Here is a 72,089-nt window from a genome sequence, read left to right on the forward strand (position 1 = left end):
TGTGGAACCCAGAGTATGATCCACCATGTGATCGGGAAAAGGGTTCAAATGTGTCTCAGTTTTCGTCCCCTGGTACTCGGGTGCAACATTCCAGACGCTTAACTAACACTCTCCCCACTTGGAGAGTCAGTGCCTTTAAACTCCTGTTTGTCCCAGTTTGCAAATTCTGAGGAAAATGAAAAGGAATAGGGAGAACCAATGAGAGACTAGCTGGATGTGTCTGGACGGGAAAATTGAACTCTCATTTCCCACCAGGAAGAGGAATTAACCAAAGGCTCAGCATGCCATGCCGGAACCAAACTGGGGCCTGAGGCAATCATGCGGTGTTGCGGCCAGCTCACAAGAAAGCGAGTTGAAGAAAGGAACTTAGGGGCACTGTCCTTCACAAACCTGCAGAGATATAAAAGACAGCTATCGTCCAAAAATATATTGAAGTGAGGCTGCCAAGGGGACTTGAAAGTGGGGCAGAATTGCAGGAGACCGATTTCAGGAGGTAGACTGCTATTGCATTTAAAACATAAGAAAAGAGGCAGAATGTCCACAATGATGCACTTGGCCAAAAACTGCGTATGCGTTTTTTCCTGAATATATTCAAGAAAAAACGCATATGCACTTTTTGGCCAACCAAGCAAGCTTGCAAAAGAAATCTGCACTACAATGAAGTCTCACTTCCCCCCGGTCAAAAGGGCCAACTGAAAAAAGTGAAAAATCCAGAGACAGGACAGGCCATGGAGAACTGGGAGCCTTTTTATGCTGATGGGCGGGATGTAAATTGCCAACAGCCACTCTGGAGAAGTGTATGGTGTTTCCTGAAACATCTAAGAAACAAAGCAACAGAGCCTAGGGCACTTCCACTTATGTTCCTATAGCTTAGGGAAATTAAACTCAAAAAGACACAGCCACCCCAAAGTTTGGGACGGCTCTGTTTACAAGAACCTCGTTTACGGTACAAGTTCAATACCACAGAAATCGAAAAATGGATAAAGAAGTTGTGGTACTTACGTACAATGCAATATCACTCAGCAATGAAATCTATGTCATCAGACCCGTAACAGCATAATGAGTGGATTCAGGTACGATGATTCTAAGTGAAATAAGTCACACAGAAAAAGAAACATCATAAGATATCACTACTACACGGAATGTAAACTTGGCTACACAGGAACTGAATTACAAAACAGAACAGGGTCTCAAATGTAGAAAACCAACTTATGCTTGCTTAAGGGGAAAGGTGAGTTGGGGTGCTGCATAAAACCAGAGATTGAAATTAGCACAGATACCGTTCCATAAGCCAAATATGTAATAAACAAGATCTACTCCTTGCTCAAAGAAGTGGACTCAACACCCCATATTAAACGCCTAAGAATATACCTGACTAGTAAGAATCTTAAAACCTATGGATTTATATGTCTCCGAAAGAGAATCAAGCGTGTGTACAGCGGCATATATGCACCAGTGATAGGATTGGTGAGGTTCGGTGAGCAAATGCAGACCCTTTGAAGTCATATTGCATGGTACCCATTCCATGGGTCTCAAATCTCCAGGTTTAAGGGATACTTGCTTCAGCTAAAACATGTATGTGGAACCCAGAGTATGATCCACCGTGTGTTCGGGAAACGTGTTCAAGTGTGTCTCAGTATTCGTCCCCTGGTACACGGGCACAACATTCCAGACGCTTTACTAACCCTCTCCCCACTTGGAGAGTCAGTGCCTTTAACCTCCTGTTTGGCCCAGTTTGCAATTTCTGCGGAAATTGAACAGGAATAGGGAGAACCAATGAGAGACTAGCTGGAGGTGTCTAGACGGGCAAATTTAACTCTCATTTCCCACCAGGAAGAGGAATTAACCAAAGGCTCAGCGTGCCGTGCCGGAACCACACTAGGGCCTGAAGCAATCTTGCAGTGTTGCGGGAATCTCACAAGAAAGCGAGTTGAAGAAAGGAGCTCAGGGGCACTGTGATTCACAAACCTGCAGTTATAAATGACAGCTATCGTCCAAAAATATATTGAAGTAAGGCTGCCAAGGGGACTCGAAAGCGGGGCAGAATTGCAGGAAACCAATTTCAGGAGGTAGACTGGAATTGCATGTAAAGCATAGGAAAAGAGGCCGAACGTCCACAATGATGCACTTGGCCAAAAAGGGCGTATGCCTTTTTTCCAAATATATTCAGGAAAAAACGCATATGCCCTTTTTGGCCAACCAAGCAATCTTGCAAAGGAAATCTGCACTACAATGAAGTCTCACTGCCCCCCGGTCAAAAGGGCCAACTGATAAAAGTGTAAAATCCAGAAAGGCAGGACAGGCCATGGAGAACTGGGAGCCTTGTTATGCTGATGGGCGGGATGTGAATTGCCAATAGCCACTCTGGAGAAGTGTATGGTGTTTCCTGAAACATCTAAAAAACAAAACAAAAGACCCTAGTGCATGTCCACTTATGGTCCTATAGCTTAGAGAAATTAAAATCAAAAAGACACAGCCACCCCAAAGTTTGGGACGGCTCTGTTTACAAGAACCTCGTTTACGGTACAAGTTCAATATCACAGAAATCGAAAAATGGATAAAGAAGTTGTGGTACTTACGTACAATGCAATATCATTCAGCAATGAAATCTATGTCATCAGGCCCGTAGCAGCATAATGAGTGGATTCAGGTACGATGATTCTAAGTGAAATAAGTCAAACAGAAAAAGAAACATCATGAGATATCACTAATACACGGAATGTAAACTTGGCTACACAGGAACTGAATTACAAAACAGAACAGGGTCTCAAATGTAGAAAACCAACTTATGCTTGCTTAAGGGGAAAGGTGAGTTGGGGTGCTGCATAAAACCAGAGATTGAAATTAGCACAGATACCGTTCCATAAGCCAAATATGTAATAGACAAGAGCTACTCCTTGCTCAACGAAGTGGACTCAACACCCCATATTAAACGCCTAAGAATATACCTGACTAGTAAGAATCTTAAAACCTATGGATTTATATGTCTCCAAAACAGAATCAAGCGTGTGGACAGCGGCATAAACGCAGCAGTGATAGGATTGTTGAGGTGCGGTGAGCAAATGCAGACCGTTTGAAGTCATATTGCATGGTACCTATTCCATGGGTCTCAACTCTCCAGGTTTAAGGGATTCTTCCTTCACTTAAAACATGCATGTGGAACCCAGAGTATGATCCACCGTGTGATCGGGAAATGTGTTCAAATGTGTCTCAGTTTTCGTCCCCTGGTACTTCGGTGCAACATTCCAGATGCTTTACTAACACTCTCCCCACTTGGAGAGTCAGTGCCTTTAAACTCCTGTTTGGCCCAGTTTGCAATTTCTGCGGAAAATGAACAGGAATAGGGAGAACCACTGAGAGAGTAGCTGGAGGTGTCTGGACGGGCAAATTTAACTCTCATTTCCCACCAGGAAGAGGAATTAACCAAAGGCTCAGTGTGCCATGCCGGAACAACACTAGGGCCTGAAGCAATCCTGCGGTGTTTCGGCCAGCTCACAAGAAAGCGAGTTGAAGAAAGGAGCTCAGGGACACTGTAATTCACAAACTTGCAAAGTTATAAATGACAGCTATCGTCCAAAAATATATTGAAGTAAGGCTGCCAACAGGACTTGAAAGCAGGCCAGAATTGCAGGAAACCGATTTTAGGAGGTAGACTGGAATTGCATGTAAAGCATAGGAAAAGAGGCAGAACGACCACAATGATGCACTTGGCCAAAAAGGGCGTATGCGTTTTTTCCTGAATATATTCAGGAAAAAACGCATAAGCCCTGTTTGGCCAACCAAGCAAGCTTGCAAAGGAAATCTGCACTACAATAAAGTCTCACTGCCCCCCGGTCAAAACGGGCATCCGATAAAAGTGTAAAATCCAGAAAGGCAGGACAGGCCATGGAGAACTGGGAGCCTTGTTATGCTGATGGGCGGGATGTAAATTGCCAACAGCCACTCTGGAGAAGTGTATGGTGTTTCCTGAAACATCTAAAAAACAAAGCAACAGAGCCTAGGGCACTTCCACTTATGGGCCTATAGCTTAGGGAAATTAAAATCAAAAAGACACAGCCACCCCAAAGTTTGGGATGGCTCTGTTTACTAGAACCTCGTTTACGGTACAAGTTCAATATCACAGAAATTGAAAAATGGATAAAGAAGTTTTGGTACTTACGTACAATGTAATATCACTCAGCAATGAAATCTATGTCATCAGGCCCATAGCAGCATAATGAGTGGATTCAGGTACGATGATTCTAAGTGAAATAAGACACACAGAAAAAGAAACATCATAAGATATCACTACTACACGGAATGTAAACTTGGCTACACAGGAACTGAATTACAAAACAGAACAGCGTCTCAAATGCAGAAAACCAACTTATGCTTGCTTAAAGGGAAAGGTGAGTTGGGTGCTGCATAAAACCAGAGATTGAAATGAGCACAGATACCGTTCCATAAGCCAAATATGTAATAGACAAGAGCTATTCCTTGCTCAACGAAGGGGAATCAACACCCCATATTAAACGCCTAAGAATATACCTGAGTAGTAAGAATCTTAAAACCTATGGATTTATATGTCTCCGAAAGAGAATCAAGCGGGAGTACAGCAGCATAAATGCAGCAGTGATAGGATTGGTGAGGTTCGGAGAGCAAATGTAGACCCTTTGAAGTCATATTGCATGGTACCCATTCCATGGGTCTCAACTCTCCAGGTTTAAGGGATTCTTCCTTCAGCTAAAACATGCATGTGGAAACCAGAGTATGATCCACCATGTGATCGGGAAACGTGTTCAAATGTGTCTCAGTTTTCATCCCCTGTGACTCGGGTGCAACATTCCAGACGCTTTACTAACACTCTCCCCACTTAGAGAGTCAGTGCCTTTAACCTCCTGTTTGGCCCAGTTTGCAATTTCTGCGGAAAATGAACAGGAATAGGGAGAACCAATGAGAGACTAGCTGGAGGTGTCTGGACGGGCATATTTAACTCTCATTTCCCACCAGGAAGAGGAATTAACCAAAGGCTCAGTGTGCCATGCCGGAACAACACTAGGGCCTGAAGCAATCCTGCGGTGTTGCGGCCTACTCAGAAGAAAGCGAGTTGAAGAAAGGAGCTCAGGGGCACTGTGATTCACAAACCTGCAGAGTTATAAATGATAGCTATCGTCCAAAAATATATTGAAGTAAGGCTGCCAAGAGGACTTGAAAGCGGGGCAGAATTGCAGGAAACCGATTTCAGGAGGTAGACTGGAATTGCATGTAAAGCATAGGAAAAGAGGCAGAACGTCCACAATGATGCAGTTGGCCAAAAAGGGCGTATGTGTTTTTTCCTGAATATATTCAGGAAAAAACGCATACGCCCTTTTTGGCCAACCTAGCAAGCTTGCAAAGGAAATCTGCACTACAATGAAGTCTCACTGCCCCCGGTTAAGAGGGCCATCTGAAAAAAGAGTAAAATCCAGAAAGGCAGGACAGGCCATGGAGAACAGGGAGCCTTGTTATGCTGATGGGCATGATGTAAATTGCCAACAGCCACTCTGGAGAAGTGTATGGTGTTTCCTGAAACATCTAAAAAACAAAGCAACAGAGCCTAGGGCACTTCCACTTATGGTCCTATAGCTTAGGGAAATTAAAATCAAAAAGACACAGCCACCCCAGAGTTTGGCATGGCTCTGTTTACAAGGACCTCGTTTACGGTAGAAGTTCAATATCCCAGAAAGCAAAAAATCGATAAAGAAGTTGTGGTACTTACATACAATGCAATATCACTCAGCAATGAAATCTATGTCATCAGGCCCATAGCAGTATAATGAGTGGATTCAGGTACGATGATTCTAAGTGAAATAAGTCACACAGAAAAAGAAACATCATAAGATATCACTAATACACGGAATGTAAACTTGGCTACACAGGAACTGAATTACAAAACAGAACAGGGTCTCAAATGTAGAAAACCACCTTATGCTTGCTTAAGTGGAAAGGTGAGTTGGGGTGCTGCATAAACCAGAAATTGAAATTAGCACATATACCGTTCCATAAGCCAAATACGTAATAGGCAAGACCTACTCCTTGCTCAGCGAAATGGACTCAAAACCCCATATTCAATGCCTAGGAATATACCTGACTAGTAAGAATCTTAAAACCTATGGATTTATATGTCTCCATAAGAGAATCAAGCATGTGTAAACTGGCATAAACGCAGCAGTGAAAATCCACTAAATCCCATTATAAAAATACATTTCTTAAACAAAACACAATGACAGTGAAATAGAGAGCAATTCTTAGATAATTCATTCAGGGCTTGTGATGCAAGCTGGATTTTCAACTTCTACACCTGGAGCGGGGTGACACATAAGTCTGGACACTTCGGGCTGATAGGATTGGTGAGGTTCGGTGAGCAAATGCAGACCCTGTGAAGTCATATTGCATGGTACCCATTCCATGGGTGCCAACTCTCCAGGTATAAGGGACTATTTCTTCCGCTAAAACATGCATGGGGAACCCAGAGTATGGTCCACCGTATGATCGGGGAAAGTTATTAAATGTATCTCCTGTACTGGTACTCGGGTTCAACATTCCAGTTTGTTTACTAACACTCTCCCCACTTGGAGAGTCAATGCCTTTAACCTCCTGTTTGACCCAGTTTGCAATTTCTGTGGAAGATGACGTGTAATAGGGAGAACCAATGAGAGACTAGCTGTAGCTGTCTGGCCCGGCAAATTTAACTCTCATGTCCCACCACGAAGAGGAATTAACCAAAGGCTCAGTGTGCAGTGTGGGAACAAGATTACGGCCTGAAGTGATCTAGTGGTTTTGCGGCCAGCTCACATGAAAGCAAGTTGAAGAAAGGAGCTCAGGGACACTGTAATTCACAAACCTGCCGACATATAAATGACAGCTATCGTCCAAAATTATATTGAAGTAAGGCTACCAAGAGGACTTGAAAGCGGGGCACAATTGCAGTTAACCGATTTCAGGAGGTACACTGGAATTGCATTTAAAGCATAAGAAAAGAGGCAGAACGTCGACAATGATGCACTTGGCCAAAAAGGGCGTATGCGTTTTTTCCTGAATATATTCGGGAAAGAACGCATATGCCCTTTTTGGCCAACCAAGCAAGCTTGCAAAGGAAATCTGCACTACAATGAAGTCTCACTTCCCCCCGGCCAAAAGGGCCATCTGAAAAAAGTGTAAAACCCAGAAAGGCAGGACAGGCCATGGAGAACAGGAGCCTTATATGCTGATGGGCGAGATGTAAATTGCCAACAGCCACTCTGGAGAAGTGTATGGTGTTTCCTGAAACATCGAAAAGACAAAGTAACAGAGCCTAGGGACTTCCACTTATGGTTCTATGGCTTAGGGAAATTAAAATCAAAAAGACACATCCACCCCAATTGTGGGACAGCTGTGTTTACAAGAACCTCGTTTACGGTACCATTTCAATATCCCAGAAAGCGAAAAATGGATAAAGAAGTTGTGGTACTTACGTAAAATGCAATATCACTCAGCAATGAAATCTATGTTATGAGGCCCGTAGCAGCATAATGAGTGGATCCAGGTACGATGATTCTAAGTGAAATAAGTCACACAGAAAAAGAAACATCATAAGATATCTCTAATACACGAAATGTAAACTTGGCTACACAGGAACTGAATTACAGAACAGAACAGTGTCTCAAACTTAGAATACCACCTTATGCTTGCTTAAGGGGAAAGGTGAGTTGGGGAGTTTCATAAAAACAGAGATTGAAATTAGCACAGATACCGTTCCATAAGCCAATTATGTAATAGACCAGACCTACTCCTGGCTCAAGGAAAAGGACTCAACACCCCATATTCAACGCCTAGGAATATACCTGACTAGTAAGAATCTAAAAACCTATGGATTTATATGTCTCTGTAAGAGAATCATGCATGTGTACAGAGGCATAAAAGCAGTAGTGAAAATCAGATAAATCCCATTATAAAAATAAATTCCTTAAAGAAAACACAATGACAGTGAAATAGAGAGCAATTCTTAAATAATTCATTCAGGGCTTGTGATGCAACCTGGATTTACCACATCTACACACAGAGCTTGGTGACACATAAGGCTGGACACTTGGGGCTGATAGGATTGGTGAGATTCGGTGAGCAAATGCAGACCCTATGAAGTCATGTTGCATGGTACCCATTCCATGGGTCTCAACTCTCCAGGTTTAAGTATTCTTCCTTCAGCTAAAACATGCATGTGGAACCCAGAGTATGATCCACTGTGTGATCGGGAAACGTGTTCAAATGTGTCTGAGTTTTCATCTCCTGGTACTCGGTGCAACATTCCAGACGCTTTACTAACACTCTCCCCACTTGGAGAGTCAGTGCTCTTAACCTCCTGTTTGGCCCAGTTTTCAATTTCTGCGGAAAATGAAAAGGAATAGTGAGAACCAATGAGAGACTAGCTGGAGGTGTCTAGACGGGCAAATTTAACTCTCATTTCCCACCAGGAAGAGGAATTAACCAAAGGCTCAGCATGCCATGCCGGAACCACACTAGGGCCTAAAGCAATCCTGCGGTGTTGCGGCCAGCTCACAAGAAAGCGAGTTGAAGAAAGGAGCTCAGGGGCACTGTCATTCAGAAACCTGCAGAGTTATAAATGACAGCTATCGTCCAAAAATATATTGAAGTAAGGCTGCCAAGAGGACTTGAAAGCGGAGCAGAATTGCAGGAAACCGATTTCAGGAGGTAGACTGGAGTTGCATGTAAAGCATAGGAAAAGAGGCAGAACGTCCACAATGATGCACTTGGCCAAAAAGGGCGTATGCGTTTTCTCCTGAATATATTCAGGAGAAAACGCATACGCCCTTTTTGGCCAGCCAAGCAAGCTTGCAAATGAAATCTGCACTACAATGAAGTCTCACTGCCCCCCGGTCAAAAGGGCCATCTGAAAAAAGTGTAAAATCCAGAAAGGTAGGACAGGCCATGGAGAACTGGGAGCCTTGTTATGCTAATGGGCGGGATGTAAATTGCCAACAGCCACTCTGGAGAAGTGTATGGTGTTTCCTGAAACATCTAAAAAACAAAGCAACAGAGCCTAGGGCACTTCCACTTATGGTCCTATAGCTTAGGGAAATTAAAATCAAAAAGACACAGCCACCCCAAAGTTTGGGACAGCTCTGTTTACAAGAACCTCGTTTACAGTACAAGTTCAATATCGCGGAAAGCGAAAAATGGATAAAGAAGTTGTGGTACTTACATACAATGCAATATCACTCAGCAATGAAATCTATGTCATCAGGCCCGTAGCAGCATAATGAGTGGATTTAGATACGATGATTCTAAGTGAAATAAGTCACACAGAAAAAGAAACATCATAAGATATCACTAATACACGGAATGTATACTTGGCTACACAGGAACTGAATTACAAAACAGAACAGGGTCTCAAATGTAGAAAACAAACTTATGCTTCCTTAAGCGGAAAGGTGAGTTGGGGTGCTGCATAAAACCAGAGATTGAAATAAGCACAGACACCGTTCCATAAGCCAAATATGTAATAGACAAGAGCTACTCCTTGCTCAACGAAGTGGACTCAACACCCCATATTAAACGCCTAAGAAGATACCTGACTAGTAAGAATCTTATAACCTATGGATTTATATGTCTCCGAAAGAGAATCAAGAGTGTGTACAGCGGCATAAACGCAAAAGTGATAGGATTGGTGAGGATCGGTGAGCAAATGCAGACCCTTTGAAGTCATATTGCATGGTACCCATTCCATGGGTCTCAACTCTCCAGGTTTAAGGGATTCTTCCTTCAGCTAAAACATGCATGTGGAACCCAGAGTATGATCCACCGTGTGATCGGGAAACGTGTTCAAATGTGTCTCAGTTTTCGTCCCCTGGTACTCGGGTGCAACATTCCAGAAGCTTTAGTAACACTCTCCCCACTTGGAGAGTCAGTGTCTTTAAACTCCTGTTTGGCCCAGTTTGCAATTTCTGCGGAAAATGAACAGGAATAGGGAGAACCAATGAGAGACTAGCTGGAGGTGTCTGGACGGGCAAAATTAACTGTCATTTCCCACCAGGAAGAGGAATTAACCAAAGGCTCAGCGTGCCATGCCGGAACCACTCTAGGGCCTGAAGCAATCCTGCGGTGTTGCGGCCAGCTCACAAGAAAGCGAGTTGAAGAAAGGAGCTCAGGGACACTGTAATTCACAAACCAGCAGAGTTATAAATGACAGCTATCGTCCAAAAATATAGTGAAGTAAGGCTGCCAAGAGGACTTGAAAGCGGGGCAGAATTGCAGGAAACCGATTTCAGGAGGTAGACGGGTATTGCATGTAAAGCATAGGTAAAGAGGCACAACGTCCACAATGATGCACTTGGCTAAAAAGGGCGTAAGTTTTTCTTCCTGAATATATTCAGGAAAAAACTTATATGCACTTTTTGGCCAACAAAGCAAGCTTGCAAAGGAAATCTGCACTACAATGAAGTCTCACTGCTCCCCAGTCAAAAGGGCCATCTGAAAAATGTGTAAAATCCAGAAAGGCAGGACAGGCCATGGAGAACTGGGAGTCTTGTTATGCTGATGGGCTGGATGTAAATTCCAACAGCCACTCTGGAGAAGTGTATGGTGTTTCCTGAAACATCTACAAAACAAAGCAACAGAGCCTAGGGCACTTCCACTTATGGTCCTATAGCTTAAGGAAATTAAAATCAAAAAGACACAGCCACCCCAAAGTTTGGGACGGCTCTGTTTACAAGAACCTCATTTAGAGTACAAGTTCAATATCGCAGAAAGCGAGAAATGGATAAAGAAATTGTGGTACTTACGTACAATGCAATATCACTCAGCAATGAAATCTATGTCATCAGGCCCGTAGCAGCATAATGAGTGGATTCAGGTACGATGATTCTAAGTGAAATAAGTCACACAGAAAAAGAAACATCATAAGATATCACTACTATATGGAATGTAAACTTGGCTACACAGGAACTGAATTACAAACCAGAACAGGGTCTCAAATGTAGAAAACCAACTTATGCTTGCTTAAGGGGAAAGGTGAGTTGGGGTGCTGCATAAAACCAGAGATTGAAATGAGCACAGATACCGTTCCATAAGCCAAATATGTAATAGACAAGAGCTACTCCTTGCTCAACGAAGTGGACTCAGCACCACATATTAAACGCCTAAGAATATACCTGACTAGTAAGAATCTTAAAACCTATGGATTTATATGTCTCCGAAAGAGAATCAAGCGTGTGTACAGTGGCATAAACGTGGCAGTGATAGGATTGGTGAGGTTCGGTGAGCAAATGCAGACCCTATGAAGTCATGTTGCATGGTACCCATTCCATGGGTCTAAACTCTCCAGGTTTAAGTATTCTTCCTTCAGCTAAAACATGCATGTGGAACCCAGAGTATGATCCACTGTGTGATCGGGAAACGTGTTCAAATGTGTCTGAGTTTTCGTCTCCTGGTACTCGGTGCAACATTCCAGACGCTTTACTAACACTCTCCCCACTTGGAGAGTCAGTGCTCTTAACCTCCTGTTTGGCCCAGTTTTCAATTTCTGCGGAAAATGAAAACGAATAGCGAGAACCAATGAGAGACTAGCTGGAGGTGTCTAGACGGGCAAATTTAACTCTCATTTCCCACCAGGAAGAGGAATTAACCAAAGTCTCAGCATGCCATGCCGGAACCACACTAGGGCCTAAAGCAATCCTGCGGTGTTGCGGCCAGCTCACAAGAAAGCGAGTTGAAGAAAGGAGCTCAGGGGCACTGTCATTCAGAAACCTGCAGAGTTATAAATGACAGCTATCGTCCAAAAATATAGTGAAGTAAGGCTGCCAAGAGGACTTGAAAGCAGGGCAGAATTGCAGGAAACCGATTTCAGGAGGTAGACTGGAGTTGCATGTAAAGCATAGGAAAAGAGGCAGAACGTCCACAATGATGCACTTGGCCAAAAAGGGCGTATGCGTTTTCTCCTGAATATATTCAGGAGAAAACGCATACGCCCTTTTTGGCCAGCCAAGCAAGCTTGCAAATGAAATCTGCACTACAATGAAGTCTCACTGCCCCCCAGTCAAAAGGGCCATCTGAAAAAAGTGTAAAATCCAGAAAGGTAGGACAGGCCATGGAGAACTGGGAGCCTTGTTATGCTAATGGGCGGGATGTAAATTGCCAACAGCCACTCTGGAGAAGTGTATGGTGTTTCCTGAAACATCTAAAAAACAAAGCAACAGAGCCTAGGGCACTTCCACTTATGGTCCTATAGCTTAGGGAAATTAAAATCAAAAAGACACAGCCACCCCAAAGTTTGGGACAGCTCTGTTTACAAGAACCTCGTTTACAGTACAAGTTCAATATCGCGGAAAGCGAAAAATGGATAAAGAAGTTGTGGTACTTACATACAATGCAATATCACTCAGCAATGAAATCTATGTCATCAGGCCCGTAGCAGCATAATGAGTGGATTCAGTTACGATGATTCTAAGTGAAATAAGGCACACAGAAAAAGAAACATCATAAGATATCTCTACTACACGGAATGTAAACTTGGCTACACAGGAACTGAATTACAAAACAGAACAGGGTCTCAAATTTAGAAAACCAACTTATGCTTGCTTAAGGGGAAAGGTGAGTTGGGGTGCTGCATAAAACCAGAGATTGAAATAAGCACAGATACCATTCCATAAGCCAAATATATAATAGACAACATCTACTCCTTGCTCAACAAAGTGGACTCAACACCTCATATTAAACGCCTACGAATATACCTGACTAGTAAGAATCTTAAAACCTATGGATTTATATGTCTCCGAAAGAGAATCAAGCATCTGTACAGCGGCATAAACGCAGCAGTGATAGGACAGGTGAGGTTCGGTGAGCAAATGCAGAACCTTTGAAGTCATATTGCATGATACCCATTCCATGGGTCTCAACTCTCCAGGTTTAAGGGATTCTTCCTTCAGCTAAAACATGCATGTGGAACCCAGAGTATGATCCACCGTGTGATCGGGAAACGTGTTCAAATGTGTCTCAGTTTTCGTCCCCTGGTACTCGGGTGCAACATTCCAGACGCTTTACTAACACTCTCCCCACTTGGAGAGTCAGGGCCTTTAACGTCCTGTTTGGCCCAGTTTGCAATTTCTGCGGAAAATGAACAGGAATAGGGAGAACCAATGAGAGACTAGCTGGAGGTGTCTGGACGGGCAAATTTAACTCTCATTTCCCACCAGGAAGAGGAATTAACCAAAGGCTCAGCATGCCGTGCCGGAACCACACAAGGGCCTGAAGCAATCCTGCGGTGTTGCGGTCAGCTCACAAGAAAGCGAGTTGAAGAAAGTCGGTCAGGGGCACTGTAATTCACAAAACTGCAGAGTTATAAATGACAGCTATCATCCAAAAATATATTGAAGTAAGGATGCCAAGAGGACTTGAAAGCGGGGCAGAATTGCAGGAAACCGATTTCAGGAGGTAGACTGGAATTGCATGTAAAGCATAGGAAAAGAGGCAGAACGTCCACAATGATGCACTTGGCCAAAAAGGGCGTATGCGTTTTCTCCTGAATATATTCAGGAAAGAACGCATACGCCATTTTTGGCCAACCAAGCAAGCTTGCAAAGGAAATCTGCACTACAATGAAGTCTAACTGCCCCCCGGTCAAAAGGGCCATCTGAAAAAAGTGTAAAATCCAGAAAGGCAGGACAGGCCATGGAGAACTGGGAGCCTTGTTTTGATGATGGGCGGGATGTAAATTGCCAACAGGCACTCTGGAGAAGTGTATTTTGTTTCCTGAAACTTCTAAAAACAAAGCAACAGAGCCTAAGGCACTTCCACTTATGGTCCTATAGCTTAGGGAAATTAAAATCAAAAAGACACAGCCGCCCCAAAGATTGGGACGGCTCTGTTTACAAGAACCTCGTTTACCGTACAAGTTCAATATCACAGAAAGCGAAAAATGGATAAAGAAGTTGTGGTACTTACGTACAATGCAATATCACTCAGCAATGAAATCTATGTCATCAGGCCCAGAGCAGCATAATGAGTGGATTCAGGTACAATGATTCTAAGTGAAATAAGTCACACAGAAAAAGAAACATCATAAGATATCACGAATACACGGAATGTAAACTTGGCTACACAGGAACTGAATTACAAAACAGAACAGGGTCTCAAATTTAGAAAACCAACTATGCTTGCTTAAGGGGAAAGGTGAGTTGGGGCGCTGCATAAAAGCAGAGATTGAAATGAGCACAGATACCGTTCCATAAGCCAAATATGTAATAGACAACAGCTACCCCTTGCACAACAAAATGGAGTCAACACCCTATATTAAACGCCTAAGAATATACCTGACTAGTAAGAATCCTAAAACCTATGGATTTATATGTCTCCGAAAGAGAATCAAGCGTGTGTGGAGCGGCATAAACGCAGCAGTGATAGGATTGGTGCGGATCGGTGAGCAAATGCAGACCCTTTGAAGTCATATTGCATGGTACCCATTCCATGGGTCTCAACTCTCCAGGTTTAAGGGATTCTTCCTTCAGCTAAAACATGCATGTGGAACCCAGAGTATGATCCACCGTGTGATCGGGAAATATGTTCAAATGTGTCTCAGTTTTCGTCCCCTGGTACTCGGTGCAACATTCCAGATGCTTTACTAACACTCTCCCCACGTGGAGAGTCAGTGCCTTTAACCTCCTGTTTGGCCCAGTTTGCAATTTCTGCCTAAGATGAACAGGAATCGGGAGAACCAATGAGAGACTAGCTGGAGGTGTCTGGACGGGCAAATTTAACTCTCATTTCCCACCAGGAAGAGGAATTTACCAAAGGCTCACTGTGCCGTGCCGCAACCACACTACAGCCTGAAGCAATCATGCGGTGTTGTGGGAAGCTCACAAGAAAGCGAGTTGAAGAAAGGAGCTCAGGGGCACTGTCATTCACAAACCTAAAGAGTTATACATGACAGCTATCGTCCAAAAATATATTGAAGTAAGGCTGCCAAGAGGACTTGAATGCGGGGCAGAATTGCAGGAAACCGATTTCAGGAGGTAGACTGGAATTGCATTTAAAGCATAGGAAAAGAGGCAGAACGTCCACAATGATGCACTTGGCCAAAAAGGTCGTATGCGTTGTTTTCTGAATATATTCAGGAAAAAAACCATAAGGCGTTTTTGCACAACCAAGGAAGCTTGCAAAGGAAATCTGCACTACAATGAAGTCTCACTTCCCCCCGGTCAAAAGGGCCATCTGAAAAAAGTGTAAAATCCAGAAAGGCAGGACAGGCCATGGAGAACTGGGAGCCTTGTTATGCTGATGGGCGGGATGTAAATTGTCAACAGCCACTCTGGAGAAGTGTATGGTGTTTCCTGAAACATCTAAAAAACAAGAAACAGAGCCTAGGGCACTTCCACTTATGGTCCTATAGCTTAGGGAAATTAAAATCAAAAAGACACAGCCACCCCAAAGTTTGGGATGGCTCTGTTTACAAGAACCTCGTTTACGGTACAAGTTCAATATCACAGAAAGCGAAAAATGGTAAAGAAGTTGTGGTAATTACGTACAATGCAATATCACTCAGCAATGAAATCTATGTCATCAGGCCCGTAGCAGCATACTGAGTGGATTCAGGTACGATGATTCTAAGTGAAATAAGTCACAGAGAAAAAAAACATCATAAGATATCACTAATACACTGAATGTAAACTTGGCTACACAGAAACTGAATTACAAAACAGAACAGGGTCTCAAATGTAGAAAACCAACTTATGCTTGCTTAAGGGGAAAGGTGAATTGGGGTGCTGCATAAAACCAGAGATGGAAATTAGCACAGATACCGTTTCATAAGCCAAATATGTAATAGACAAGAGCTACTCCTTGCTCAACGAAGTGGACTCAACACCCCATATTAAACGCCTAAGAATATACCTGACTAGTAAGAATCTTAAAACCTATGGATTTATATGTCTCCGAAAGAGAATCAAGCGTGTGTACAGCAGCATAAACGCAGCAGTGATAGGATTGGTGAAGTTCGGTGAGCAAATGCAGACCCTTTGAAGTCATATTGCATGGTACCCATTCCATGGGTCTCAACTCTCCAGGTTTAAGGGATTCTTCCTTCAGCTAAAACATGCATGTGGAACCCAGAGTATGATCCACCGTGTGATCGGGAAACGTGTTCAAATGTGTCTCAGTTTTCATCCCCTGGTACTCGGGTGCAACATTCCAGACGCTTTACTAACACTCTCCCCACTTGGAGAGTCAGTGCCTTTAACCTCCTGTTTGGCCCACTTTGCAATTTCTGCGGAAAATGAACAGGAATAGGGAGAACCAATGAGAGACTAGCTGGAGGTGTCTGGACGGGCAAATTTAACTGTCATTTCCCACCAGGAAGAGGAATTAACCAAAGGCTCAGCGTGCCATGCCGGAACCACACTAGGGCCTGAAGCAATCCTGCGGTGTTGCGGCCAGCTCACAAGAAAGCGAGTTGAAGAAAGGAGCTCAGGGACACTGTAATTCACAAACCAGCAGAGTTATAAATGACAGCTATCGTCCAAAAATATAGTGAAGTAAGGCTGCCAAGAGGACTTGAAAGCGGGGCAGAATTGCAGGAAACCGATTTCAGGAGGTAGACGGGAATTGCATGTAAAGCATAGGTAAAGAGGCACAACGTCCACAATGATGCACTTGGCCAAAAAGGGCGTAAGTTTTTCTTCCTGAATATATTCAGGAAAAAACTTATATGCGCTTTTTGGCCAACAAAGCAAGCTTGCAAAGGAAATCTGCACTACAATGAAGTCTCACTGCCCCCAGGTCAAAAGGGCCATCTGAAAAATGTGTAAAATCCAGAAAGGCAGGACAGGCCATGGAGAACTGGGAGGCTTGTTATGCTGATGGGCGGGATGTAAATTCCAACAGCCACTCTGGAGAAGTGTATGGTGTTTCCTGAAACATCTACAAAACAAAGCAACAGAGCCTAGGGCACTTCCACTTATGGTCCTATAGCTTAGGGAAATTAAAATCAAAAAGACACAGCCACCCCAAAGTTTGGGACGGCTCTGTTTACAAGAACCTCGGTTACCGTACAAGTTCAATATCACAGAAAGTGAAAAATGGATAAAGAAGTTGTGGTACTTACGTACAATGCAATATCACTCAGCAATGAAATCTATGTCATCAGGCCCGTAGCAGCATAATGAGTGGATTCAGGTACGATGATTCTAAGTGAAATAAGTCACACAGAAAAAGAAACATCATAAGATATCACTACTATATGGAATGTAAACTTGGCTACACAGGAACTGAATTACAAACCAGAACAGGGTCTCAAATGTAGAAAACCAACTTATGCTTGCTTAAGGGGAAAGGTGAGTTGGGGTGCTGCATAAAACCAGAGATTGAAATGAGCACAGATACCGTTCCATAAGCCAAATATGTAATAGACAAGAGCTACTCCTTGCTCAACGAAGTGGACTCAGCACCACATATTAAACGCCTAAGAATATACCTGACTAGTAAGAATCTTAAAACCTATGGATTTATATGTCTCCGAAAGAGAATCAAGCGTGTGTACAGTGGCATAAACGTGGCAGTGATAGGATTGGTGAGGTTCGGTGAGCAAATGCAGACCCTATGAAGTCATGTTGCATGGTACCCATTCCATGGGTCTCAACTCTCCAGGTTTAAGTATTCTTCCTTCAGCTAAAACATGCATGTGGAACCCAGAGTATGATCCACTGTGTGATCGGGAAACGTGTTCAAATGTGTCTGAGTTTTCGTCTCCTGGTATTCGGTGCAACATTCCAGACGCTTTACTAACACTCTCCCCACTTGGAGAGTCAGTGCTCTTAACCTCCTGTTTGGCCCAGTTTTCAATTTCTGCGGAAAATGAAAAGGAATAGCGAGAACCAATGAGAGACTAGCTGGAGGTGTCTAGACGGGCAAATTTAACTCTCATTTCCCACCAGGAAGAGGAATTAACCAAAGGCTCAGCATGCCATGCCGGAACCACACTAGGGCCTAAAGCAATCCTGCGGTGTTGCGGCCAGCTCACAAGAAAGCGAGTTGAAGAAAGGAGCTCAGGGGCACTGTCATTCAGAAACCTGCAGAGTTATAAATGACAGCTATCGTCCAAAAATATATTGAAGTAAGGCTGCCAAGAGGACTTGAAAGCGGGGCAGAATTGCAGGAAACCGATTTCAGGAGGTAGACTGGAGTTGCATGTAAAGCATAGGAAAAGAGGCAGAACGTCCACAATGATGCACTTGGCCAAAAAGGGCGTATGCGTTTTCTCCTGAATATATTCAGGAGAAAACGCATACGCACTTTTTGGCCAGCCAAGCAAGCTTGCAAATGAAATCTGCACTACAATGAAGTCTCACTGCCCCCCAGTCAAAAGGGCCATCTGAAAAAAGTGTAAAATCCAGAAAGGTAGGACAGGCCATGGAGAACTGGGAGCCTTGTTATGCTAATGGGCGGGATGTAAATTGCCAACAGCCACTCTGGAGAAGTGTATGGTGTTTCCTGAAACATCTAAAAAACAAAGCAACAGAGCCTAGGGCACTTCCACTTATGGTCCTATAGCTTAGGGAAATTAAAATCAAAAAGACACAGCCACCCCAAAGTTTGGGACAGCTCTGTTTACAAGAACCTCGTTTACAGTACAAGTTCAATATCGCGGAAAGCGAAAAATGGATAAAGAAGTTGTGGTACTTACATACAATGCAATATCACTCAGCAATGAAATCTATGTCATCAGGCCCGTAGCAGCATAATGAGTGGATTTAGATACGATGATTCTAAGTGAAATAAGTCACACAGAAAAAGAAACATCATAAGATATCACTAATACACGGAATGTATACTTGGCTACACAGGAACTGAATTACAAAACAGAACAGGGTCTCAAATGTAGAAAACCAACTTATGCTTCCTTAAGGGGAAAGGTGAGTTGGGGTGCTGCATTAAACCAGAGATTGAAATAAGCACAGACACCGTTCCATAAGCCAAATATGTAATAGACAAGAGCTACTCCTTGCTCAACGAAGTGGACTCAACACCCCATATTAAACGCCTAAGAATATACCTGACTAGTAAGAATCTTATAACCTATGGATTTATATGTCTCCGAAAGAGAATCAAGAGTGTGTACAGCGGCATAAACGCAAAAGTGATAGGATTGGTGAGGATCGGTGAGCAAATGCAGACCCTTTGAAGTCATATTTCATGGTACCCATTCCATGGGTCTCAACTCTCCAGGTTTAAGGGATTCTTCCTTCAGCTAAAACATGCATGTGGAACCCAGAGTATGATCCACCGTGTGATCGGGAAACGTGTTCAAATGTGTCTCAGTTTTCGTCCCCTGGTACTCGGGTGCAACATTCCAGACGCTTTACTAACACTCTCCCCACTTGGAGAGTCAGTGCCTTTAAACTCCTGTTTGGCCCAGTTTGCAATTTCTGCGGAAAATGAACAGGAATAGGGAGAACCAATGAGAGACTAGCTGGAGGTGTCTGGACGGGCAAATTTAACTGTCATTTCCCACCAGGAAGAGGAATTAACCAAAGGCTCAGCGTGCCATGCTGGAACCACACTAGGGCCTGAAGCAATCCTGCGGTGTTGCGGCCAGCTCACAAGAAAGCGAGTTGAAGAAAGGAGCTCAGGGACACTGTAATTCACAAACCAGCAGAGTTATAAATGACAGCTATCGTCCAAAAATATAGTGAAGTAAGGCTGCCAAGAGGACTTGAAAGTGGGGCAGAATTGCAGGAAACCGATTTCAGGAGGTAGACGGGAATTGCATGTAAAGCATAGGTAAAGAGGCACAACGTCCACAATGATGCACTTGGCCAAAAAGGGCGTAAGTTTTTCTTCCTGAATATATTCAGGAAAAAACTTATATGCGCTTTTTGGCCAACCAAGTAAGCTTGCAAAGGAAATCTGCACTACAATGAAGTCTCACTGCCCCCCGGTCAAAAGGGCCATCTGAAAAAAGTGTAAAATCCAGAAAGGCAGGACAGGCCATGGAGAACTGGGAGCCTTGTTATGCTGATGGGCGGGATGTAAATTGCCAACAGCCACTCTGGAAAAGTGTATGGTGTTTCCTGAAACATCTAACAAACAAAGCAACAGAGCCTAGGGCACTTCCACTTATGGTCCTATAGCTTAGGGAAATTAAAATCAAAAAGACACAGACACCCCAAAGTTTGGGACGGCTCTGTTTACAAGAACATCATTTACGGTACAAGTTCAATATCAAAGAAAGCGAAAAATGGATAAAGAAGTTGTGGTAGTTACTTACAATGCAATATCACTCAGCAATGAAATCTATGTCATCAGGCCCGTAGCAGCATAATGAGTGGATTCAGGTACGATGATTCTAAGTGAAATAAGGCACACAGAAAAAGAAACATCATAAGATATCTCTACTACACGGAATGTAAACTTGGCTACACAGGAACTGAATTACAAAACAGAACAGGGTCTCAAATTTAGAAAACCAACTTATGCTTGCTTAAGGGGAAAGGTGAGTTGGGGTGCTGCATAAAACCAGAGATTGAAATAAGCACAGATACCATTCCATAAGCCAAATATATAATAGACAACATCTACTCCTTGCTCAACAAAGTGGACTCAACACCTCATATTAAACGCCTACGAATATACCTGACTAGTAAGAATCTTAAAACCTATGGATTTATATGTCTCCGAAAGAGAATCAAGCATCTGTACAGCGGCATAAACGCAGCAGTGATAGGACAGGTGAGGTTCGGTGAGCAAATGCAGACCCTTTGAAGTCATATTGCATGGTACCCATTCCATGGGTCTCAACTCTCCAGGTTTAAGGGATTCTTCCTTCAGCTAAAACATTCATGTGGAACCCAGAGTATGATCCACCGTGTGATCGGGAAACGTGTTCAAATGTGTCTCAGTTTTCGTCCCCTGGTACTCGGGTGCAACATTCCAGACGCTTTACTAACACTCTCCCCACTTGGAGAGTCAGGGCCTTTAACGTCCTGTTTGGCCCAGTTTGCAATTTCTGCGGAAAATGAACAGGAATAGGGAGAACCAATGAGAGACTAGCTGGAGGTGTCTGGACGGGCAAATTTAACTCTCATTTCCCACCAGGAAGAGGAATTAACCAAAGGCTCAGCATGCCGTGCCGGAACCACACAAGGGCCTGAAGCAATCCTGCGGTGTTGCGGTCAGCTCACAAGAAAGCGAGTTGAAGAAAGTCGGTCAGGGGCACTGTAATTCACAAAACTGCAGAGTTATAAATGACAGCTATCATCCAAAAATATATTGAAGTAAGGATGCCAAGAGGACTTGAAAGCGGGGCAGAATTGCAGGAAACCGATTTCAGGAGGTAGACTGGAATTGCATGTAAAGCATAGGAAAAGAGGCAGAACGTCCACAATGATGCACTTGGCCAAAAAGGGCGTATGCGTTTTCTCCTGAATATATTCAGGAAAGAACGCATACGCCATTTTTGGCCAACCAAGCAAGCTTGCAAAGGAAATCTGCACTACAATGAAGTCTCACTGCCCCCCGGTCAAAAGGGCCATCTGAAAAAAGTGTAAAATCCAGAAAGGCAGGACAGGCCATGGAGAACTGGGAGCCTTGTTTTGATGATGGGCGGGATGTAAATTGCCAACAGCCACTCTGGAGAAGTGTATTTTGTTTCCTGAAACTTCTAAAAACAAAGCAACAGAGCCTAGGGCACTTCCACTTATGGTCCTATAGCTTAGGGAAATTAAAATCAAAAAGACACAGCCGCCCCAAAGATTGGGACGGCTCTGTTTACAAGAACCTCGTTTACCGTACAAGTTCAATATCACAGAAAGCGAAAAATGGATAAAGAAGTTGTGGTACTTACGTACAATGCAATATCACTCAGCAATGAAATCTATGTCATCAGGCCCAGAGCAGCATAATGAGTGGATTCAGGTACAATGATTCTAAGTGAAATAAGTCACACAGAAAAAGAAACATCATAAGATATCACGAATACACGGAATGTAAACTTGGCTACACAGGAACTGAATTACAAAACAGAACAGGGTCTCAAATTTAGAAAACCAACTATGCTTGCTTAAGGGGAAAGGTGAGTTGGGGCGCTGCATAAAAGCAGAGATTGAAATGAGCACAGATACCGTTCCATAAGCCAAATATGTAATAGACAACAGCTACCCCTTGCACAACAAAATGGAGTCAACACCCTATATTAAACGCCTAAGAATATACCTGACTAGTAAGAATCTTAAAACCTATGGATTTATATGTCTCCGAAAGAGAATCAAGCGTGTGTGGAGCGGCATAAACGCAGCAGTGATAGGATTGGTGCGGATCGGTGAGCAAATGCAGACCCTTTGAAGTCATATTGCATGGTACCCATTCCATGGGTCTCAACTCTCCAGGTTTAAGGGATTCTTCCTTCAGCTAAAACATGCATGTGGAACCCAGAGTATGATCCACCGTGTGATCGGGAAATATGTTCAAATGTGTCTCAGTTTTCGTCCCCTGGTACTCGGTGCAACATTCCAGATGCTTTACTAACACTCTCCCCACGTGGAGAGTCAGTGCCTTTAACCTCCTGTTTGGCCCAGTTTGCAATTTCTGCCTAAGATGAACAGGAATCGGGAGAACCAATGAGAGACTAGCTGGAGGTGTCTGGACGGGCAAATTTAACTCTCATTTCCCACCAGGAAGAGGAATTTACCAAAGGCTCACTGTGCCGTGCCGCAACCACACTACAGCCTGAAGCAATCCTGCGGTGTTGTGGCAAGCTCACAAGAAAGCGAGTTGAAGAAAGGAGCTCAGGGGCACTGTCATTCACAAACCTAAAGAGTTATACATGACAGCTATCGTCCAAAAATATATTGAAGTAAGGCTGCCAAGAGGACTTGAATGCGGGGCAGAATTGCAGGAAACCGATTTCAGGAGGTAGACTGGAATTGCATTTAAAGCATAGGAAAAGAGGCAGAACGTCCACAATGATGCACTTGGCCAAAAAGGTCGTATGCGTTGTTTTCTGAATATATTCAGGAAAAAAACCATAAGGCGTTTTTGCACAACCAAGGAAGCTTGCAAAGGAAATCTGCACTACAATGAAGTCTCACTTCCCCCCGGTCAAAAGGGCCATCTGAAAAAAGTGTAAAATCCAGAAAGGCAGGACAGGCCATGGAGAACTGGGAGCCTTGTTATGCTGATGGGCGGGATGTAAATTGTCAACAGCCACTCTGGAGAAGTGTATGGTGTTTCCTGAAACATCTAAAAAACAAGAAACAGAGCCTAGGGCACTTCCACTTATGGTCCTATAGCTTAGGGAAATTAAAATCAAAAAGACACAGCCACCCCAAAGTTTGGGATGGCTCTGTTTACAAGAACCTCGTTTACGGTACAAGTTCAATATCACAGAAAGCGAAAAATGGTAAAGAAGTTGTGGTAATTACGTACAATGCAATATCACTCAGCAATGAAATCTATGTCATCAGGCCCGTAGCAGCATACTGAGTGGATTCAGGTACGATGATTCTAAGTGAAATAAGTCACAGAGAAAAAAAACATCATAAGATATCACTAATACACTGAATGTAAACTTGGCTACACAGGAACTGAATTACAAAACAGAACAGGGTCTCAAATGTAGAAAACCAACTTATGCTTGCTTAAGGGGAAAGGTGAATTGGGGTGCTGCATAAAACCAGAGATGGAAATTAGCACAGATACCGTTTCATAAGCCAAATATGTAATAGACAAGAGCTACTCCTTGCTCAACGAAGTGGACTCAACACCCCATATTAAACGTCTAAGAATATACCTGACTAGTAAGAATCTTAAAACCTATGGATTTATATGTCTCCGAAAGAGAATCAAGCGTGTGTACAGCGGCATAAATGCAGCAGTGATAGGATTGGTGAGGTTCGGTGAGCAAATGCAGACCCTTTGAAGTCATATTGCATGGTACCCATTCCATGGGTCTCAACTCTCCAGGTTTAAGGGATTCTTCCTTCAGCTAAAACATGCATGTGCAACCCAGAGTATGATCCACCGTGTGATCAGGAAATGTGTTCAAATGTGTCTCAGTTTTCGTCCTCTGGTAATTGGGTGCAACATTCCAGACGCTTTACTAACACTCTCCCCACTTGGAGAGTCAGTGCCTTTAACCTCCTGTTTGGCCCAGTTTGCAATTTCTGCCTAAGATGAACAGGAGTAGGGAGAACCAATGAGAGACTAGCTGGAGGTGTCTGGACGGGCAAATTGAACTCTCATTTCCCACCAGGAAGAGGAATTAACCAAAGGCTCAGAGTGCCTTCCCGGAACCACACTAAGGCCTGAAGCAATCCTGCGGTGTTGCGGCCAGCTCACAAGAAAGCGAGTGGAAGAAAGGAGCTGAGGGGCACTGTCATTCAGAAACCTGCAGAGTTATAAATGACAGCTATCGTCCAAAAATATATTGAAGTATGGCTGCCAAGAGGACTTGAAAGTGGGGCAGAATTGCAGGAAACGGATTTCAGGAGGTAGACTGGAATTGTATGTAAAACATAGGAAAAGAGGCAGAACGTCCACAATGATGCACTTGGCCAAAAAGGGCGTATGTGTTTTTTCCTGAATATATTCAGGAAAAAACGCATACGCACTTCTTGGCCAACCAAGCAAGCTTGCAATGGAAATCTGCACTACAATGAAGTCTCACTGCCCCCCGGTCAAAACGGCCATCTGAAAAAAGTGTAAAATCCAGAAAGGCAGGACAGGCCATGGAGAACTGGGAGCCTTGTTATGCTGATGGGTGGGATGTAAATTGCCAAGAGCCACTCTGGAGAAGTGTATGGTGTTTCCTGAAACATCTAAACAACAAGAAACAGAGCCTAGGGCACTTCCACTTATGGTCCTATCGCTTAGGGAAATTAAAATCAAAAAGACACAGCCACCCCAAAGTTTGGGACGGCTCTGTTTACAAGAACCTCGGTTACCGTACAAGTTCAATATCACAGAAAGTGAAAAATGGATAAAGAAGTTGTGGTACTTACGTACAATGCAATATCACTCAGCAATGAAATCTATGTCATCAGGCCCGTAGCAGCATAATGAGTGGATTCAGGTACGATGATTCTAAGTGAAATAAGTCACACAGAAAAAGAAACATCATAAGATATCACTACTATATGGAATGTAAACTTGGCTACACAGGAACTGAATTACAAACCAGAACAGGGTCTGAAATGTAGAAAACCAACTTATGCTTGCTTAAGGGGAAAGGTGAGTTGGGGTGCTGCATAAAACCAGAGATTGAAATGAGCACAGATACCGTTCCATAAGCCAAATATGTAATAGACAAGAGCTACTCCTTGCTCAACGAAGTGGACTCAGCACCACATATTAAACGCCTAAGAATATACCTGACTAGTAAGAATCTTAAAACCTATGGATTTATATGTCTCCGAAAGAGAATCAAGCGTGTGTACAGTGGCATAAACGTGGCAGTGATAGGATTGGTGAGGTTCGGTGAGCAAATGCAGACCCTATGAAGTCAAGTTGCATGGTACCCATTCCATGGGTCTCAACTCTCTAGGTTTAAGTATTCTTCCTTCAGCTAAAACATGCATGTGGAACCCAGAGTATGATCCACTGTGTGATCGGGAAACGTGTTCAAATGTGTCTGAGCTTTCGTCTCCTGGTACACGGTGCAACATTCCAGACGCTTTACTAACACTCTCCCCACTTGGAGAGTCAGTGCTCTTAACCTCCTGTTTGGCCCAGTTTTCAATTTCTGCGGAAAATGAAAAGGAATAGCGAGAACCAATGAGAGACTAGCTGGAGGTGTCTAGACGGGCAAATTTAACTCTCATTTCCCACCAGGAAGAGGAATTAACCAAAGGCTCAGCATGCCATGCCGGAACCACACTAGGGCCTAAAGCAATCCTGCGGTGTTGCGGCCAGCTCACAAGAAAGCGAGTTGAAGAAAGGAGCTCAGGGGCACTGTCATTCAGAAACCTGCAGAGTTATAAATGACAGCTATCGTCCAAAAATATATTGAAGTAAGGCTGCCAAGAGGACTTGAAAGCGGGGCAGAATTGCAGGAAACCGATTTCAGGAGGTAGACTGGAGTTGCATGTAAAGCATAGGAAAAGAGGCAGAACGTCCACAATGATGCACTTGGCCAAAAAGGGCGTATGCGTTTTCTCCTGAATATATTCAGGAGAAAACGCATACGCACTTTTTGGCCAGCCAAGCAAGCTTGCAAATGAAATCTGCACTACAATGAAGTCTCACTGCCCCCCAGTCAAAAGGGCCATCTGAAAAAAGTGTAAAATCCAGAAAGGTAGGACAGGCCATGGAGAACTGGGAGCCTTGTTATGCTAATGGGCGGGATGTAAATTGCCAACAGCCACTCTGGAGAAGTGTATGGTGTTTCCTGAAACATCTAAAAAACAAAGCAACAGAGCCTAGGGCACTTCCACTTATGGTCCTATAGCTTAGGGAAATTAAAATCAAAAAGACACAGCCACCCCAAAGTTTGGGACAGCTCTGTTTACAAGAACCTCGTTTACAGTACAAGTTCAATATCGCGGAAAGCGAAAAATGGATAAAGAAGTTGTGGTACTTACATACAATGCAATATCACTCAGCAATGAAATCTATGTCATCAGGCCCGTAGCAGCATAATGAGTGGATTTAGATACGATGATTCTAAGTGAAATAAGTCACACAGAAAAAGAAACATCATAAGATATCACTAATACACGGAATGTATACTTGGCTACACAGGAACTGAATTACAAAACAGAACAGGGTCTCAAATGTAGAAAACCAACTTATGCTTCCTTAAGGGGAAAGGTGAGTTGGGGTGCTGCATTAAACCAGAGATTGAAATAAGCACAGACACCGTTCCATAAGCCAAATATGTAATAGACAAGAGCTACTCCTTGCTCAACGAAGTGGACTCAACACCCCATATTAAACGCCTAAGAATATACCTGACTAGTAAGAATCTTATAACCTATGGATTTATATGTCTCCGAAAGAGAATCAAGAGTGTGTACAGCGGCATAAACGCAAAAGTGATAGGATTGGTGAGGATCGGTGAGCAAATGCAGACCCTTTGAAGTCATATTTCATGGTACCCATTCCATGGGTCTCAACTCTCCAGGTTTAAGGGATTCTTCCTTCAGCTAAAACATGCATGTGGAACCCAGAGTATGATCCACCGTGTGATCGGGAAACGTGTTCAAATGTGTCTCAGTTTTCGTCCCCTGGTACTCGGGTGCAACATTCCAGACGCTTTACTAACACTCTCCCCACTTGGAGAGTCAGTGCCTTTAAACTCCTGTTTGGCCCAGTTTGCAATTTCTGCGGAAAATGAACAGGAATAGGGAGAACCAATGAGAGACTAGCTGGAGGTGTCTGGACGGGCAAATTTAACTGTCATTTCCCACCAGGAAGAGGAATTAACCAAAGGCTCAGCGTGCCATGCTGGAACCACACTAGGGCCTGAAGCAATCCTGCGGTGTTGCGGCCAGCTCACAAGAAAGCGAGTTGAAGAAAGGAGCTCAGGGACACTGTAATTCACAAACCAGCAGAGTTATAAATGACAGCTATCGTCCAAAAATATAGTGAAGTAAGGCTGCCAAGAGGACTTGAAAGTGGGGCAGAATTGCAGGAAACCGATTTCAGGAGGTAGACGGGAATTGCATGTAAAGCATAGGTAAAGAGGCACAACGTCCACAATGATGCACTTGGCCAAAAAGGGCGTAAGTTTTTCTTCCTGAATATATTCAGGAAAAAACTTATATGCGCTTTTTGGCCAACCAAGTAAGCTTGCAAAGGAAATCTGCACTACAATGAAGTCTCACTGCCCCCCGGTCAAAAGGGCCATCTGAAAAAAGTGTAAAATCCAGAAAGGCAGGACAGGCCATGGAGAACTGGGAGCCTTGTTATGCTGATGGGCGGGATGTAAATTGCCAACAGCCACTCTGGAAAAGTGTATGGTGTTTCCTGAAACATCTAACAAACAAAGCAACAGAGCCTAGGGCACTTCCACTTATGGTCCTATAGCTTAGGGAAATTAAAATCAAAAAGACACAGACACCCCAAAGTTTGGGACGGCTCTGTTTACAAGAACATCATTTACGGTACAAGTTCAATATCAAAGAAAGCGAAAAATGGATAAAGAAGTTGTGGTAGTTACTTACAATGCAATATCACTCAGCAATGAAATCTATGTCATCAGGCCCGTAGCAGCATAATGAGTGGATTCAGGTACGATGATTCTAAGTGAAATAAGGCACACAGAAAAAGAAACATCATAAGATATCTCTACTACACGGAATGTAAACTTGGCTACACAGGAACTGAATTACAAAACAGAACAGGGTCTCAAATTTAGAAAACCAACTTATGCTTGCTTAAGGGGAAAGGTGAGTTGGGGTGCTGCATAAAACCAGAGATTGAAATAAGCACAGATACCATTCCATAAGCCAAATATATAATAGACAACATCTACTCCTTGCTCAACAAAGTGGACTCAACACCTCATATTAAACGCCTACGAATATACCTGACTAGTAAGAATCTTAAAACCTATGGATTTATATGTCTCCGAAAGAGAATCAAGCATCTGTACAGCGGCATAAACGCAGCAGTGATAGGACAGGTGAGGTTCGGTGAGCAAATGCAGACCCTTTGAAGTCATATTGCATGGTACCCATTCCATGGGTCTCAACTCTCCAGGTTTAAGGGATTCTTCCTTCAGCTAAAACATTCATGTGGAACCCAGAGTATGATCCACCGTGTGATCGGGAAACGTGTTCAAATGTGTCTCAGTTTTCGTCCCCTGGTACTCGGGTGCAACATTCCAGACGCTTTACTAACACTCTCCCCACTTGGAGAGTCAGGGCCTTTAACGTCCTGTTTGGCCCAGTTTGCAATTTCTGCGGAAAATGAACAGGAATAGGGAGAACCAATGAGAGACTAGCTGGAGGTGTCTGGACGGGCAAATTTAACTCTCATTTCCCACCAGGAAGAGGAATTAACCAAAGGCTCAGCATGCCGTGCCGGAACCACACAAGGGCCTGAAGCAATCCTGCGGTGTTGCGGTCAGCTCACAAGAAAGCGAGTTGAAGAAAGTCGGTCAGGGGCACTGTAATTCACAAAACTGCAGAGTTATAAATGACAGCTATCATCCAAAAATATATTGAAGTAAGGATGCCAAGAGGACTTGAAAGCGGGGCAGAATTGCAGGAAACCGATTTCAGGAGGTAGACTGGAATTGCATGTAAAGCATAGGAAAAGAGGCAGAACGTCCACAATGATGCACTTGGCCAAAAAGGGCGTATGCGTTTTCTCCTGAATATATTCAGGAAAGAACGCATACGCCATTTTTGGCCAACCAAGCAAGCTTGCAAAGGAAATCTGCACTACAATGAAGTCTCACTGCCCCCCGGTCAAAAGGGCCATCTGAAAAAAGTGTAAAATCCAGAAAGGCAGGACAGGCCATGGAGAACTGGGAGCCTTGTTTTGATGATGGGCGGGATGTAAATTGCCAACAGCCACTCTGGAGAAGTGTATTTTGTTTCCTGAAACTTCTAAAAACAAAGCAACAGAGCCTAGGGCACTTCCACTTATGGTCCTATAGCTTAGGGAAATTAAAATCAAAAAGACACAGCCGCCCCAAAGATTGGGACGGCTCTGTTTACAAGAACCTCGTTTACCGTACAAGTTCAATATCACAGAAAGCGAAAAATGGATAAAGAAGTTGTGGTACTTACGTACAATGCAATATCACTCAGCAATGAAATCTATGTCATCAGGCCCAGAGCAGCATAATGAGTGGATTCAGGTACAATGATTCTAAGTGAAATAAGTCACACAGAAAAAGAAACATCATAAGATATCACGAATACACGGAATGTAAACTTGGCTACACAGGAACTGAATTACAAAACAGAACAGGGTCTCAAATTTAGAAAACCAACTATGCTTGCTTAAGGGGAAAGGTGAGTTGGGGCGCTGCATAAAAGCAGAGATTGAAATGAGCACAGATACCGTTCCATAAGCCAAATATGTAATAGACAACAGCTACCCCTTGCACAACAAAATGGAGTCAACACCCTATATTAAACGCCTAAGAATATACCTGACTAGTAAGAATCTTAAAACCTATGGATTTATATGTCTCCGAAAGAGAATCAAGCGTGTGTGGAGCGGCATAAACGCAGCAGTGATAGGATTGGTGCGGATCGGTGAGCAAATGCAGACCCTTTGAAGTCATATTGCATGGTACCCATTCCATGGGTCTCAACTCTCCAGGTTTAAGGGATTCTTCCTTCAGCTAAAACATGCATGTGGAACCCAGAGTATGATCCACCGTGTGATCGGGAAATATGTTCAAATGTGTCTCAGTTTTCGTCCCCTGGTACTCGGTGCAACATTCCAGATGCTTTACTAACACTCTCCCCACGTGGAGAGTCAGTGCCTTTAACCTCCTGTTTGGCCCAGTTTGCAATTTCTGCCTAAGATGAACAGGAATCGGGAGAACCAATGAGAGACTAGCTGGAGGTGTCTGGACGGGCAAATTTAACTCTCATTTCCCACCAGGAAGAGGAATTTACCAAAGGCTCACTGTGCCGTGCCGCAACCACACTACAGCCTGAAGCAATCCTGCGGTGTTGTGGCAAGCTCACAAGAAAGCGAGTTGAAGAAAGGAGCTCAGGGGCACTGTCATTCACAAACCTAAAGAGTTATACATGACAGCTATCGTCCAAAAATATATTGAAGTAAGGCTGCCAAGAGGACTTGAATGCGGGGCAGAATTGCAGGAAACCGATTTCAGGAGGTAGACTGGAATTGCATTTAAAGCATAGGAAAAGAGGCAGAACGTCCACAATGATGCACTTGGCCAAAAAGGTCGTATGCGTTGTTTTCTGAATATATTCAGGAAAAAAACCATAAGGCGTTTTTGCACAACCAAGGAAGCTTGCAAAGGAAATCTGCACTACAATGAAGTCTCACTTCCCCCCGGTCAAAAGGGCCATCTGAAAAAAGTGTAAAATCCAGAAAGGCAGGACAGGCCATGGAGAACTGGGAGCCTTGTTATGCTGATGGGCGGGATGTAAATTGTCAACAGCCACTCTGGAGAAGTGTATGGTGTTTCCTGAAACATCTAAAAAACAAGAAACAGAGCCTAGGGCACTTCCACTTATGGTCCTATAGCTTAGGGAAATTAAAATCAAAAAGACACAGCCACCCCAAAGTTTGGGATGGCTCTGTTTACAAGAACCTCGTTTACGGTACAAGTTCAATATCACAGAAAGCGAAAAATGGTAAAGAAGTTGTGGTAATTACGTACAATGCAATATCACTCAGCAATGAAATCTATGTCATCAGGCCCGTAGCAGCATACTGAGTGGATTCAGGTACGATGATTCTAAGTGAAATAAGTCACAGAGAAAAAAAACATCATAAGATATCACTAATACACTGAATGTAAACTTGGCTACACAGGAACTGAATTACAAAACAGAACAGGGTCTCAAATGTAGAAAACCAACTTATGCTTGCTTAAGGGGAAAGGTGAATTGGGGTGCTGCATAAAACCAGAGATGGAAATTAGCACAGATACCGTTTCATAAGCCAAATATGTAATAGACAAGAGCTACTCCTTGCTCAACGAAGTGGACTCAACACCCCATATTAAACGTCTAAGAATATACCTGACTAGTAAGAATCTTAAAACCTATGGATTTATATGTCTCCGAAAGAGAATCAAGCGTGTGTACAGCGGCATAAATGCAGCAGTGATAGGATTGGTGAGGTTCGGTGAGCAAATGCAGACCCTTTGAAGTCATATTGCATGGTACCCATTCCATGGGTCTCAACTCTCCAGGTTTAAGGGATTCTTCCTTCAGCTAAAACATGCATGTGCAACCCAGAGTATGATCCACCGTGTGATCAGGAAATGTGTTCAAATGTGTCTCAGTTTTCGTCCTCTGGTAATTGGGTGCAACATTCCAGACGCTTTACTAACACTCTCCCCACTTGGAGAGTCAGTGCCTTTAACCTCCTGTTTGGCCCAGTTTGCAATTTCTGCCTAAGATGAACAGGAGTAGGGAGAACCAATGAGAGACTAGCTGGAGGTGTCTGGACGGGCAAATTGAACTCTCATTTCCCACCAGGAAGAGGAATTAACCAAAGGCTCAGAGTGCCTTCCCGGAACCACACTAAGGCCTGAAGCAATCCTGCGGTGTTGCGGCCAGCTCACAAGAAAGCGAGTGGAAGAAAGGAGCTGAGGGGCACTGTCATTCAGAAACCTGCAGAGTTATAAATGACAGCTATCGTCCAAAAATATATTGAAGTATGGCTGCCAAGAGGACTTGAAAGTGGGGCAGAATTGCAGGAAACGGATTTCAGGAGGTAGACTGGAATTGTATGTAAAACATAGGAAAAGAGGCAGAACGTCCACAATGATGCACTTGGCCAAAAAGGGCGTATGTGTTTTTTCCTGAATATATTCAGGAAAAAACGCATACGCACTTCTTGGCCAACCAAGCAAGCTTGCAATGGAAATCTGCACTACAATGAAGTCTCACTGCCCCCCGGTCAAAACGGCCATCTGAAAAAAGTGTAAAATCCAGAAAGGCAGGACAGGCCATGGAGAACTGGGAGCCTTGTTATGCTGATGGGTGGGATGTAAATTGCCAAGAGCCACTCTGGAGAAGTGTATGGTGTTTCCTGAAACATCTAAACAACAAGAAACAGAGCCTAGGGCACTTCCACTTATGGTCCTATCGCTTAGGGAAATTAAAATCAAAAAGACACAGCCACCCCAAAGTTTGGGACGGCTCTGTTTACAAGAACCTCGGTTACCGTACAAGTTCAATATCACAGAAAGTGAAAAATGGATAAAGAAGTTGTGGTACTTACGTACAATGCAATATCACTCAGCAATGAAATCTATGTCATCAGGCCCGTAGCAGCATAATGAGTGGATTCAGGTACGATGATTCTAAGTGAAATAAGTCACACAGAAAAAGAAACATCATAAGATATCACTACTATATGGAATGTAAACTTGGCTACACAGGAACTGAATTACAAACCAGAACAGGGTCTGAAATGTAGAAAACCAACTTATGCTTGCTTAAGGGGAAAGGTGAGTTGGGGTGCTGCATAAAACCAGAGATTGAAATGAGCACAGATACCGTTCCATAAGCCAAATATGTAATAGACAAGAGCTACTCCTTGCTCAACGAAGTGGACTCAGCACCACATATTAAACGCCTAAGAATATACCTGACTAGTAAGAATCTTAAAACCTATGGATTTATATGTCTCCGAAAGAGAATCAAGCGTGTGTACAGTGGCATAAACGTGGCAGTGATAGGATTGGTGAGGTTCGGTGAGCAAATGCAGACCCTATGAAGTCAAGTTGCATGGTACCCATTCCATGGGTCTCAACTCTCTAGGTTTAAGTATTCTTCCTTCAGCTAAAACATGCATGTGGAACCCAGAGTATGATCCACTGTGTGATCGGGAAACGTGTTCAAATGTGTCTGAGCTTTCGTCTCCTGGTACACGGTGCAACATTCCAGACGCTTTACTAACACTCTCCCCACTTGGAGAGTCAGTGCTCTTAACCTCCTGTTTGGCCCAGTTTTCAATTTCTGCGGAAAATGAAAAGGAATAGCGAGAACCAATGAGAGACTAGCTGGAGGTGTCTAGACGGGCAAATTTAACTCTCATTTCCCACCAGGAAGAGGAATTAACCAAAGGCTCAGCATGCCATGCCGGAACCACACTAGGGCCTAAAGCAATCCTGCAGTGTTGCGGCCAGCTCACAAGAAAGCGAGTTGAAGAAAGGAGCTCAGGGGCACTGTCATTCAGAAACCTGCAGAGTTATAAATGACAGCTATCGTCCAAAAATATATTGAAGTAAGGCTGCCAAGAGGACTTGAAAGCAGGGCAGAATTGCAGGAAACCGATTTCAGGAGGTAGACTGGAGTTGCATGTAAAGCATAAGAAAAGAGGCAGAACGTCCACAATGATGCACTTGGCCAAAAAGGGCGTATGCGTTTTCTCCTGAATATATTCAGGAGAAAACGCATACGCACTTTTTGGCCAGCCAAGCAAGCTTGCAAATGAAATCTGCACTACAATGAAGTCTCACTGCCCCCCAGTCAAAAGGGCCATCTGAAAAAAGTGTAAAATCCAGAAAGGTACGACAGGCCATGGAGAACTGGGAGCCTTGTTATGCTAATGGGCGGGATGTAAATTGCCAACAGCCACTCTGGAGAAGTGTATGGTGTTTCCTGAAACATCTAAAAAACAAAGCAACAGAGCCTAGGGCACTTCCACTTATGGTCCTATAGCTTAGGGAAATTAAAATCAAAAAGACACAGCCACCCCAAAGTTTGGGACAGCTCTGTTTACAAGAACCTCGTTTACAGTACAAGTTCAATATCGCGGAAAGCGAAAAATGGATAAAGAAGTTGTGGTACTTACATACAATGCAATATCACTCAGCAATGAAATCTATGTCATCAGGCCCGTAGCAGCATAATGAGTGGATTTAGATACGATGATTCTAAGTGAAATAAGTCACACAGAAAAAGAAACATCATAAGATATCACTAATACACGGAATGTATACTTGGCTACACAGGAACTGAATTACAAAACAGAACAGGGTCTCAAATGTAGAAAACCAACTTATGCTTCCTTAAGGGGAAAGGTGAGTTGGGGTGCTGCATTAAACCAGAGATTGAAATAAGCACAGACACCGTTCCATAAGCCAAATATGTAATAGACAAGAGCTACTCCTTGCTCAACGAAGTGGACTCAACACCCCATATTAAACGCCTAAGAATATACCTGACTAGTAAGAATCTTATAACCTATGGATTTATATGTCTCCGAAAGAGAATCAAGAGTGTGTACAGCGGCATAAACGCAAAAGTGATAGGATTGGTGAGGATCGGTGAGCAAATGCAGACCCTTTGAAGTCATATTTCATGGTACCCATTCCATGGGTCTCAACTCTCCAGGTTTAAGGGATTCTTCCTTCAGCTAAAACATGCATGTGGAACCCAGAGTATGATCCACCGTGTGATCGGGAAACGTGTTCAAATGTGTCTCAGTTTTCGTCCCCTGGTACTCGGGTGCAACATTCCAGACGCTTTACTAACACTCTCCCCACTTGGAGAGTCAGTGCCTTTAAACTCCTGTTTGGCCCAGTTTGCAATTTCTGCGGAAAATGAACAGGAATAGGGAGAACCAATGAGAGACTAGCTGGAGGTGTCTGGACGGGCAAATTTAACTGTCATTTCCCACCAGGAAGAGGAATTAACCAAAGGCTCAGCGTGCCATGCTGGAACCACACTAGGGCCTGAAGCAATCCTGCGGTGTTGTGGCCAGCTCACAAGAAAGCGAGTTGAAGAAAGGAGCTCAGGGACACTGTAATTCACAAACCAGCAGAGTTATAAATGACAGCTATCGTCCAAAAATATAGTGAAGTAAGGCTGCCAAGAGGACTTGAAAGTGGGGCAGAATTGCAGGAAACCGATTTCAGGAGGTAGACGGGAATTGCATGTAAAGCATAGGTAAAGAGGCACAACGTCCACAATGATGCACTTGGCCAAAAAGGGCGTAAGTTTTTCTTCCTGAATATATTCAGGAAAAAACTTATATGCGCTTTTTGGCCAACAAAGTAAGCTTGCAAAGGAAATCTGCACTACAATGAAGTCTCACTGCCCCCCGGTCAAAAGGGCCATCTGAAAAAAGTGTAAAATCCAGAAAGGCAGGACAGGCCATGGAGAACTGGGAGCCTTGTTATGCTGATGGGCGGGATGTAAATTGCCAACAGCCACTCTGGAAAAGTGTATGGTGTTTCCTGAAACATCTAACAAACAAAGCAACAGAGCCTAGGGCACTTCCACTTATGGTCCTATAGCTTAGGGAAATTAAAATCAAAAAGACACAGCCACCCCAAAGTTTGGGACGGCTCTGTTTACAAGAACATCATTTACGGTACAAGTTCAATATCAAAGAAAGCGAAAAATGGATAAAGAAGTTGTGGTAGTTACTTACAATGCAATATCACTCAGCAATGAAATCTATGTCATCAGGCCCGTAGCAGCATAATGAGTGGATTCAGTTACGATGATTCTAAGTGAAATAAGTCACACAGAAAAAGAAACATCATAAGATATCACGAATACACGGAATGTAAACTTGGCTACACAGGAACTGAATTACAAAACAGAACAGGGTCTCAAATTTAGAAATCCAACTATGCTTGCTTAAGGGGAAAGGTGAGTTGGGGCGCTGCATAAAAGCAGAGATTGAAATGAGCACAGATACCGTTCCATAAGCCAAATATGTAATAGACAACAGCTACCCCTTGCACAACAAAATGGAGTCAACACCCTATATTAAACGCCTAAGAATATACCTGACTAGTAAGAATCTTAAAACCTATGGATTTATATGTCTCCGAAAGAGAATCAAGCGTGTGTACAGCGGCATAAACGCAGCAGTGATAGGATTGGTGCGGATCGGTGAGCAAATGCAGACCCTTTGAAGTCATATTGCATGGTACCCATTCCATGGGTCTCAACTCTCCAGGTTTAAGGGATTCTTCCTTCAGCTAAAACATGCATGTGGAACCCAGAGTATGATCCACCGTGTGATCGGGAAACGTGTTCAAATGTGTCTCAGTTTACGTCCCCTGGTACGCGGGTGCAACATTCCAGATGCTTTACTAACACTCTCCCCACGTGGAGAGTCAGTGCCTTTAACCTCCTGTTTGGCCCAGTTTGCAATTTCTGCCTAAGATGAACAGGAATCGGGAGAACCAATGAGAGACTAGCTGGAGGTGTCTGGACGGGCAAATTTAACTCTCATTTCCCACCAGGAAGAGGAATTTACCAAAGGCTCACTGTGCCGTGCCGCAACCACACTACAGCCTGAAGCAATCCTGCGGTGTTGTGGCAAGCTCACAAGAAAGCGAGTTGAAGAAAGGAGCTCAGGGGCACTGTCATTCACAAACCTAAAGAGTTATACATGACAGCTATCGTCCAAAAATATATTGAGGTAAGGCTGCCAAGAGGACTTGAATGCGGGGCAGAATTGCAGGAAACCGATTTCAGGAGGTAGACTGGAATTGCATTTAAAGCATAGGAAAAGAGGCAGAACGTCCACAATGATGCACTTGGCCAAAAAGGTCGTATGCGTTGTTTTCTGAATATATTCAGGAAAAAAACCATAAGGCGTTTTTGCACAACCAAGGAAGCTTGCAAAGGAAATCTGCACTACAATGAAGTCTCACTTCCCCCCGGTCAAAAGGGCCATCTGAAAAAAGTGTAAAATCCAGAAAGGCAGGACAGGCCATGGAGAACTGGGAGCCTTGTTATGCTGATGGGCGGGATGTAAATTGTCAACAGCCACTCTGGAGAAGTGTATGGTGTTTCCTGAAACATCTAAAAAACAATAAACAGAGCCTAGGGCACTTCCACTTATGGTCCTATAGCTTAGGGAAATTAAAATCAAAAAGACACATCCACCCCAAAGTTTGGGATGGCTCTGTTTACAAGAACCTCGTTTACGGTACAAGTTCAATATCACAGAAAGCGAAAAATGGTAAAGAAGTTGTGGTAATTACGTACAATGCAATATCACTCAGCAATGAAATCTATGTCATCAGGCCCGCAGCAGCATACTGAGTGGATTCAGGTACGATGATTCTAAGTGAAATAAGTCACAGAGAAAAAAAACATCATAAGATATCACTAATACACTGAATGTAAACTTGGCTACACAGGAACTGAATTACAAAACAGAACAGGGTCTCAAATGTAGAAAACCAACTTATGCTTGCTTAAGGGGAAAGGTGAATTGGGGTGCTGCATAAAACCAGAGATGGAAATTAGCACAGATACCGTTTCATAAGCCAAATATGTAATAGACAAGAGCTACTCCTTGCTCAACGAAGTGGACTCAACACCCCATATTAAACGCCTAAGAATATACCTGACTAGTAAGAATCTTAAAACCTATGGATTTATATGTCTCCGAAAGAGAATCAAGCGTGTGTACAGCGGCATAAACGCAGCAGTGATAGGATTGGTGAAGTTCGGTGAGCAAATGCAGACCCTTTGAAGTCATATTGCATGGTACCCATTCCATGGGTCTCAACTCTCCAGGTTTAAGGGATTCTTCCTTCAGCTAAAACATGCATGTGGAACCCAGAGTATGATCCACCGTGTGATCGGGAAACGTGTTCAAATGTGTCTCAGTTTTCGTCCCCTGGTACTCGGGTGCAACATTCCAGACGCTTTACTAGCACTCTCCCCACTTGGAGAGTCAGTGCCTTTAACCTCCTGTTTGGCCCAGTTTGCAATTTCTGCCTAAGATGAACAGGAGTAGGGAGAACCAATGAGAGACTAGCTGGAGGTGTCTGGACGGGCAAATTGAACTCTCATTTCCCACCAGGAAGAGGAATTAACCAAAGGCTCAGAGTGCCTTGCCGAAACCACACTAAGGCCTGAAGCAATCCTGCGGTGTTGCGGCCAGCTCACAAGAAAGCGAGTTGAAGAAGGGAGCTGAGGGGCACTGTCATTCAGAAACCTGCAGAGTTATAAATGACAGCTATCGTCCAAAAATATATTGAAGTATGGCTGCCAAGAGGACTTGAAAGTGGGGCAGAATTGCAGGAAACCGATTTCAGGAGGTAGACTGGAATTGTATGTAAAACATAGGAAAAGAGGCAGAACGTCCACAATGATGCACTTGGCCAAAAAGGGCGTATGCGTTTTTTCCTGAATATATTCAGGAAAAAACGCATACGCCCTTTTTGGCCAACCAAGCAAGCTTGCAAAGGAAATCTGCACTACAATGAAGTCTCACTGCCCCCCGGTCAAAAGGGCCATCTGAAAAAAGTGTAAAATCCAGAAAGGCAGGACAGGCCATGGAGAACTGGGAGCCTTGTTATGCTGATGGGCGGGATGTAAATTGCCAACAGCCACTCTGGAGAAGTGTATGGTGTTTCCTGAAACATCTAAAAAACAAGAAACAGAGCCTAGGGCACTTCCACTTATGGTCCTATAGCTTAGGGAAATTAAAATAAAAAAGACACAGCCACCCCAAAGTTTGGGATGGCTCTTTTTACAAGAACCTCGTTTACGGTACAAGTTCAATATCACAGAAAGCGAAAAATGGATAAAGAAGTTGTGGTACTTACGTACAATGCAATATCACTCAGCAATGAAATCTATGTCATCAGGCCCGTAGCAGCATACTGAGTGGATTCAGGTACGATGATTCTAAGTGAAATAAGTCACAGAGAAAAAAAACATCATAAGATATCACTAATACACGGAATGTAAACTTGGCTACACAGGAACTGAATTACAAAACAGAACAGGGTCTCAAATGTAGAAAACCAACTTATGCTTGCTTAAGGGGAAAGGTGAGTTGGGGTGCTGCATAAAACCAGAGATTGAAATTAGCACAGATACCGTTCCATAAGCCAAATATGTAATAGACAATAGCTACTCCGTGCTCAACGAAGTGGACTCAACACCCCATATTAAACGCCTAAGAATATACCTGACTAGTAAGAATCTGAAAACCTATGGGTTTATACATCTCCGAAAGAGAATCAAGCGTGTGTACAGCGGCATAAACGCAGCAGTGATAGGATTGGTGAAGTTCGGTGAGCAAATGCAGACCCTTTGAAGTCATATTGCATGGTACCCATTCCATGGGTCTCAACTCTCCAGGTTTAAGGGATTCTTCCTTCAGCTAAAACATGCATGTGGAACCCAGAGTATGATCCACCGTGTGATCGGAAAACGTGTTCAAATGTGTCTCAGTTTTCGTCCGCTGGTACTCGGGTGCAACATTCCAGACGCTTTACTAGCACTCTCCCCACTTGGAGAGTCAGTGCTTTTAACCTCCTGTTTGGCCCAGTTTGCAATTTCTGCGGAAAATGAACAGGAGTAGGGAGAACCAATGAGAGACTAGCTGGAGGTGTCTGGACGGGCAAATTGAACTCTCATTTCCCACCAGGAAGAGGAATTAACCAAAGGCTCAGCGTGCCGTGCCGGAACCACACTAGGGCCTGAAGCAATCCTGCGGTGTTGCGGCCAGCTCACAAGTAAGCAAGTTGAAGAAAGGAGGTCAGGGGAACTGTAATTCACAAACCTGCAGAGTTATAAACGACAGCTATCGTCCAAAAATATATTGAACTAAGGCTGCCAAGAGGACTTGAAAGCGGGGCAGAATTGCAGGAAACCGATTTCAGGAGGTAGACTGGAATTGCATGTAAAGCATAGGAAAAGAGGCCGAACGTCCACAATGATGCACTTGGCCAAAAAGGGTATATGCGTTTTTCCCAGAATATATTCAGGAAAAAACGCATACGCACTTTTTGGCGTACCAAGCAAGCTTGCAATGGAAATCTGCACTACAAAGAAGTCTCACTGCCCCCCGGGCAAAAGGGCCATCTGAAAAAAGTGTAAAATCCAGAAAGGCAGGACACGCCATGGAGTACTGGGAGCCTTGTTATACTGATGGGCGGGATGTAAATTGCCAACAGCCACTCTGGAGAAGTGTATGGTGTTTCCTGAAACATCCAAAAAACAAAGCAACAGAGCCTAGGGCACTTCCACTTATGGTCCTATAGCTTAGGGAAATTAAAATCAAAATGACACAGCCACCCCAAAGTTTGGAACGGCCCTGTTTACAAGAACCTCGTTTACGGTACAAGCCCAATATCACAGAAAGCGAAAAATGGATAAAGAACTTGTGGTACTTACATACAATGCAATATCACTCAGCAATGAAATCTATGTCATCAGGCCCGTAGTAGCATAATGAGTGGATTCAGGTACGATGATTCTAAGAGAAATAAGTCACACAGAAAATGAAACATCATAAGATATCACTACTACACGGAATGTAAACTTGGCTACACAGGAACTGAATTACAAAACAGAACAGGGTCTCAAATGTAGAAAACCAACTTATGCTTGCTTAAGGGGAAAGGTGAGTTGGGGTGCTGCATAAAACCAGAGATTGAAATTAGCACAGATACCATTCCATAAGCCAAATATGTAATAGACAAGAGCTACTCCTTGCTCAACGAAGTGGACTCAACACCCAATATGAAACGCCTAAGAATATACCAGACTAGTAAGAATCTTAAAACCTATGGATTTATATGTCTCCAACAGAGAATCAACCGTGTGTACAGCGGCATAAACGCAGCAGTGATAGGTTTGGTGAGGTTCAGTGAGCAAATGCAGACCCTTTGAAGTCATATTGCATGGTACCCATTCCATGGGTCTCAACTCTCCAGGTTTAAGGGATTCTTCCTTCAGCTAAAACATGCATGTGGAACCCAGAGTATGATCCACCATGTGATCGGAAAACGTGTTCAAATGTCTCTCAGTTTTCGTCCCCTGGTACTCGGGTGCAACATTCCAGACGCCTTACTAACACTCTCCCCTCTTGGAGAGTCAGTGCCTTTAACCTCCTGTTTGGCCCAGTTTGCAATTTCTGTGGAAGATGAACAGGAATAGGGAGAACCCATGAGCAAGTAGCTGGAGGTGTCTGGACGGGCAAATTTAACTCTCATTTCCCACCAGGAAGAGGAATTAACCAAAGGCTCAGCGTGCCATGCCGGAACCACACTAGGGCCTGAAGCAATCCTGTGGTGTTGCAGCCAGCTCACAAGAAAGTGAGTTGAAGGAAGGATCTCAGGGGCACTGTCATTCACAAACCTGCAGAGTTATAAATGACAGCTATCGTCCAAAATTATATTGAAGTAAGGCTGCCAAGAGGACTTGAATGTGGGGCAGAATTGCAGGAAACCGATTTCAGGAGGTAGACTGGAATTGCATGTAAAGCATAGGAAAAGAGGCAGAACGTCCACAATGATGCACTTGGCCAAAAAGGGCGTATGCGTTTTTTCCTGAATATATTCAGGAAAAAAAGCATACGCCCTTTTTGGCCAACCAAGCAAGCTTGCAAAGGAAATCTGCACTACAATGAAGTCTCACTGCCTCCCGGTCAAAAGGGCCATCTGAAAAATGTGTAAAATCCAGAAAGGCAGGACAGGCCATGGAGAACTGGGAGCCTTGTCATGCTGATGGGCGGGATGTAAATTGCCAACAGCCACTCTGGAGAAGTGTATGGTGTTTCCTGAAACATCTGTAAAACAAAGCAACAGAGCCTAGGGCACTTCCACTTATGGTCCAATAGCTTAGGGAAATTAAAATAAAAAGACACAGCCACCCCAAGGTTTGGAACGGTTCTGTTTACAGGAACCTCATTTATGGTACAAGTTCAATATTGCAGAAAGCGAAAAATGGATAAAGAAGTTGTGGTACTTACGTACAATGCAATATCACTCAACAATGAAATCTATGTCATCAGGCCCATAGCAGCAAAATGAGTGGATCAGGTACGATGATTCTAAGTGAAATAAGTCACACAGAAAAAGAATCATCATAAGATATCACTACTACACGGAATGTAAACTTGGCTACACAGGAACTGAATTACAAAACAGAACAGAGTCTCAAATGTAGAAAACCAACTTATGCTTGCTTAAGGGGAAAGGTGTGTTGGGGTGCTGCATAAAACCACAGATTGAAATTAGCACAGATACCGTTCCATAAGCCAAATATGTAATAGACAAGAGCTACTCCTTGCTCAACGAAGTGGACTCAACACCCCATATTAAACGCCTAAGAATATACCTAACTAGTAAGAATCTTAAAACCTATGGATTTATATGTCTCCGACAGAGAATCAAACGTGTGTACAGCAGCAGTAACGCAGCAGTGATAGGATTGGTGAGGTTCAGTGAGCAAATGCAGACCCTTTGAAGTCATATTGTATGGTACCCATTCCATTTGTCTCAACTCTTCAGGTTTAAGGGATTCTTCCTTCAGCTAAAATATGCATGTGGAACCCAAAGTATGATCCACAATGTGATCGGGAAACATGTTCAAATGTGTTCAGTTTTTGTCCTCTGTTACTTGGGTGCAACATTTCAGATGCTTTACTAACACTCTGCCCACTTGGAGAGTCAGTGCGTTTAACCTCCTGTTTGGATCAGTTGCAATTTCTGCGGAAGATGAACAGGAATAGGGAGAACCAATGAGAGACTAGCTGGAGGTGTCTGGACGGGCAAATTTAACTCTCATTTCCCACCAGAAAGAGGAATTAACCAAAGGCTCAGCGTGCCGTGCCGGAACCACACTAGGGCCTGAAGCAATCCTGCGGTGTTGCGGCCAGCTCACAAGAAAGCGAGTTGAAGAAAGGAGCTCAGGGACACTGTAATTCACAAACCTGCAGAGTTATAAATGACAGCTATCGTCCAAAAATATATTGAAGTAAGACTGCCAAGAGGACTTGAAAGCGGGGCAGAATTGCAGGAAACCGATTTCAGGAGGTAGACTGGAATTGCATTTAAAGCAAAGAAAAAGAGCTAGAACGCCCACAACGACGCACTTGGCCAAATAGTGCGTATGAGTTTTTTCCTGACTATATTCAGGAAAAAACGCACACGCCCTTTTTGGCCAACCAAGCAAGCTTGCAAAGGAAATCTGCACTACAATGAAGTCTCACTTCCCCCTGCTCAAAATGGCCATCTGAAAAAAATGTAAAATCCAGAAAGGCAGGACAGGCCATGGAGAACTGGGAGCCTTGTTATGCTGATGGGCAGGATGTAAATTGCCAACAGCCACTCTGCAGAAGTGTATGGTGTTTCCTGAAACATCTGAAAAACAAAGCAACAGAGCCTAGGGCACTTCCACTTATGGTCCTATAGTTTAGGGAAATTAAAATCAAAAAGACACAGCCACCCCAAGGTTTGTAATGCCTCTGTTTACAAGAACCTCGTTTACAGTACAAGTTCAATATCACACAAAGCGAAAAATGGATAAAGAAGTTGTGGTACTTACGTACAATGCAATATCACTCAGCAATGAAATCTATATCATCAGGCCCGTAGCAGCATAATGAGTGGATACAGGTACGATGATTCTAAGTGAAATAAGTCACACAGAAAAAGAAACATCATAAGATATCACTACTACACGGAATGTAAACTTGGCTACACAGGAACTGAATTACAAAACAGAACAGGGTCTCAAATGTAGAAAACTAACTTATGCTTGCTTAAGGGGAAAGGTGAGTTGGGGTGCTGCATAAAACCAGAGATTGAAATTAGCACAGATACCATTTCATAAGCCAAATATGTAATAGACAAGAGCTACTCCTTGCTCAACGAAGTGGACCCAACAACACATATAAAATGCCTAAGCATATACCTGACTAGTAAGAATCTTAAAACCTATGGATTTATATGTCTCCAAAAGAGAATCAAGCGTGTGTACAGTGATATAAACGCAGCAGTGATAGGATTGGTGAGGTTCAGTGAGCAAATGCAGACCCTTTGAAGTCATATTGCATGGTACCCATTCCATGGGTCTCAACTCTCCAGGTTTAAGGGATTCTTCCTTCAGCTAAAACATGCTTGTGGAACCCAAAGTATGATCCACCATGTGATCGGGAAACATGTTCAAATGTGTCTCAGTTTTTGTCCTCTGGTACTTGGGTGCAACATTTCAGATGCTGTACTAACACTCTGCCCACTTGGAGAGTCAGTGCCTTTAACCTCCTGTTTGGCCCAGTTTGCAATTTCTGTGGAAGATGAACAGAAATAGGGAGAACCAATGAGAGACTAGCTGGAGGTGTCTGTACGGGCAAATTTAACTCTCATTTCCCACCAGGAAGAGGAATTAACCAAAGGCAGAGAGTGCCATGCTGGAACCACACTAGGGCCTGAAGCAACCCTGCCGTGTTGCGGCCAGCTCACAAGAAAGCGAGTTGAAGAAAGGAGCTCAGGGGCACTGTAATTCGCAAACCTGCAGAGTTATATATGACAGATATTGTCCAAAAATATATTGAAGTAAGGCTGCCAAGAGGACTTGAAAGCGGGGCAGAATTACAGGAAACCGATTTCAGGAGTTAGACTGGAATTGCATTTAAAGCATAGGAAAAGAGGCAGAACGTCCACAATGATGCACTTGGCCAAAAAGGGCATATGCGTTTTTTCCTGAATATATTCAGGAAAAAATGCATATGCCCTTTTTGGCCAAACAAGCAAGCTTGCAAAGGAAATCTGCACTACAAAGAAGTCTCACTGCCCCCCAGTCAAAAGGGCCATCTGAAAAATGTGTAAAATCCAGAAAGGCAGGACAGGCCATGGAGAACTGGGAGCCTTGTTATGCTGATGGGCGGGATGTAAATTGCCAACAGCCACTCTGGAGAAGTGTATGGTGTTTCCTGAAACATCTACAAAACAAAGCAACAGAGCCTAGGGCACTTCCACTTATGGTCCTATAGATTAGGGAAATTAAAATCAAAAAGACACAGCCACCCCAAAGTTTGGGACGGCTCTGTTTACAAGAAGCTCATTTACGGTACAAGTTCAATATCGCAGAATGCGAAAAATGGATAAAGAAGTTGTGGTACTTACGTACAATGCAATATCACTCAGCAATGAAATCTATGTCATCAGGCCCGTAGCAGCATAGTGAGTGGATTCAGGTACGAGGATTCTAAGTGAAATAAGTCACACAGAAAATGAAACATCATAAGATATCACTAATACACGGAATGTAAACTAGGCTACACAGGAACTGAATTACAAAACAGAACAGGGTCTCAAATGTAGAAAAGCAACTTATGCTTGCTTAAGGGGAAAGGTGAGTTGGGGTGCTGCAAAAAACCAGAGATTGAAATTAGCACAGATACCATTCCATAAGCCAAATATGTAATAGACAAGAGCTACTCCCTGCTCAACGAGGTGGACTCAACACCCCATATTAAACGCCTAATAATATACTGACTATTAAGAATCTTTAAACCTATGGATTTGTATGTCTGCGAAAGAGAATCAAGCGTGTGTACAGCGGCATAAACGCAGCAGTGATAGGATTGGTGAGGTTCGGTGAGCAAATGCAGACCCTTTGAAGTCATATTGCATGGTACCCATTCCATGGGTCTCAACTCTCCAGGTTTAAGGGATTCTTCCTTCAGCTAAAACATGCAGGTGGAACCCAGAATATGATCCACCATGTGATCGAGAAACGTGTTCAAATGTGTCTCAGTTTTCCTCCCCTGGTACTCGGGTGCAACATTCCAGACGCTTTACTAACACTCTCCCCACTTGGAGAGTGAGTGGCTTTAACCTCCTGTTTGGTCCCGTTTGCAATTTCTGCGGAAGATGAAAAGGAATAGGGAGAACCAATGAGAGACTAGCTGGAGGTGTCTGGACGGGCAAATTTAACTCTCATTTCCTACCAGAAAGAGGAATTAACCAAAGGCTCAACGTGCCATCCCGGAAGCACACTAGGGTCTGAAGCAATCCTGCGGTGTTGCGGCCTGCACACAAGAAAGCGAGTTGAAGAAAGGAGCTCAGGGACACTGTAATTCACAAACCTGCAGAGTTATAAATGACAGCTATCGTCCAAAAATATATTGAAGTAAGACTGCCAAGAGGACTTGAAAGCGGGGCAGATTTGCAGGAAACCGATTTCAGGAGGTAGACTGGAATTGCATTTAAAGCAAATTAAAAGAGCTAGAAAGCCCACAACGACGCACTTGGCCAAAAAGTGCGTATGAGTTTTTTCCTGACTATATTCAGGAAAAAGCGCACACGCCCTTTTTGGCCAACCAAGCAAGCTTGCAAAGGAAATCTGCACTACAATGAAGTCTCACTTCCCCCTGGTCAAAAGGGCAATCTGAAAAAAGTGTAAAATCCAGAAAGGCAGGACAGGCCATGGAGAACTGGGAGCCTTGTTATGCTGATGGGCGGGATGTAAATTGCCAACAGCCACTCTGCAGAAGTGTATGGTGTTTCCTGAAACATCTGGAAAACAAAGGAACAGAGCCTAGGGCACTTCCACTTATGGTCCTATAGTTTAGGGAAATTAAAATCAAAAAGACACAGCCACCCCAAGGTTTGGAATGCCTCTGTTTACAAGAACCTCGTTTACAGTACAAGTTCAATATCACACAAAGCGAAAAATAGATAAAGAAGTTGTGGTACTTACTTACAATGCAATATCACTCAGCAATGAAATCTATGACATCAGGCCCATAGCAGCAAAATGAGTGGATTCAGGTATGATGATTCTAAGTGAAATAAGTCACACAGAAAAAGAAACATCATAAGATATCACTACTACACGGAATGTAAACTTGGCTACACAGGAACTGAATTACAAAACAGAACAGGGTCTCAAATGTAGAAAACCAACTTATGCTTGCTTAAGGGGAAAGGTGAGTTGGGGTGCTGCATAAAACCAGAGATTGAAATTAGCACACATACCATTCCATAAGCCAAATATATAATAGACAAGAGCTACTCCTTGCTCAACGAAGTGGACCCAACAACCCATATAAAACGCCTAAGCATATACCTGACTAGTAAGAATCTTAAAACCTATGGATTTATATGTCTCCAAAAGAGAATCAAGCGTGTGTACAGTGATATAAACGCAGCAGTGATAGGATTGGTGAGGTTCGGTGAGCAAATGCAGACCCTTTGAAGTCATATTGCATGGTACCCATTCCATGGGTCTCAACTCTCCAGGTTAAAGGGATTCTTCCTTCAGCTAAAACATGCATGTGGAACCCAGAGTACGATCCACCGTGTGATCAGGAAACGTGTTCAAATGTGTCTCAGTTTTTGTCCTCTGGTACTTGGGTGCAACATTTCAGATGCTTTACTAACACTTTGCCCACTTGGAGAGTCAGTGCCTTTAACCTCCTGTTTGGCCCAGTTTGCAATTTCTGTGGAAGATGAACAGAAATAGGGAGAACCAATGAGAGACTAGCTGGAGGTGTCTGTACGGGCAAATTTAACTCTCATTTCCCACCAGGAAGAGGAATTAACCAAAGGCAGAGAGTGCCATGCCGGTACCACACTAGGGACTGAAGCAACCCTGCCGTGTTGCGGCCAGCTCACAAGAAAGCGAGTTGAAGAAAGGAGCTCAGGGTCACTGTAATTCACAAACATGCAGAGTTATACATGGCAGCTACGGTCCAAAAATATATTGACGTAAGGCTGCCAAGAGGACTTGAAAGCGGGGCAGAATTGCAGGAAACCGATTTCAGGCGGTAGACTGGAATTGCATATAAAGCATAGGAAAAGAGGCAGAACGTCCACAATGATGCACTTGGCCAAAAAGGGCGTATGCGTTATTTCCTGAATATATTCAGGAGAAAACGCATACGCCCTTTTTGGCCAACCAAGCAAGCTTGCAAATGAAATCTGCACTACAATGAAGTCTCACTTCCCCCCAGTCAAAAGGGCCATCTGAAAAAAGTGTAAAATCCAGAAAGGCAGGACAGGCCATGGAGAACTGGGAGCCTTGTTATGCTGATGGGCGGGATGTAAATTGCTAACAGCCAATCTGGAGAAGTGTATGGTGTTTCCTGAAACATCTAAAAAACAAAGCAACACAGCCTAGGGCTCTTCCACCTATGGTCCTATAGCTTAGGGAAATTAAAATCAAAAAGACACAGCCACCCCAAAGTTTGGGACAGCTCTGTTTACAAGAACCTCGTTTACAGTACAAGTTCAATATCACAGAAAGCGAAAAATGGATAAAGAAGTTGTGATACTCACGTACATTGCAATATCACTCAGCAATGAAATCTAAGTCATCAGGCCCTTAGCAGCATAATGAGTGGATTCAGGTATGATGATTCTAAGTGAAATAAGTCACACAGAAAAAGAAACATCCTAAGATATCACTAATACACGGAATGTAAACTTGGATACACAGGAACTGAATTACAAAACAGAACAGGGTCTCAAATGGACAAAACCAACTTATGCTTGCTTAAGGAGAAAGGTGAGTTGGGGTGCTGCATAAAAACAGAGATTGAAATTAGCACAGATACCGTTCCATAAGCCAAATATGTAATAGACAAGAGCTACTCCTTGCTCAACGAAGTAGATTGAACAACCCATATTAAACACCTAAGAATATACCTGACTAGTAAGAATCTTAAAACCTATGGATTTATATGTCTCTGAAAGAATCAAGCGTGTTTACAGCAGCATAAACGCAGCAGTCATAGGATTGGTGAGGTTCGGTGAGCAAATGCAGACCCTTTGAAGTCATATTGCACGGTACCCATTCCATGGGTCTCAACTCTCCAGGTTTAAGAGATTCTTCCTTCAGCTAAAATATGCATGTGGAACCCAGAGTATGATCCACCATGTGATCGGGAAATGTGTTCAAATGTGTCTCAGTTTTCATCCCCTGGTACTCGGGTGCAACATTCCAGACACTATACTAACACTCTCCCCACTTGGAGAGTCAGTGTCTTTAACCTCCTGTTTGGCCCAGTTTGCAATTTCTGCAGAAGATGAACAGGAATAGGGAGAACCAATGAGAGACTTGCTGGAGGTGTCTGGACGGGCAAATTTAACTCTCATTTCCCACCAGGAAGAGGAATTAATCAAAGGCTCAGCGTGCCGTGCCGGAACCACACTAGGGCCTGAAGCAATCCTGCGGTGTTGCGGCCAGGTCACAAGAAAGCGTGTTGAAGAAAGGAGCTCAGGGGCACTGTAATTCACAAACCTGCAGAGTTATAAATGACAGCTATCGTCCAAAAATATATTGAAGTAAGGCTGCCAAGAGATCTTGAAAGCGGGGCAGAATTGCAGGAAACCGATTTCAGGAGGTAGACTGGAATTGCATGTAAAGCATAGGAAAAGAGGCAGAACGTCCACAATGATGCACTTGGCCAAAAAGGGCGTATGCGTTTTTTCCTGAATATATTCAGGAAAAAACACATACGCACTTTTTGGCCAACCAAGCAAGCTTGGAAAGGAAATCTGCACTACAATGAAGTCTCACTGCCCCCCGGTGAAAAGGGCCATCTGAAAAAAGTGTAAAATCCAGAAAGGCAGGACAGGCCATGGAGAACTGGGAGCCTTGTAATGCTGATGGGCGGGATGTAAATTGCCAACAGCCACTCTGGAGAAGTGTATGGTGTTTCCTGAAACATCTAAAAAACAAAGCAACAGAGCCTAGGGCACTTCCACTTATGGTCCTATAGCTTAGGGAAATTAAAATCAAAAAGACACAGCCACCCCAAAGTTTAGGACGGCTCTGTTTACAAGAACCTCGTTTACAGTACAAGTTCAATATCACAGAAAGCGAAAAATGGATAAAGACGTTGTGGTACTTACGTACAATTCAATATCACTCAGCAATTAAATCTATGTCATCAGGCCCATGGCAGCATAATAAGTGGATTCAGGTACGATGATTCTAAGTGAAATAAGTCACACAGAAAAAGAAACTTCATAAGATATCACTACTACACGGAATGTAACCTTGGCTACACAGGAACTGAATTACAAAACACAAAAGGGTCTCAAATGTAGAAAACCAACTTACGCTTGCTTAAGGGGAACGGTGAGTTGGGGTGCTGCATAAAACCAGTGACTGAAATTAGCACAGATACCGTTCCATAAGCCAAATATGTAATAGACAAGAGCTACTCCTTGCTCAACGAAGTGGACTCAACACACCATATTGAACGCGTAAGAATATACCTGACTAGTAAGAATCTTAAAACCTATGGATTTATATATCTCCAAAAGAGAATCAAGCGTGTGTAGAGCAGCATAAATGCAGCAGTGATAGGATTGGTGAGGTTCGGTGAGCAAATGCAGACCCTTTGAAGTCATATTGCATGGTACCCTTTCCATGGGCCTCAACTCTCCAGGTTTAAGGGATTCTTCCTTCACATAAAACATGCATGTGGAACCCAGAGTATGATCCACCGTGTGATCGTGAAACGTGTTGAAATGTGTCTCAGATTTCGTCCCCTGGTACTCGGGTGCAACATTCCAGACGCTTTACTAACACTCTCCCCACTTGGAGAGTCAGTGCCTTTTACCTCCTGTTTGGCCCAGTTTGCAAATTCTGCGGAAAATAAACAGGAATAGGGAGAACCAACGAGAGACTAGCTAGAGGTGTCTGGACGGGCAAATTTAACTCTCATTTCCCACCAGGAAGAGGAATTAACCAAAGGCTCAGCGTGCCATGCCGGAATCACACTAGGGCCTGAAGCAATCCTGCGGTGCTGCAGCCAGCTCACAAGAAAGCGAGTTGAAGAAAGGAGCTCAGGGGCACTGTAATTCACAAACCTGCAGAGTTATAAATGACAGCTATCGTCCAAAAATATATTGAAGTAAGGCTGCCAAGAGGACTTGAAAGCGGGGCAGAATTGCAGGAAACCGATTTCAGGAGGTAGACTGGAATTGCATGTAAAGCATAGGAAAAGAGGCAGAACGTCCACAATGATGCACTTGGCCAAAAAGGGCGTATGCGTTTTTTCCTGAATATATGCAGGAAAAAACGCATACGCCCTTTTTGGCCAACCACGCAAGCTTGCAAAGGAAATCTGCACTACAATGATGTCTCACTGCCCCCTGGTCAAAAGGGCCATCTGAAAAAAGTGTAAAATCCAGAAAGGCAGGACAGGTCATGGAGAACTGGGAGCCTTGTTATGCTGATGGGCGGGATGTAAATTGCCAACAGCCCCTCTGGAGAAGTGTATGGTGTTTCCTGAAACATCTAAAAAACAAAGCAACAGAGCCAAGTGCACCTCCACTTATGGTCCCATAGGGTAGGGAAATTAAAATCAAAAAGACACAGCCACCCCAAAGTTTGGGACGGCTCTGTTTACAAGAACCTCGTTTATGGTACAAGTTCAGTATCACAGAAAGTGAAAAATGGATAAAGAAGTTATGGTACTTACGTACAATGCAATATCACTCAGCAATGAAATGTATGTCATCAGGCCCGTAGCAGCATAATGAGTGGATTCAGGTATGATGATTCTAAGTGAAATCAGTCACAGAGAAAAAGAAACATCATTAGATATCAGTAATACACGGAATGTAAACTTGGCTACACAGGAACTGAATTAAAAAACAGAACAGGGTCTGAAATGCAGAAAACCAACTTATGCTTGCTTAAGGGGAAAGGTGAGTTGGGGTGCTGCATAAAACCAGAGATTGAAATTAGCACAGATACCGTTCCATAAGCCAAATATATAATAGACAAGGGCTACTCCTTGCTCAACGAAGTGGACACAACACCCCATATTAAACGCCTAAGAATATACCTGACTAGTAAGAATCTTAAAACCTATTGATTTATATGTCTCCGAAAGAGAATCAAGCGTGTGTACAGCGGCATAAACGCAGCAGTGATAGGATTGGTGAGGTTCGGTGAGCAAATGCAGACCCTTTGAAGTCATATTGCATGGTACCCATTCCATGGGTCTCAACTCTCCAGGTTTAAGGGATTCTTCCTTCAGCTAAAACATGCATGTGGAACCCAGAGTATGATCCACCGTGTGATCGGGAAATGTGTTCAAATGTGTCTCAGGTTTCATCCTCTGGTACTCGGGTGCAACATTCCAGATGCTTTACTAACACTCTCCCCACTTGGAGAGTCAGTGCCTTTAACCTCCTGTTTGGCCCAGTTTGCAATTTCTGCGGAAAATGAACAGCAATAATGAGAACCAATGAGACACTAGCTGGAGGTGTCTGGACGGGCAAATTTAACTCTCATTTCCCACCAGGAAGAGGAATTAACCAAAGGCTCAGCGTGACGTGCGGGAACCGCACTAGGGCCTGAAGCAATCCTGCGGTGTTGCGGCCAGCTCACAAGAAAGCGAGTTGAAGAAAGGAGCTCAGGGGCACTGTAATTCACAAACCTGCAGAGTTATAAATGACAGCTATCGTCCAAAAATATATTGATGTAAGGCTGCCAAGAGGACTTGAAAGCGGGGCAGAATTGCAGGAAACCCATTTCAGGAGGTAGACTGGAATTGCATGTAAAGCATAGGAAAAGAGGCAGAACGTCCACAATGATGCACTTGGCCAAAAAGGGCGTATGTGTTTTTTCCTGAATATATTCAGGAAAAAACGCATACGCCCTTTTTGGCCAACCAAGCAAGATTGCAAAAGAAATCTGCACTACAATGAAGTCTCACTGCCCCCCGGTGAAAAGGGCCATCTGAAAAAAGTGTAAAATCCAGAAAGGCAGGACAGGCCATGGAGAACTGGGAGCCTTGTTATGCTGATGGGCGGGATGTAAATTGCCAACAGCCACTCTGGAAAAGTGTATGGTGTTTCCTGAAACATCTAAAAAACAAAGAAACAGAGCCTAGGGCACTTCCACTTATGGTCCTATAGCTTAGGGAAATTAAAATCAAAAAGACACAGCCACCCCACGGTTTGGGACGGCTGTGTTTACAAGAACCTCATTTACGGTACAAGTTCAATATCACAGAAAGCGAAAAATGGATAAAGAAGTTGTGGTACTTACGTACAATGCAATATCACTCAGCAATGAAATCTATCTCATCAGGCCCGTAGCAGCATAATGAGTGGATTCAGGTATGATGATTATAAGTGAAATAAGTCACACAGAAAAAGAAACATCATAAGATATCACTACTACATGGAATGTAAACTTGGCTACACAGGAACTGAATTACAAAACAGAACAGGGTCTCAAATGTAGAAAACCAACTTATGCTTGCTTAAGGGGAAAGGTGAATTGGGTTGCTGCATAAAACCAGAGATGGAAATTAGCACAGATACCATTCCATAAGCCAAATATGTAATAGAGAAGAGCTACTCCTTGCTCAACGGAGTGGACTCAGGACGCCATATTAAACGCCTAAGAATATACCTGACTAGTAAGAATCTTAAATCCTATGGATTTATATGTACTCCGAAAGAGAATCAAGCGTATGTACAGCGGCATAAGAGCAGGAGTGATAGGATTGGTGAGGTTCGGTGAGCAAATGCAGACCCTTTGAAGTCATATGGCATGGTATCCAGTCCATGGGTCTCAACTCTCCAGGTTTAAGGGATTCTTCCTTCAGCTAAAATATGCATGTGGAACCCAGAGTATGATCCACCGTGTGATCGGGAAACGTGTTCAAATGTGTCTCAGTTTTTGTCCCCTGGTACTCGGATGCAATATTCCAGACGCTTTACTAATACTCTCCCCACTTGGAGAGTCAGTGAGATTAACCTCCTGTTTGGCCCAGTTTGCAATTTCTGCGGAAAATGAACAGGAATAGGGAGAACCAATGAGAGACTAGCTGGTGGTGTCTGGACGGGAAATTTAACTCTCATTTCCCACCAGGAAGAGGAATTAACCAAAGGCTCAGCGTGACGTGCGGGAACCGCACTAGGGCCTGAAGCAATCCTGCGGTGTTGCGGCCAGCTCACAAGAAAGCGAGTTGAAGAAAGGAGCTCAGGGGCACTGTAATTCACAAACCTGCAGAGTTATAAATGACAGCTATCGTCCAAAAATATATTGATGTAAGGCTGCCAAGAGGACTTGAAAGCGGGGCAGAATTGCAGGAAACCGATTTCAGGAGGTAGACAGGAATTGCATATAAAGCATAGGAAAAGAGGCAGAACGTCCACAATGATGCACTTGGCCAAAAAGGGCGTATGCGTTTTTTCCTGAATATATTCAGGAAAAAACGCATACGCCCTTTTTGGCCAACCAAGCAAGATTGCAAAAGAAATCTGCACTACAATGAAGTCTCACTGCCCCCGGATCAAAAGGGCCACCTGAAAAAAGTGTAAAATCCAGAAAGGCAGGACAGGCCATGGAGAACTGGGAGCCTTGTTATGCTGATGGGCGGGATGTAAATTGCCAACAGCCACTCTGGAGAAGTGTATAGTGTTTCCTGAAACATCTAAAAAAAAAAAGCAACAGAGCCTAGGGCACTTCCAATTATGGTCCTATAGCTTAGGGAAATTAAAATCAAAAAGACTCAGCCACCCCAAAGTTTGGGACGGCTCTGCTTACAAGAACTTCATTTACGGTACAAGTTCAATATCACAGAAAGCGAAAAATGCATAAAGAAGTTGTGGTTCATACGTACAATGCAATATCACTCAGCAATGAAATCTATGTCATCTGGCCCATAGCAGCATAATGAGTGGATTCAGGTACGACGATTCTAAGTGAAATAAGTCAAACAGAAAAAGAAATATCATAAGATATCACTACTACACGGAATGTAAACTTTGCTACACAGGAACTGAATTACAAAACAGAACAGGGTCTCAAATGCAGAAAACCAACTTATGCTTGCTTAAGGGGAAAGGTGAGTTGGGGTGCTGCATAAAACCAGAGATTGAAATGAGCACAGATACCGTTCCATAAGCCAAATATGTAACAGACATGAGCTACTCCTTGCTCAACGAAGTGGACTCAACACCCCATATTAAACGCCTAAGAATATACCTGACTAGTAAGAATCTTAAAACCTATGGATTTATATGTCTCCGAAAGAGAATCAAGCGTGTGTACTGCGGCATAAACGCAGCAGTGATAGGATTGGTGAGGTTCGGTGAGCAAATGCAGACCCTTTGAAGTCATATTGCATGATACCCATTCCATGGGTCTCAACTCTCCAGGTTTAAGGGATTCTTCCTTCAGCTAAAACATGCATGTGGAACCCAGAGTATAATCCACCATGTGATCGGGAAAAGTGTTCATATGTGTCTCAGTTTTCGTCCCCTGGTACTCGGATGCAACATTCCACACGCTTTACTAACACTCTCCCCACTTGGAGAGTCAGTGCCTTTAAACTCATGTTTGGCCCAGTTTGCAATTTCTGCGGAAAATGAACAGGAATAGGGAGAACCAATGAGAGACTAGCTGGAGGTGTCTGGACGGGCAAATTTAACTCTCATTGCCCTCCAGGAAGAGGAATTAACCAAAGGCTCAGCGTGCCGTGCCAGAATCACACTAGGGCCTGAAGGAATCCTGCGGTGTGGCGGCCAGCTCACAAGAAAGCGAGTTGAAGAAAGGAGCTCAGGGGCACTGTCATTCACAAACCTGCAGAGTTATAAATGACAGCTATCGTCCAAAAATATATTGAAGTAAGGCTGCCAAGAGGACTTGAAAGCGGGGCAGAATTGCAGGAAACCCATTTCAGGAGGTAGACTGGAATTGCATGTAAAGCATAGGAAAAGAGGCAGAACGTCCACAATGATGCACTTGGCCAAAAAGGGCGTATGCGTTTTTTCCTGAATATATTCAGGAAAAAACGCATACGCACTTTTTGGCCAACCAAGCAAGCTTGCAAAGGAAATCTGAACTACAATGAAGTCTCACTGCCCCCGGATCAAAAGGGCCACCTGAAAAAAGTGTAAAATCCAGAAAGGCAGCACAGGCCATGGAGAACTGGGAGCCTTGTTATGCTGATGGGCGGGATGTAAATTGCCAACAGCCACTCTGGAGAAGTGTATGGTGTTTCCTGAAACATCTAAAAAACAAAGCAACAGAGCCTAGGGCACTAACACTTATGGCCCTGTACCTTAGGGAAATTAAAATCAAAAAGACACAGCCACCCCAAAGTTTGGGACGGCTCTGTTTACAAGAACCTCGTTTACGGTACAAGTTCAATATCACAGAAAGCGAAAAATGCATAAAGAAGTTGTGGTACTTACGTACAATGCAATATCACTCAGCAATGAAATCTATGTCATCAGGCCCGTAGCAGCATAATGAGTGGATTCAGGTATGATGATTTAAGTGAAATAAGTCACACAGAAAAAGAAACATCATAAGATATCACTACTACACGGAATATAAACTTGGCTACACAGAAACTGAATTACAAAACAGAACAGTGTCTCTAATGTAGAAAACCAACTTATGCTTTCTTATAGGGAAAGGTGAGTTGGGATGCTGCATAAAACCAGAGATTGAAATTAGCACAGATACCGTTCCATAAGCCAAATATGTAATAGACAAGAGCTACTCCTTGTTCAACAAAGTGGACTCAACACCCCATATTAAATGCCTAAGAATATACCTGACTAGTAACAATCTTAAAACCTATGGATTTATATGTCTCCGAAAGAGAATCAAGCGTGTGTACTGCGGCATAAATGCAGCAGTGATAGGATTGGTGAGGTTCGGTGAGCAAATGCAGACCCTTTGAAGTCATATTGCATGGTACCCATTCCATGGGTCTCAACTCTCCAGGTTTAAGGGATTCTTCCTTCAGCTAAAATATGCATGTGGAACCCAGAGTATGATCCACCATGTGTTCGGGAAACGTGTTCAATGTGTCTCAGTTTTCGTCCCCTGGTGCTCGGGTGCAACATTCCAGACGCTTTACTAACACTCTCCCCACTTGGAGAGTCAGTGCCTTTAACCTCCTGTTTGGCCCAGATTGCAATTTCTGCGGAAAATGAACAGGAATAGCGAGAACCAATGAGAGACTAGCTGGAGGTGTCTGGACGGGCAAATTTAACTCTCATTTCCCACCAGGAAGAGGAATTAACCAAAGGCTCAGCGTGCCATGCCGGAACCAAACTAGGACCTGAAGCAAACTTACGGTGTTGCGGCCAGGTCACAAAAAATCGAGTTGAAGAAAGGAGCTCAGGGGCAGTGTAATTCACAAACCTGCAGAGTTCTAAATGACAGCTATCATCCAAAAATATATTGAAGAAAGGCTTCCAAGAGGACTTGAAAGTGGGGCAGAATTGCAGGAAACCGATTTCAGGAGGTAGCCTGGAATTGCATCTAAAGCACAGGAAAAGAGGCAGAACGTCCACAATGATGCACGTCGCCAAAAAGGGCGTATGCGTTTTTTCCGGAATATATTTCGCAAAAAACGCATACGCACTTTTTGGCCAACCAAGCAAGCTTGCAAAGGAAATCTGCACTACAATGAAGTCTCACTGTCACCCAGTCAAAAGGGCCATCTGAATAAAGTGTAAAATCGAGAAAGGCAGGACAGGCCATGGAGAACTGGGAGCCTTGTTATGCTGATGGGCGGGATGTAAATTGCCAACAGCCACTCTGGAGAAGTGTATGGTGTTTCCTGAAACATCCAAAAAACAAAGCATGAGAGCCTAGGGCACTTCCACTTATGGTCCTATAGCTTAGGGAAATTAAAATCAAAAAGACACAGCCACCCCACGGTTTGGGACGGCTGTGTTTACAAGAACCTCATTTACGGTACAAGTTCAATATCACAGAAAGCGAAAAATGGATAAAGAAGTTGTGGTACTTACGTACAATGCAATATCACTCAGCAATGAAATCTATGTCATCAGGCCCATAGCAGCATAATGAGTGGATTCAGGTATGATGATTCTAAGTGAAATAAGTCACACAGAAAAAGAAACATCATAAGATATCTCTAATACACGGAATGTAAACTTGGCTACACAGGAACTGAATTACAAAACAGAACAGGGTCTCAAATGTAGAAAACCAACTTATGCTTGCTTCAGGGGAAAGGTGAGTTGGGGTGCTCCATAAAACCAGAGATTGAAATTAGCACAGATACCGTTCCATAAGCCAAATATGTAATAGACAAGAGCTACTCCTTGCTCAACGAAGTGGACTCAACACCCCATATTAAACGCCTAAGAATATACCTGACTAGTAAGAATCTTAAAACCTATGGATTTATATGTCTCCGAAAGAGAATCAAGCGTGTGTACAGCGGCATAAACGCAGCAGTGATAGGATTGGTGAGGTTCGGTGAGCAAATGCAGACCCTTTGAAATCATATTGCATGGTACCCATTCCATGGGTCTCAACTCTCCAGGTTTAAGGGATTCTTCCTTCAGCTAAAACATGCATGTGGAACCCAGAGTATGATCCACCGTGTGATCGGGAAACGTGTTCAAATGTGTCTCAGTTTTCGTCCCCTGGTAGTAGGGTGCAACATTCCAGACGCTTTACTAACACTCTCCCCACTTGGAGAGTCAGTGCCTTTAACCTCCTGTATGGACCAGTTTGCAAATTCTGCATAAGATGAACAGGAATAGGGAGAACCAATGAGAGACTAGCTGGAGGAGTCTGGACGGGCAAATTAAACTCTCATTTCCCACCAGGAAGAGGAATTAACCAAAGGCTCAGATGCCATGCCGGAACCACACTAGGGCCTGAAGCAATCATGCGGTGTTGCGGCCAGCTCACAAAAAATCGATTTGAAGAAAGGAGCTCAGGGGCACTGTAATTCACAAACCTGCAGAGTTCTAAATGACAGCTATCATCCAAAAATATATTGAAGAAAGGCTTCCAAGAGGACTTGAAAGTGGGGCAGAATTGCAGGAAACCGATTTCAGGAGGTAGACTGGAATTGCATTTAAAGCACAGGAAAAGAGGCAGAACGTCCACAACGATGCACTTGGCCAAAAAGGGCGTATACGTTTTTTCCTGAAAATATTCAGCAAAAAACGCATACGCCCTTTTTGGCCAACCAAGCAAGTTTGCAAAGGAAATCTGCACTACAATGAAGTCTCACTGTCACCCAGTCAAAAGGGCCATCTGAAAAAAGTGTAAAATCCAGAAAGGCAGGACAGGCCATGGAGAACTGTGAACCTTGTTATGCTGATGGGCGGGATGTAACCTGCCAACAGCCACTCTGGAGAAGTGTATGGTGTTTCCTGAAACATCTACAAAACAAAGCAACAGAGCCTAGGGCACTTCCACTTATGGTCCTATAGCTCAGGGAAATTAAAATCAAAAAGACACAGCCACCCCAAATTTTGGGACGGGTCTGTTTACAAGAACCTCGTTTACGGTACAAGTTCAATATCACAGAAAGCGAAAAATGCATAAAGAAGTTGTGGTACTTACGTACAATGCAATATCACTCAGCAATGAAATCTAGGTCATCAGGCCCGTAGCAGCATAATGAGTGGATTCAGGTACGATGATTCTAAGTGAAATAAGTCACACAGAAAAAGAAACATCATAAGATATCACTACTACACGGAATGTAAACTTGGCTACACAGTAACTGAATTACGAAACAGAACAGGGTCTCAAATGTAGAAAACCAACTTATGCTTGCTTAAGGGGAAAGGTGAGTTGGGGTGCTGCATAAAACCAGAGATTGAAATGAGCACAGATACCATTCCATAAGCCAAATATGTAACAGACAAGAGCTACTCCTTGCTCAGCGAAGTGGACTCAACACCCCATATTAAACGCCTAAGAATATACCTGACTAGTAAGAATCTTAAAACCTATGGATTGATATGTCTCCGAAAGAGAATCAAGCATGTGCACAGCGCCATAAACGCAGCAGTGATAGGATTGGTGAGGTTCGGTGAGCAAATGCAAACCCTTTGAAGTCATATTGCATGGTACCCATTCCATGGGTCTGAACTCTCCAGGTTTAAGGGATTCTTCCTTCAGCTAAAACATGCATGTGGAACCCAGAGTATGATCCACCATGTGATCGGGAAATGTGTTCATATTTGTCTCAGTTTTCGTCCCCTGGTACTCGGATGCAACATTCCACACGCTTTACTAACACTCTCCCCACTTGGAGAGTCAGTGCCTTTAAACTCCTGTTTGGCCCAGTTTGCAATTTCTCCGTAAGATGAACAGGAATAGGGAGAAGCAATGAGAGACTAGCTGGAGGTGTCTGGACGGGCAAATTTAAGTCTCATTTCCCACAAGGAAGAGGAATTAACCAAAGGCTCAGCGTGCCATGCCAGAACCACACTAGGGCCTGAAGCAATCCTGCGGTGTTCCGGCCAGCTCACAAGAAAGCGAGTTGAAGAAAGGAGCTCAGGGGCACTGTAATTCACAAACCTGCAGAGTTATAAATGACAGCTATCGTCCAAAAATATATTGAAGTAAGGCTGCCAAGAGGACTTAAAAGCGGGGCAGAATTGCAGGAAACCGATTTCAGGAGGTATACAGGAATTGCATTTAAAGCATAGGAAAAGAGGCAGAACGTCCACAATGATGCACTTGGCCCAAAAGGGCGTATGCGTTTTTTCCTGAATATATTCAGGAAAAAACGCATACGTCCTTTTTGGCCAACCAAGCAAGCTTGCAAAGGAAATCTGCACTGCAACGAAGTCTCACTGCCCCCAGGTCAAAAGGGCCACCTGAAAAAAGTGTAAAATCCAGAAAGGCAGCACAGGCCATGGTGAACTGGGAGCCTCGTTATGCTGTTGGGCGGGATGTAAATTGCCAATAGCCACTCTGGAGAAGTGTACAGTGTTTCCTGAAATATCTAAAAAAAAAAGCAACAGAGCCTAGGGCACTTCCAATTATGGTCCTATAGCTTAGGGAAATTAAAATCAAAAAGACACAGCCACCCCAAAGTTTGGGACGGCTCTGTTTACAAGAACTTCATTTACGGTACAAGTTCAATATCACAGAAAGCGAAAAATGCATAAAGAAGTTGTGGTACATACGTACAATGCAATATCACTCAGCAATGAAATCTATGTCATCAGGCCCATAGCAGCATAATGAGTGGATTCAGGTACGACGATTCTAAGTGAAATAAGTCACACAGAAAAAGAAACATCATAAGATATCACTACTACACGGAATGTAAACTTGGCTACACAGGAACTGAATTACAAAACAGAACAGGGTCTCAAATGTAGAAAACCAACTTATGCTTGCTTAAGGGGAAAGTGAGTTGGGGTGCTGCATAAAACCAGAGATTGAAATTAGCACAGATACCGTTCCATAAGCCAAATATGTAATAGACAAGAGCTACTCCTTGCTCAACGAAGTGGACTCAGGACGCCATATTAAACGCCTAAAAATATACCTGACTAGTAACAATCTTAAAACCTATGGATTTATATGTCTCCGAAAGAGAATCAAGCGTGTGTACAGCGGCATAAACGCAGCAGTGATAGGATTGCTGAGGTTCGGTGAGCAAATGCAGACCCTTTGAAGTCATATTGCATGGTACCCATTCCATGGGTCTCAACTCTCCAGGTTTAAGGGATTCTTCCTTCAGCTAAAACATGCATGTGGAACCCAGAGTATGATCCACCGTGTGATCGGGAAACGTGTTCAAATGTGTCTCAGTTTTTGTCCCCTGGTAGTCGGATGCAATATTCCAGACGCTTTACTAATACTCTCCCCACTTGGAGAGTCAGTGAGATTAACCTCCTGTTTGGCCCAGTTTGCAATTTCTGCGGAAAATGAACAGGAATAGGGAGAACCAATGAGAGACTAGCTGGAGGTGTCTGGACGGGCAAATTTAACTCTCATTTCCCACCAGGAAGAGGAATTAACCAAAGGCTCAGCGTGACGTGCGGGAACCGCACTAGGGCCTGAAGCAATCCTGCGGTGTTGCGGCCAGCTCACAAGAAAGCGAGTTGAAGAAAGGATCTCAGGGGCACTGTAATACACAAACCTGTAGAGTTATAAATGACAGCTATCGTCCAAAAATATATTGATGTAAGGCTGCCAAGAGGACTTGAAAGCGGAGCAGAATTGCAGGAAACCCATTTCAGGAGGTAGACTGGAATTGCATGTAAAGCATAGGAAAAGAGGCAGAACGTCCACAATGATGCACTTGGCCAAAAAGGGCGTATGCGTTTTTTCCTGAATATATTCAGGAAAAAACGCATACGCACTTTTTGGCCAACCAAGCAAGATTGCAAAAGAAATCTGCACTACAATGAAGTCTCACTGCCCCCGGATCAAAAGGGCCACCTAAAAAAAGTGTAAAATCCAGAAAGGCAGGACAGGCCATGGAGAACTGGGAGCCTTGTTATGCTGATGGGCGGGATGTAAATTGCCAACAGCCACTCTGGAGAAGTGTATAGTGTTTCCTGAAACATCTAAAAAAAAAAGCAACAGAACCTAGGGCACTTCCACTTATGGTCCTATAGCTTAGGGAAATTAAAATCAAAAAGACTCAGCCACCCCAAAGTTTGGGACGGCTCTGCTTACAAGAACTTCATTTACGGTACAAGTTCAATATCACAGAAAGTGAAAAATGCATAAAGAAGTTGTGGTTCATACGTACAATGCAATATCACTCAGCAATGAAATCTATGTCATCAGGCCCATAGCAGCATAATGAGTGGATTCAGGTACGACGATTCTAAGTGAAATAAGTCAAACAGAAAAAGAAATATCATAAGATATCACTACTACACGGAATGTAAACTTGGCTACACAGGAACTGAATTACAAAACAGAACAGGGTCTCAAATGCAGAAAAACAACTTATGCTTGCTTAAGGGGAAAGGTGAGTTGGGGTGCTGCATAAAACCAGAGATTGAAATGAGCACAGATACCGTTCCATAAGCCAAATATGTAACAGACATGAGCTACTCCTTGCTCAACGAAGTGGACTCAACACCCCATATTAAACGCCTAAGAATATACCTGACTAGTAAGAATCTTAAAACCTATAGATTGATATGTCTCCGAAAGAGAATTAAGCATGTGCACAGCGCCATAAATGCAGCAGTGATAGGATTGGTGAGGTTCGGTGAGCAAATGCAGACCCTTTGAAGTCATATTGCATGGTACCCATTCCATGGGTCTCAACTCTCCAGGTTTAAGGGATTCTTCTTTCAGCTAAAACATGCATGTGGAACCCAGAGTATGATCCACCATGTGATCGGGAAACGTGTTCATATGTGTCTCAGTTTTCGTCCCCTGGTACTCGGACGCAACATTCCACACGCTTTACTAACACTCTCCCCACTTGGAGAGTCAGTGCCTTTAAACTCCTGTTTGGCCCAGTTTGCAATTTCTGCGTAAGATGAACAGGAATAGGGAGAAGCAATGAGAGACTAGCTGGAGGTGTCTGGACGGGCAAATTTAAGTCTCATTTCCCACCAGGAAGAGGAATTAACCAAAGGCTCAGCGTGCCATGCCAGAACCACACTAGGGCCTGAAGCAATCCTGCGGTGTTCCGGCCAGCTCACAAGAAAGCGAGTTGAAGAAAGGAGCTCAGGGGCACTGTAATTCACAAACCTGCAGAGTTATAAATGACAGCTATCGTCCAAAAATATATTGAAGTAAGGCTGCCAAGAGGACTTGAAAGCGGGGCAGAATTGCAGGAAACCGATTTCACGAGGTAGACCGGAATTGCATGTAAAGCATAGGAAAAGAGGCAGAACGTCCACAATGATGCCCTTGGCCAAAAAGGGCGTATGCGTTTTTTCCTGAAAATATTCAGGAAAAAACGCATACGTCCATTTTGTCCAACCAAGCAAGCTTGCAAAGGAAATCTGCACTACAAAGAAGTCTCACTGCCCCCCGGTCAAAAGGGCCATCTGAAAAAAGTGTAAAATCCAGAAAGGCAGGACAGGCCATGGAGAACTGGGAGCCTTGTTACGCTGATGGGTGGGATGTAAATTGCCAACAGCCACTCTGGAGAAGTGTATGGTGTTTCCTGAAACATCTAAAAAACAAAGAAACAGAGCCTAGGGCACTTCCACTTATGGTCCTATAGCTTAGGGAAATTAAAATCAAAAAGACACAGCCACCCCACGGTTTGGGACGGCTCTGTTTACAGGAACCTCATTTACGGTACAAGTTCAATATCACAGAAAGCAAAAAATGGATAAAGAAGTTGTGGTACTTACGTACAATGCAATATCACTCAGCAATGAAATCTATGTCATCAGGCCCGTAGCAGCATAATGAGTGGATTCAGGTACGATGATTCTAAGTGAAATAAGTCACACAGAAAAAGAAACATCATAAGATATCACTAATACACGGAATGTAAACTTGGCTACACAGGAACTGAATTACAAAACAGAACAGGGTCTCAAATGTAGAAAACCAACTTATGCTTGCCTAAGGGGAAAGGTGAGTTGGGGTGCTGCATAAAACCAGAGATTGAAATTAGCACAGATACCGTTCCACAAACCAAATATGTAATAGACAAGAGCTACTCCTTGCTCAACGAAGTGGACTCAACACCCCATATTAAACGCCTAAGAATATACCTGACTAGTAAGAATCTTAAAACCTATGGATTTATATGTCTCCGAAAGAGAATCAAGCATGTGGACAGCGGCATAAACGCAGCAGTGATAGGATTGGTGAGGTTCGGTGAGCAAATGCAGACCCTTTGAAGTCATATTGCATGGTACCCATTCCATGGGTCTCAACTCTCCAGGTTTAAGGGATTCTTCCTTCAGCTAAAACATGCATGTGGAACCCAGAGTATGATCCACCTTGTGATCGGCAAACATGTTGAAATGTATCTCAGTTTTCTTCCCCTGTAGTCGGGTGCAACATTCCAGACGCTTTACTAACACTCTCCCCACTTGGAGAGTCAGTGCCTTTAACCTCCTGTTTGGCCCAGTTTGCAATTTCTGCGGAAGATGTAGAGGAATAGTGAGAACCAATGAGAGACTAGCTGGCGGTGTCTGGACAGGCAAATTTAACTCTCATTTCCCACCAGGAAGAGGAATTAAGCAAAGGCTCAGCCTGCCGTGCCGGAACCACACTAGGGCCTGAAGCAATCCTGCGGTGTTGCAGCCAGCTCACAAGAAAGCGAGTTGAAAAAGGAGCTCAGGACCACTGTAATTCACAAACCTGCAGAGTTATAAATGACAGCTATTGTCCAAAAATATATTGAAATGAGGCTGACAAGAGGACTTGAAAGAGGGGCAGAATTGCAGGAAACCGATTTCAGGAGGTAGACTGGAATTGCATTTGAAGCATAGGAAAACAGGCAGAACGTCCACAATGATGCACTTGGCCAAAAAGGGCATATGCGTTTTTTCCTGAATATATTCAGCAAAAAACGCATACGCACTTTTTGACCAACCAAGCAAGCTTGCAAAGGAAATCTGCACTACAATGAAGTCTCACTTCCCCCCTGTCAAAAGTGCCATCTGAAAAAACTGTAAAATCCAGAATGTCAGGACAGGCCATGGAGAACTGGGAGGCTTGTTATGCTGATGGGCGGGATGAAAATTGCCAACAGCCACTCTGGAGAAGTGTATGGTGTTTCCTGAAACATCTAAGGAACAAAGCAACAGAGCCTAGTGCACTTCCACTTATGGTCCTATAGCTTAGGGAAATTAAAATCAAAAAGACACAGCCACCCCAAAGTCTGGGACGGCTCTGTTTACAAGAACCTCGTTTACGGTACAAGTTCAATATCACAGAAAGTGAAAAATGGATAAAGAAGTTGTGGTACTTACGTACAATGCAATATCACTCAGCAATGAAATCTATGTCATCAGGCCCGTAGCAGCATAATGAGTGGATTCAGGTACGATGATTCTAAGTGAAATAAGTCACACAGAAAAAGAAACATCATAAGATATCACTACTATATGGAATGTAAACTTGGCTACACAGGAACTGAATTACAAAACAGAACAGGGTCTCAAATGTAGAAAACCAACTTATGCTTGCTTAAGGGGAAAGGTGAGTTGGTGTGCTGCATAAAACCAGAGATTGAAATTAGCACAGATACCGTTCCATAAGCCAAATATGTAATAGACAAGAGCTACTCGTTTTTCAACGAAGTGGATTCAAGACGCCATATTAAACGCCTAAGAATATACCTGACTAGTAAGAATCTTAAAACCTATAGATTGATATGTCTCCGAAAGACAATCAAGCGTGTGTACAGTGGCATAAACGCAGCAGTGATAGGATTGGTGAGGTTCGGTGAGCAAATGCAGAACCTTTGAAGTCATATTGCATGGTACCCATTCCACGGGTCTCAACTCTCCAGGTTTAAGGGATTCTTCCTTCAGCTAAAACATGCATGTGGAACCCAGAGTATGATCCACCGTGTGATCGGGAAACGTGTTCCAATGTGTCTCAGTTTTCGTCCCCTGGTACTCGGGTGCAACATTCCAGACGCTTTACTAACACTCTCCCCACTTGGAGAGTCAGTGCCTTTAACCTCCTGTTTGGCCCAGATTGCAATTTCTGCGGAAAATGAACAGGAATAGCGAGAACCAATGAGAGACTAGCTGGAGGTGTCTGGACGGGCAAATTTAACTCTGATTTCCCACCAGGTAGAGGAATTAACCAAAGGCTCAGCGTGCCATGCCGGAACCACACTAGGGCCTGAACCAATCCTGCGAAGTTGCGGCCAGCTCACAAGAAAGCGAGTTGAAGAAAGGAGCTCAGGGGCACTGTCATTCACACACCTGCAGAGTTATAAGTGACAGCTATCGTCCAAAAATATGTTGAAGTAAGGCTGCCAAGAGGACTTGAAACCGGGGCAGAATTGCAGGAAACCGATTTCAGGAGGTAGACTGGAATTGCATGTAAAGCATAGGAAAAGAGGCAGAATGTCCACAATGATGCACTTGGCCAAAAAGGGCGTATGCTTTTCTTCCCGAATATATTCAGGAAAAAACGGATACGCAGTTTTTGGCCAAGAAAGCAAGCTTGCAAATGAAATCTGCACTACAATGAAGTCTCACTGCTCCCCGGTCAAAAGGGCCATCTGAATAAAGTGTAAAATCCAGAAAGGCAGGACAGGCCATGGAGAACTGGGAGCCTTGTTATGCTGATGGGCGGGATGTAAATTGCCAACAGCCACTCTGGAGAAGTGTATGGTGTTTCCTGAAACATCTAAAAAACAAAGCAACAGAGCCTAGGGCACTTCCACTTATGGTCCTATAGATTAGGGAAATTAAAATCAAAAAGACACAGCCACCCCACGGTTTGGGACGGCTCTGTTTACAGGAACCTCATTTACGGTACAAGTTCAATATCACAGAAAGCGAAAAATGGATAAAGAAGTTGTGGTACTTATGTACAATGCAATATCACTCAGCAATGAAATCTATGTCATCAGGCCCGTAGCAGCATAATGAGTGGATTCAGGTACAATGATTCTATGTGAAATAAGTCACACAGAAAAAGAAACATCATAAGATATCACTACTACACGGAATGTAAACTTGGCTACACAGGAACTGAATTACAAAACAGAACAGGGTCTCAAATGTAGAAAACCAACTTATGCTTGCTTAAGGGGAAAGGTGAGTTGGGGTGCTGCATAAAACCAGAGATTGAAATTAGCACAGATACCGTTCCATAAGCCAAATATGTAATAGACAAGAGCTACTCCTTGCTCAACGAAGTGGACTCAACACCCCTTATTAAACGCCTAAGAATATACCTGACTAGTAAGAATCTTAAAACCTATGGATTTATATGTACTCCGAAAGAGAATCAAGCGTGTGTACAGTGGCATAAACACAGCAGTGATAGGATTGTAGAGGTTCAGTGAGCAAATGCAGACGCTTTGATGTCATATTGCCTGGTACCCATTCCATGGGTCTCAACTCTCCAGGTTTAAGGGATTCTTCCTTCAGCTAAAACATGCATGTGGAACCCAGAGTATGATCCATCGTGTGATCGGGAAACGTGTTCAAATGTGTCTCAGTTCTCATCCCCTGGAACTCGGGCACAATATTCCAGACGCTTTACTAACACTCTCCCCACTTGGAGAGTCAGTGCCTTTAACCTCCTGTTTGGCCCAGTTTGCAATTTCTGCGGAAGATGTAGAGGAATAGGGAGAACCAATGAGAGACTAGCTGGCGGTGTCTGGACGGGCAAATTTAACTCTCATTTCCCACCAGGAAGAGGAATTAAGCAGAGGCTCAGCCTGCCGTTCCGGAACCACACTAGGGCCTGAAGCAATCCTGCGGTGTTGCAGCCAGCTCACAAAAAAGCGAGTTGAAAAAGGAGCTCAGGGGCACTGTAATTCACAAACCTGCAGAGTTATAAATGACAGCTATCCTACAAAAATATATGGAAGTAAGGCTGCTAAGAGGACTTGAAAGCGGGGCAGAATTGCAGGAAACCGATTTCAGGAGGTAGACTGGAATTGCATGTAAAGCATAGGAAAAGAGGCAGAACGTCCACAATGACGCACTTGGCCAAAAAGGGCGTATGCGTTTTTTCCTGAATATATTCAGGAAAAAACGCATACGCCCTTTTTGGCCAACCAAGCAAGCTTGCAAAGGAAATCTGCACAAAAATGAAGTCTCACTGCCCCCCGGTCAAAAGGGTCATCTGAAAAAAGTGAAAAATCAAGAAAGGCAGGACAGGCCATGGAGAACTGGGAGCCCTGTTATGCTGATGGGCGGGTTGTAAATTGCCAACAGCCACTCTGGAGAAGTGTATGGTGTTTCCTGAAACATCTAAAAAACAAAGCAACAGAGCCTAGGGCACTTCCACTTATGGTCCTATAGCTTAGGGAAATTAAAATCAAAAAGACACAGCCACCCCAAAGTTTGGGACAGCTATGTTTACAAGAACCTCGTTTATGGTACAAGTTCAATATCACAGAAAGCGAGAAATGGATAAAGAAGTTGTGGTATATACGTACAATGCAACATCATTCAGCAATGAAATCTATGTCATCCGGCCCATAGCAGTATAATGATTGGATTCAGGTACGATGATTCTAAGTGAAATAAGTCACACAGAAAAAGAAACATCATAAGATATCACTAATACACGGAATGTAAACTTGACTACACAGGAACTGAATTACAAAACAGAACAGGGTCTCAAATGTAGAAAACCCACTTATGCTTGCTTAAGGGGAAAGGTGAGTTGGGGTGCTGCATAAAACCAGAGATTGAAATTAGCAGAGATACCGTTCCATAAGCCAAATACGTAATAGACAAGGGCTACTCCTTGCTCAACGAAGAGGACACAACACCACATATTAAACGCCTAAGAATATACCTGACTAGTAAGAATCTTAAAACCTATGGATTTATATGTCTCCGAAAGACAATCAAGCGTGTGTACTGCGGCATAAACGCAGCAGTGATAGGATTGGTGAGGTTCGGTGAGCAAATGCAGACGCTTTGAAGTCATATTGCATGGTACCCATTCCATGGGTCTCAACTCTCCAGGTTGAAGGGATTCTTCCTTCAGCTAAAACATGCATGTGGAACCCAGAGTATGATCCACCATGTGATCGGGAAACGTGTTCAAATGTGTCTCAGTTTTCGTCCCCTGGTACTCGGGTGCAACATTCCAGACGCTTTACTAACACTCTCCCCACTTGGAGAGTCAGTGCCTTTAACCTCCTGTTTGGCCCAGTTTACAAATTCTGTGGAAAATGAACAGAAATAGGGACAACCAATGAGAGACTAGATGGACGTGTCTGGACGGGCAAATTTAACTCTCATTTCCCACCAGGAAGAGGAATTAACCAAAGGCTCAGCGTGCCATGCCGGAACCACACTAAGGCCTGAAGCAATCCTGCGGTGTTGCGGCCAGCTCACAAGAAAGTGAGTTGAAGAAAGGAGCTCAGGGGCACTGTAATTCACAAACCTGCAGAGTTATAAATGACAGCTATCGTCCAAAACTATATTGAAGTAAGGCTGCCAAGAGGACTTGAAAGCGGGGCAGAATTGCAGGAAACCGATTTCAGGAGGTAGACTGGAATTGCATGTAAAGCATAGGAAAAGAGGCAGAACGTCCACAATGATGCACTTGGCCAAAAAGGGCGTATGCGTGTTTTCCTGAATATATTCAGGAAAACACGCATACGCCCTTTTTGGCCAACCAAGCAAGCTTGCAAAGGAAATCTGCACTACAATGAAGTCTCACTTCCCCCCGGTCAAAAGGGCCATCTGAAAAAAGTGTAAAATCCAGAAAGGCAGGACAGGCCATGGAGAACTGGGAGCCTTGTTATGCTGATGGGCGGGATGTAAATTGCCAACAGCCACTCTGGAGAAGTGTATGGTGTTTCCTGAAACATCTAAAAACCAAAGCAACAGAGCCTAGTGCACTACCACTTATGGTCCTATAGCTTAGGGAAATTAAAATAAAAAAGACATAGCCACCCCAACGTTTGGGACAGCTCTGTTTACAAGAACATCATTTACGGTACAAGTTCAATATCACAGAAAGCGAAAAATGGATAAATAAGTTGTGGTACATACGTACAATGCAATATCACTCAGCAATGAAATCTATGTCATCAGGCCCATAGCAGTATAATGATTGGATTCAGGTACGATGATTCTAAGTGAAATAAGTCACACAGAAAAAGAAACATCATAAGATATCACTAATACACGGAATGTAAACTTGACTACACAGGAACTGAATTACAAAACAGAACAGGGTCTCAAATGTAGAAAACCCACTTATGCTTGCTTAAGGGGAAAGGTGAGTTGGGGTGCTGCATAAAACCAGAGATTGAAATTAGCAGAGATACCGTTCCATAAGCCAAATACGTAATAGACAAGAGCTACTCCTTGCTCAACGAAGAGGACACAACACCACATATTAAACGCCTAAGAATATACCTGACTAGTAAGAATCTTAAAACCTATGGATTTATATGTCTCCGAAAGACAATCAAGCGTGTGTACTGCGGCATAAACGCAGCAGTGATAGGATTGGTGAGGTTCGGTGAGCAAATGCAGACCCTTTGAAGTCATATTGCATGGTACCTATTCCATGGGTCTCAACTCTCCAGGTTTAAGGGATTCTTCCTTCAGCTAAAACATGCATGTGGAACCCAGAGTATGATCCACCATGTGATCGGGAAACGTGTTCAAATGTGTCTCAGTTTTCGTCCCCTGGTACTCGGGTGCAACATTCCAGACGCTTTACTAACACTCTCCCCACTTGGAGAGTCAGTGCCTTTAACCTCCTGTTTGGCCCAGTTTGCAATTCCTGTGGAAAATGAACAGAAATATGGACAACCAATTAGAGACTAGATGGAGGTGTCTGGACGGGCAAATTTAACTCTCATTTCCCACCAGGAAGAGGAATTAATCAAAGGCTCAGCGTGCCATGCCGGAACCACATTAGGGCCTGAAGCAATCCTGCGGTGTTGCGGCCAGCTCACAAGAAAGCGAGTTGAAGAAAGGAGCTCAGGGGCACTGTAATTCACACACCTGCAGAGTTATAAATGACAGCTATCGTCCAAAAATATATTGAAGTAAGGCTGCCAAGAGGACTTGAAAGCGGGGCAGAATTGCAGGAAACGAATTTCAGGAGGTAGACTGGAATTGCATGTAAAGCATAGGAAAAGAGGCAGAACGTCCACAATGATGCACTTGGCCAAAAAGGGCGTATGCGTTTTTTCCTGAATATATTCAGGAAAAAACGCATACGCCCTTTTTGGCCAACCAAGCAAGCTTGCAAAGGAAATCTGCACTACAATGAAGTCTCACTGGCCCCCGGTCAAAAGGGCCATCTGAAAAAAGTGTAAAATCCAGAAAGGCAGGA

This window comes from Orcinus orca, chromosome 1, assembly GCF_937001465.1.
Source record: "Orcinus orca chromosome 1, mOrcOrc1.1, whole genome shotgun sequence".
Taxonomy (NCBI): domain Eukaryota; kingdom Metazoa; phylum Chordata; class Mammalia; order Artiodactyla; family Delphinidae; genus Orcinus; species Orcinus orca.